The sequence below is a fragment of the Cavia porcellus genome, unplaced genomic scaffold (genome assembly GCF_034190915.1).
Source record: "Cavia porcellus strain 051 isolate PalLab524CR breed Dunkin Hartley unplaced genomic scaffold, mCavPor4.1 scaffold_9, whole genome shotgun sequence".
Taxonomy (NCBI): Eukaryota; Metazoa; Chordata; class Mammalia; order Rodentia; family Caviidae; genus Cavia; species Cavia porcellus.
The window spans coordinates 16,698,203-16,770,291 of NW_026947492.1; the positions used below are offsets into that span (position 1 = coordinate 16,698,203).

At 35.2% G+C, this 72,089-nt stretch overlaps 2 protein-coding genes and 2 pseudogenes across 2 annotated transcripts; 1 reads left to right on the top strand and 3 right to left on the bottom strand.

The window, feature by feature from the left end:
• The first annotated feature begins 4,152 nt into the window (after positions 1-4,152).
• Positions 4,153-5,076, top strand: LOC100729274 (olfactory receptor 8D1-like). The gene has a single exon (XM_063255647.1). It carries the CDS (start codon positions 4,153-4,155, stop codon positions 5,074-5,076), a length of 924 nt encoding a protein of 307 aa, XP_063111717.1.
• Positions 5,077-15,251: 10,175 nt separating this feature from the next.
• LOC111757659 (olfactory receptor 8D1-like) lies at positions 15,252-16,050 on the bottom strand (annotated as a pseudogene).
• An 11,909-nt stretch (positions 16,051-27,959) lies between these two features.
• On the bottom strand, positions 27,960-30,033 carry LOC100725486 (olfactory receptor 8D1-like). Its single transcript, XM_063256837.1, has 2 exons — positions 29,988-30,033; positions 27,960-28,906 (listed from the first exon to the last, which is right to left on the bottom strand). Exons 1-2 carry the CDS (start codon positions 30,031-30,033, stop codon positions 27,960-27,962), a joined length of 993 nt encoding a protein of 330 aa, XP_063112907.1.
• Positions 30,034-54,068: 24,035 nt separating this feature from the next.
• LOC100734171 (olfactory receptor 10D1B-like) lies at positions 54,069-67,945 on the bottom strand (annotated as a pseudogene).
• Positions 67,946-72,089: the final 4,144 nt, after the last annotated feature.

Consider the following 72,089-nt stretch of genomic DNA (forward strand, 5'->3'; position numbering starts at 1 on the left):
ATGCCCATTCTGGTTTGACTATTGTCTCCTTTGGAAGTCCTGTAATGTTTACAATGCTTAAGTTTTATTGGTCTTGTTCTCTACTGTTTTGTTCAACTTTATAATATCTAATGAGATAGACAATTCTTTGTAAGGAAACAAGAGACATTGTTGATAACCATTGTTGATAACCTTGTACTCTGTTTTACATCATGTGCTATGTCTATCCTTGGTTTTGACTGACAGCTTTGTTTTGCCATATTTGATTTTATTCTCTCCCCCCAAAAAAGTAATAAGAACTAAGGAGTAATAAAACCCAAAATGTGTAAATTTTGTTGTAAAAAAGAGAGGGAAAAAGAGCTCTAAAGGATACAACAGCAAGTATGTTTAGGGGTGTTAAATAGCTGACCATATTAATGTTTTTGTTTGGATCATTGAACACAACTGTTTGCAGTCTCACTGTTTGAATGTCCACTTTGTATGCTTTGATACTGTAATTTGAGCAACTATCTCTAAGATGATAATATGTAATCTATTAACTGGTGATTTCTTACTGTTTTTTTTTTTGTAGTTCTGTATTACTTGTACTCTTACACTGCTTTGTTTTGTTTTGTTTTGTTTTTTCTCTTTTTCCTTTTAAATAAAATAACCAAGCAGACAGTCATAAAAATAAGACTTTTACATGGACCATATCAAAAATAAAATAAATCTTGAATCCTAAGAACATTTTACAGATCAAAATTGTGTATGTTCTTATCCTATACACATCTCCCCAACCACTTTTTTTTCTCATAGATACCATGCACATAATAAGGAACTGAGTTATAGTTTGCTTTGGTGAGTTGTTAATCTGATTCCTTTGTGGTACAGAATCTTCACTGACCCCTTGAGAGTATCATAATAAGAAATCAGTTCTAGAAACTTACTCTTGGGACAGAGTAATTTTATTACAGTCTGAACACTCCACGTATCTCTAGGCTCAATAAATCTTGGAGGGATTGTGTTCTCACATGTGCATTTTGTGTTTGTAATGAGATCCCTCAGCTCACTGAACCTCAGATAAAAGATGTATTTCATATTACACTTTTGCTTTGAAAACTGGGAAAGCTAGATACCTTGATCTATGTGAAGGTACTGAGAGATTGTACTACTGGATGAATTGCATGTTTTCCCAATAAAATAATTCACTTTTGATACATAAATATTTTCATGAAGCAGTAGTAGAGAATTGTTTTTCGATGGCTGTAGCAAGAATCTCTGACATGAATACATGGAGCAAATTTTGAGAACTTCGGTTTCCCTGCAGGATCAAGGTGTGTGTCTACTTCTCTGACAGCAGCGTGACATATCTAACAGCGAGAAGCTGCACTGTGATGTCTAGAAGGTCATCACCAGTGCCAGCCCATGTACAGCAGACTGGCTCTACACAGGGCCATTCACTGTCACATGCTCTCTCGTTGGCTGTGCCATCCCTCTTTCTTTCTATTGATCTTACTTTTTCATTTCTTTGTGGCTTCCATCCCACAGTCCGTGAGAGTGATTCCAGGTTTTGATCTAACAAGCTCTGGAGTGCAGGCCTCACTGAGGTTTCTGTGACTCTGCAGCATTTGCTAGAGCAAAGAACTTCTGGTTTCTCCATTTTTTCCTTGTCTTCATGCACACGAACTTATATACAGGGATTTCCAGGAGATAAAGGTAATAAGGGCACATACAATACAATGTGCAGGAATTTTTTGTGGCAGAATATTGGACATGAATATCTACATTCTCTTCTGTCCTGACAGCAGGCGCTGAGGCTGCTGTGGGTTACTCATGCCCTTGGAACTCTGCACTTGCAGCGCTGTATTTGTAGTTCATTCAGCGATTGTAGTTCTGATTTGCTTCTTATGAACCTGATACTACTGGACGGTGATTTCCTTATGGAACAAAGCGGCTGCAGTGTCCTAAATTCCCCACCTTAAGTGCCAGAACTCCTATCCCTTTCTTGATTTTCATATTTAGGGGCACAAATATTTACACAATTAAGCAGTGTTAAACATGTAATGTATTTTCATTATTCAAGCCATGGTGAGAATAAAAATGAACAAAATACATAGAATCTTCATAACAACACGTTATATTTCTGTCTCCTCACATTCTCTGCTCTTTCCACAAGAAACTCCAGATTAGTTTACTCTGTCGAGTATAAGTTTGTCTTTTAAAGGTTGTTTATCATTTTCATTATTAATTAGCCATGGGAAATACTGAGTTTAAGACCTGGGTGATTTCTTACACTCAGGAATATTTAAGGACTGTAATATATAAATGGTCACTGTGAACTTCCAGAAGTGTATAGAAATACTTACAGAAGAATTCAAGCACATCTGCTTATTTTTTCTTTGTTTTTTGTTCTGCAAGAAATCTATTACATTAGGAAGATGTTTCTCACATCTACGAATGCAGTGCTTCAAGTAACTCTCTTAAGGTATAATGGCAAAATATTATTTCGGTGTTGTCTTTTAAAATTTAATATTCTATGTCAAAAGAAACTCTTTTTTTCCTCTGTACTTTGTGCAAGTCTCTTTTAGTTTTAGAAATAATTATGAACAAAAGATTTTGTTCTACGTCTCTGGTTCTCATCTTCTGAAAGCTTCCAAGTGGCAGTCTTCCCAGTTTTCTCAATGTTCAGGAGTCCTACCCACATGTAGTATACCTAGACATGTTCTCTCCAAGAAGTGACTAAAAGCCTGGATCATTTTGTAACATCTTACAGTGTTCACATTTCCATGAGTATTACAATGAGTTAGAAGATAATCAGTATGAAGACATTAAGCTATCATTCTAAACAGCTGAGAAAAAGAGGACTCCGGCCCTGTACTCCCTGGACTCAAATCCTGACTCTGAAATTTTCTAAACCTCAATTCCTTTATGGGCAAAACAGGAAAGTAAGAGGTTCTATGTTGAGCATTTTTCATTAATTAAATGCTATAGCATATGTAAAGCATACAAGTAATTTGCAGTCCATAAGGAATATAAGGATACAGAAGAGGGAAGAAGGAAAAAAAAAGAAGTAAGGAGAAGACAGAACTGATGAATGGGAAATCATTATCTTTTCTGGTTGACTTTTCTAAATGAAGAATGGAAAATTTTGTACCCTGACACCATATACAACACCTAAAACAGCTTCGTCAGGGACCTAGTTCATGGTGAAATGTATGCAACAAATAGATCCCAGTGGTTCTTTTGGGAAATAATACAGCATACTTTCTCATTTCTTCAGCCAGCATCTCAACTGTCATGAGTGTCAACAGTGGGAAGAAAAGGGTTTCCCCGTTTTCAACATTCATTCAGGAAAACACAGAGGGTCTTCTTCACCCTGCACATGAGTTGGTGAATGAGTTTGGAGTCTGATTAATAAAGGCACACTAGTTCACTGCTAGTGATCAAGAAAGTCAAATTTCAGGGAGGGAGGACTGAAGACTCCTCTTATGAACACTGTTGTTGAGAACTTGAGTTTTAGTAGCATGTGCTTCACTGGGGTTCACAAGGTTAGAGCTCCTGCCCCCCCCCCCAATTTACCAACTGAGTGTAAGAGGAATACATGTTGGAAGAGTACTTTTCCTATGTTCTTACTCTGTTTTATTGGAGACACTTTTCTTCACAGAGCAGTAAATAGACAACTGACTCCCAGTCTCATGGTCACCCTGACTCCAGCTAAATTGAGAGAGTTTTCAGTGCTCTGTGCTATTGTTTTATGCCTGCCCTGTGTCCACAGTTCTAGGAGCTGCCTAGAGGTCTTAGATTTGAAAAACCTGTGGAAATTGTAAGTGAAGATGTATTTATCAATTATTTATTTTGTTTAATTTTGAGCAAATGGCTAACAGCAATTTTCTCACATAAAAATTATTTTTACTACCAAATTTGCAGGATAAAATCTTTTAAGTCATCTTCTAAGTCAATCAAGGGACAGTTTTGTGATTTCACATTTGGGCCAATTTGTAGAACACCTCAGAAGATTTTGTTTGAAGGGGAAACTGTATGAGGACCACAGATAATGAAAACTTTGACTCAGTTTTTCTGTTCTGCTAATCTCTTATGCAAATTTGCTATCATTTGTAAGGGTTAGGGAAGAATACTGAAGGTCCATTTTGATGCAATTCTTATTTTCAATTTTCCAGAAATCTCCAAAGAACAATGGCTAGCAGAAATCATTCCACAGTGCACATGTTTGTCTTAGTAGGCTTGAATCAGCAGCCAGAGCTCCAGCTGCCCCTCTTCCTCCTCTTCCTGGGGATCTACTGGGTAACAGTGATGGGGAACCTGGGCATGATCCTTCTGATTGCTGCCTGCCCTCTGCTTCACACTCCCATGTACTATTTCCTTGGCAGCCTGTCCTTCATTGATCTCTGCTATTCCACTGTCATTACCCCCAAAATGCTGGTGAACTTCCTGGGGAAGAATACAATCCTCTATTCTGAGTGCATGGCCCAGCTCTTTTTCTTTGCAGTCTTTGCAGTAGCTGAGGGTTACCTCCTGACTGCCATGGCATATGATCGCTACATTGCCGTCTGCAACCCACTCCTCTATCATGTGATCATGCCACCTCGGCTCTGCTCTCTGCTGGTGCTGGTCTCCTTCACCCTGGGCATTCTGTCTGCTGTGGCCCATACAAGCGCCATGATGAAATTAGACTTCTGCCAATCTCACATCATCAGTCATTACTTCTGTGATGTTCTTCCCCTGCTCAATCTCTCCTGCTCCAGTACACACCTCAATGAGCTTTTACTGTTTTTGATTGCTGGGTTTAACACACTGGTGCCCACCCTCGCTGTTGCTGTCTCCTACACCTTCATCTTCTGCAGTGTCCTTCACATCCGGTCCTCAGAGGGACGGTCTAAAGCTTTTGGAACTTGCAGCTCTCATCTCATGACTGTGGGCATCTTCTTTGGCTCCATCACCTACATGTATTTCAAGCCCCCTTCGAGTAACTCCCTGGAGCAAGAGAAGGTGTCCTCCGTGTTCTACACCACAGTGATCCCCATGCTGAACCCTCTGATCTACAGTCTGCGGAACCAGGATGTGAAGAAAGCACTCAGAAGGGTCTGGATGGGAAGATGAACCTTGTTTTAAAAAGCTGGTAGATGGGAGATCAATAGTTCAGATGAAAATATAATCTTTGTAATAGTTGGGATTATTTTTGGACTTGCTGAAGAGCCAAACTAGTGCCTACTATAAGCTAAGTGAGTGCTCTGTTAGTGACCTCTCCTCTTAGCCTTTTAGTATTGCTGTCTAATCCACAGGAGACTCAAAATTACTAATAAAATAAAAAAATTAAATACATATTAACATATTTTAATGTGTTTATATTTTGACAGGAACATTGAGCTTTAGATTGTTTAACTACATGGAGTATGAAACAAAAGGAATAAGAATTTAGATTTCCTTCAGAGTTATTCTTTTCTTCATATCTGAGCTTGCTTACTGAATGGCTGCTGTGAGTGAGATGCTGAATTTTCCATTGGTATAAATATGGGGAGACATGCACTTGTTCCTCAGTATCAGTCCTTATCCTTGGGAGGAAAAGATAAATGCATTTAGAAAAGGAGAAAAGTGGGAAAAATGTTTTTCAAAAAAGAATGATACCTTTAATCATGCTCTTACTTGTTTTATTCAAGATATTGAAAATCTCTTTATTTTAATTTTTTTCACTCATCCTCATGGAACACCACTGTCTTTCTAAATAATAAAACAAAAGACATGTGATCCCAAACCCATTTTGATTTATTATTGTATAAAGCTGTTAATTAAAGTGTTGATTTATTATTGAATAAAAACTGTTAAGCAGTTAGGAAAAACCAGTTGGGAACATGAGAATTAAAAGAAAATATGCCATTAACTGCAGGTTACAAAATCACTTAACTCAAAATTTATGAAGACTTAATGATAAACTAATGACAATTCAGTATGGTAACAAAATTTTAAGCTAACAAAAGGCAGTACACAAACTAGTTAAAATTTGTGAACATTTCTTACAGTATCAGAAGTTAGATTAAATAAATGTAATCATATTTTACAAATATGAAAATCCTGTACGAGAGAAATATTCAAGTAATTTTTGATTAATTTTACTGGTACATTTAGATGAACGTAATGATCGCATCCATCAGGGGGAGTTTGTACCTGTGCAGGGTATATTTTGACTCTTACCCACTATCCTCTCTCTTCCCTTCAGCTCCTCTTTACATCCTTATTTACAAAAGCTTTGATTCCATTTTTTTCTTCTGTTCCATTTTTTCTTTTGCTTTCCTTTCTTTCCCCTTTCTTCATCCTGTGTTCTCCTTACCATTTTAACATTTTATTCCTGTTTCCATTTTCTATTTACATTTTGGTATTTATTTACTCTTTCAGATTCTCACGTCAGAGAAACAATACAAATCAGGATTGGAGCAAAAGATACGTCTGGGTTTTTGGGGGCAGAATAACTCAGCATTTTAAGATAGTGGTTTCCTGCGATATATGTTCATCCGTGTTTATAGCCGCACAACTTGTAAGAGTCAGATCTTGGAAACAACCCAAGTGCCCATCAACTGAGAAAAAAAGTGTTATTTTTACACTATTAAGTAGTACTCAGGAATAAAGAATGATAAACTTGAGGCTTTTGTAGGTAAATAATGAAATTAGAAACTATATTCAGAGAAATAATTCAGACTCACAGGTATAAAAGCCATATTGTCTTACTAATGTGAGAAACCCAAAAAGAAAACAGGATCCAAAAGTTACAATTGGTATAGTGAAAGGGAAAGAAATCACTCAAGGTGAAATTATATTGTTTGATCAACATTGCATAAAGGTATCTCGTAACCTGAGTATCTATTTTGAAAATAACCATATGCAGTAGAACACCTGTTGTTAAATTTCTATCATGTTGGTTTGAAACCCTGTATTGCTTTTGTTGCTGTTGTTTTGCTTTTGTGGTTGTTTTCTTTGTTTGCTTATTGATTTTTCTGTGTTTTTTTCTCACTAAAATTAAAATATATAAATATTGGTTCCTTCTAAGTGTTTAAAAAATTATTTAGTGCAAATTCAATAAAATCACCAAAGGTCTTTCATGGTTTGGCTTTAGAAAATGTTTCAATCTTTTTGAAGAATCAGTACACATGAATTAATGAGGTACAGTTAATGTACATTAAACTGCGTGAATGTAAAATACCCAGTTTCACTAGTGTGGACATGTGTGTAAACCTTTGTAGCCCATACCACATTCAGCATGACACACATTTCATTCTGTCTCTTTCTTTCAGCCTCTCTCCATAAGCAGGAATTAATTTGCATTTTTGTGAGAATGAAGTGATAGTATTTTATAGGGTTCTATGTAAATGCAATCAAGTATGTATTAATTTGTACTTGATTAAAGTACTCAAATAGTGGTTTAAATATTCACTCATAAATTCAGTTTTACTGCTTAATTGAATTGTATTCTATGAATATACTACAATATATTCATTTCATTGTTGTTAATTATCTGAGTATTTGAGGCTTTATCAACTCTTCCATTTTTTAAAAGTTTTATTTAAAAGGAAAAAGAGAAAAAACAAAACAAAACAAAGTGGTATAAGGGTACAAATAATACAGAACTTCAAAAAAAAAAAACAGTAAGAAATCACCAGTTAATAGATTACACATTATCATCTTAGAGATAGTTGCTCAAGTCACAGTATCAAGGCATACAAAGTGGACATTCAAACAGTGAGACTGCAAACAGTTGTGTTCATTGATCCAACCAAAAACAATATGGTCAGCTATTTAACACCCCTAAACACACTTGCAGTTGTATCCTTTAGAGCACTTTTTTTCCTCTCTTTTTTTACAATAAAATTTACACATTTTGGGTTTTATTACTCCTTAGTTCTTATTACATTTTTTGGAAGAAAATAAAGTCAAATATGGCAAAACAAAGCTGTGAGGCAAAACCAAGGATAGACATAGTACATGATGTAAAAACAGAGTACAAGGTTATCAACAATGGTTACCATGCTGCCTCTTGCTTCCTTAAAAAGAATTGTCTATCTCATTAGGTATTATAAAGTTGTACAAAACAGTAGAGAACAAGACCAATAAAACTTAAACTTTGTAAACATTACAGGAATTACAAAGGAGATAATAATCAAACCAGAATGGGCATCTTAGTGAATCTTATTGCCTTCAAAGTAGTTGCCTATACCCTCAAACTTGATACTATCATACAGAATGGAACAGAGTCTAATCAGTCAAAACATGATAATGGGAGTATTACAGGACTTCAAATCAAGTTAATAGGAAATAAAAAAAAAGTTACCATAATATATCCTGCTAATTTTTAAAAATGTTCCACTTAATTAAAAAACTATAAAAAATAATTAAATATTTTTTAATGAATAAGGGAGAGATTGAGATAAAAGAAGACATAACAACATAACAATACAGGTCAAAGCATGACTGTTTCAGCAACCTAGTGCTTCACCACCAAATAACTCGACTTAAAATAGTTACCATAGTGTCTGTCTTATTCCTTGAAATATTTGAATATAACTTCATATACTATAGCTTCAAATATTTCCATATCAAGAAGTCCAGAATAAAGCCATTCCAATTAATAAATGAAAACTTTATAAGGCTTCAAGGCCACATAATGGGGAATCATGATTACCACATACTTTTATATATTTGAATCATTACTTACGTTAGGGAAACTATTCGCTATTCACACATCCGAGATTGATTTATTTCACTTATGAGTATGGTCTCAAGCTGGGCCCATTTACTGATAAATATCTCAATGTGATCCTTCTTTATAGCTGAGTAATACTCCATTGTATAGAAATACCACACTTTTTTATCCATTCCTCAGTTGATGGACACTTGGGTTGTTTCCAAGATCTGGCAATTACAAATTGTGCTGCTATTAACATAGGTGCACATATATCACTGTGGTATGATGCTTTCAGTTCTTCTGGGAATATGCCTAGAAGTGGAATAGCTGGAACAAATTGGACTTCCAATCCCAGCTTTTTGAGTAATCTCTAGACTGACCTCCACAAAGGTTGTACCAGTCTACACTCCTACCAACAGTGTAGGAGAGAGTTCCTTTTTCCTCACAGCCTCTCCAGCATTTGTTGTTGTTGGTTTTCTTGATCCTGGCCATTCTTTCAGGAGTGAGACGGAATCTCAGTGTGTCAACTCTTCTATTATGTCTTTCTGGTCACATACTGTCATTTATTTTGAGAAAATACCTGCAAGTGGAAATGCTGGATAATACAGTGGCTACAACCTTAAGTAAAAAGTAGACAAACTATTTTCTCATGTGCAAATTTCTTTTGTTTCAACTGTGCGTACCTTTTGGTTTAATGAGATTGGTTAGATATAGGCAATTTGGGCTGGGGATTTAGCTCAGCAGCATAAGCACCTGCCTTGCAAGCAGGCGGTCATGAGCTCAATCCCGGGTACTGATAAAAAAAAAAAAAAAAAAAAAAAAAAAAAAAAAAAAAGAAAGAAAGAAAGAAAGAAAGAAAGAAAGAAAGAAAGAAATAGGCAATTTGGGCTGATCCTACGCTATGTAGCCTAGACTTGCCTTGAAGTCAGGGTCAGTCTCCTTCATCAGCCTGCCAAGTGCTGGGATTATGGATGTTCACTGCCACCCTGATTAACATGGAAATCTTGAACTTTAATCAGCTATCTGTGAGTGTTGCTGCTAGCTTATGTCATAGCCAATACTTTTTTACATTTGTTTGGTTTACTTTTATAAATTCTAATCTGTATGTATTAGCATATAATGGTATTTGATTGATTTCTTATTTCATAGTGAACATGAGGTATATATATATATATATATATATATATATATATTAGATAGACATTATATATATATTAGATATTCACAATCTTAATATTTACTTATGTGTCTTCTTTGGAAGTGTTTGATTAAATTCTTTTACCCATTTTCTTATTGTTTGAATTCCTATTATTGGATTGTACCTAAATATTATCCTAGATGCATACCATTTATAGCTGTGAAACCTCTATCAAATGTGTTCTGCAAATATTTTATTCCAATTTTTGACTTGTTCAGCTTTTTCTCAATGATGATTTTTAAAGAATACTTGTATATAATTTTGATCTCAATTTATCATTTTTAAATTATGTATGTGTTCCTCTGAAAAATTACTTACATACCTCAAAGTTACCAAATTATTATCATACATTTTCCTCTAAAATTTTTTTATAGTTTTAGGTGCATGGTTAGGCATATGATCCATTTTGAGTACATTTTGGTGCTTGATCTGTTTACTTTAAGTGTCCTCAGGTGGCTTTTCTATGTTGTCCAGATATATGCTTATAGTTACTAAGAAAGATATATTTTAATGAACTTTTATTGTAGCAGGAGAGCAAGACTGTTTAATACTAAGGTTTGTATAGAAAAAATATACTCAAGAATAACTAAAGGTGAAGTACAGAGCTATACAAAGAATGAGAACAATTATATATTAAAACATTATATAACTTCTCCATAATAATATACTCACATTGTCACAAGTAAACAGGAATTATAGTGGAAAACAATGGCCAAAAATAGGATTGAGAGTGTATACATATTAAGTATTTAATATGAATGGCATCTAAAATAGCTGAGAAAATACGGATTATTTTAATAAATAATGCAGACAACTTTAAATACCCATAGTAAAAAATAGCAAATTATACCTATCTCCCTATCCTTTGTAAGAATAAACTATAGTACAAAATCATGTCACAGTGGAGTCAGCTCCAATAATTCATTATTTTATAAATTTCTGAAAATCAATCAATATAATTAAAATATTTTAAAACAAAAAATTGCAATATGTATCAGCAAGCATTATTATTTAATCTAATAACATTATTTTCTGATTTAAAATAAAGCCTTTCAACAAACCAGTAATAATACAGGAATTCTCCAGTCAGACATAGAATATCTAAAATCAAATTTAATTGTGAACCACAGAATGTTTTCCACCTAAGAACACTAGTGATAAAAGTGTCGGCCTTTATCACTTCCACTCAATATATATTAGATGTTTTCACTATTAAAATAAGTCTTGGAGTTATAAGTGGCATAGGAGACAAATTTGAAAAGAAAGGAAACTGTCTGTAGAAAATTTAATAAATACTCCAAACAGCTACTATAATGTATTCAATTATTCAATTTATTTCTGTTAAGGCAAAGGATCTATACACAAAAAGGAAGGACCTTTCTAAATAGTAACAATGAGCAACCAAAAATTGAAATTGAGAACAAATTACTAGAGCATCAAGCCAGTAAGAAATACTTATGTATACATTTGACAAAATATAAAATCTCTGGTGTCAAAACTGCACATCATAGCTGAGAGATCTAACTCAGACGCAGTGTTTAGGTATACTACATCCCTGTTGGAAATTTGATATCCTTTTGTAGGGAAGTCTTTCCAAAGTGATTTTTACATTGAACACAATAATTAATCAGCAAAATTTTTGTATTTAAAAGTCAATATTCCAATTTTTTATTTAAAAATACATAAAATAAACTAACGTGGAAAAGAAAAAAATTAGGACACCATCAATGCTATCAATACCGAATTTCTTTATTTCTTTTTTTTTTTTTATTTTAAAGAGGGTAAGATTAAACAGAACAAAACAGATCATAAGGAAACAATTTTAAGAAACACGGATTTCAAAGCAAGTCCACTGGAGATCTTCACTGTCTAGGATGTTGTCTCTAGTTTTCTTCCAAATAGTTGTCCCATCTTCACACACAGTGAATACTGAACATTTTAGTACTAATCTAATCAGAACAGGATGTTAAAGGCATTTTAGGTCTTCAAGACCTGACATTATAGAAGTCAACAATGACCTCCATAATGTCTATCATTCTCTTCGAAGTCGCTGTCCATATCTTTACGTATGGCAAAATTAAACATAAGAGAGTAGACTAATATCACTTTGAGCAGTGAATAATAGTATTGCTAGATTTTATATCATAATGCTACAGAATTAGCACAGGTATCTTAGTGTCTGTTCTTCAGAGTATCTATTCATTATATCATGCATCATTTAATCTGTTCCCGTAAACTGTTTAGAAATTTACTACATGTGTGAATCTCTACTTGTATACCTATCCTTTCTATATTATAGGGAAAAACAGATCAAAACAACACAATGAAACAAATGAAATTCCTAGAAAAACATTAAATGAAAAGGCATATAAACCACATTATTATGCTTTACAATAGTTATTATGCTTTTTTTCGTTATTTTCAATAGAATTGTCCACATCATCAGACATAGTATAACTGAACGTAGCATTGCATAGTAATTTTAATAAAAATACAACATTGGAGACATTGTAGGACTTGAAAAGCAGTTAATAATCAAACCAGAATGGGTATCTTATTACACCTTGTCATCTTTAGAGTAGTTGCCTCTACTCTTAGACATGATACTATCAAGCATACCAAATTCGAAAAAAGTCAGTCAAGACAAAACAGCAGTCTAACAAACCAGCTTCAAATAAGATCAGTCATAGTAAGACAAAGTAAGTAATACAGGGCTTCAGTTCAAGTTAATATGGAATTAAGGATATTTATTGTGGTACAGCCTGCTATTTTTGGGATAGCTGTCTGTGCCCCCAAATCTAGTATGAGTAGACAGACCAGAACAAAATTAAATGAAAATAAACAAGCAAAAAGACTAATATGGCTTTTAAATCCTGATACATTGTTAACAATGTCCTCTTCCTTCCTTTTTTTAGGCAGTTTCTCCCCTTTCCCTCTCTCAGAGTACTTTGTATATTTTGGGTCCCACTAACTACTTTTCTTTTTTAGATTAGGGGGGTAACCCATTATCTAAATGGTGCTGAACCTTTTTACCCCTGAGCTTGATTCTGAGCTGTATTCCTTTACTTTCTAAGGCCACAAGGTTTTCTTATCTTAGAGCTGAGTAGTTCTCCACTGCACAAAACTGTCATGCCTTTCCAACCTTTCTTCAGTTGCTGGAATAGTTGTCCCTATTTCTCTCTAGTTCCAGGTAACATAGAACATCATTTTCTCAACTTTGACTTTCATTTTATTAACCCTTGTTCAGGTTGAGTATATTTCTTATTCAGAGCATCTTGATGCATCCTGTCTCCTGATCTACTCTGTGCATGTTTCTTGTAGTTAGTATATCAAGGCTATCTATATTATAGAGTGTAGCCCACCTTCTCTGTCTCATCTCTGCTACTCTATTTTTCTGCTATTATTTGTCCATTATCTCCTTCATTCCACTGTCTGCCCTGTTCATTGAGGCCTCTCAGCAGCTGTTGCTGGACTCCTGGTATTTTTTCTATGTCCCTCTAGATTGTCCTTCAGTATTTTTTGTAGGGCTGGATTGATGGCCATGAACTCCCACCCAATTTCTTTCTTTCTTTTCTTCTTCCTTCCTTGCTTTTCTTTCTTTCCTTTCTTTCTTTCTTTCTTTCTTTCTTTCTTTCTTTCTTTTCTTTCTTTCTTCCTTTCGTTTCTTTCTTTCTTCCTTTTTTGTTCCTTTTTTGTCTTTTTGAGACAGGTCTTACTATGTAGCTCTGGCTGGCTTTGAGTTCACCTGGTAGTCCAGGCTGGTCTTGAATTTGCAAAGATCCTCCTGCCTCAGGCTCCCATTTATGATGGGATTACAGGCACACAGAGCTATGCCAGGCCCAATTTCTAGCTACTATAATATTGTTGAAACAAGACAGTATCATATTGATGCCAAGAATGAAAAAAATTACAAGTGTAATGTAAGACAATACAGAAATATATCCATATATTTATGTACAAATTATTTTTTACAAAAATGCAAAGGTAAATCGGTGGAAAGTCTTTTCAATAAAATTTAGAAGTAAGTAGACCAAAATAAAGCAAACAAATCCCTAGATACACAATTTGCATGGAATGTCATAAGATATCACAACATAAATACAGAACATGAACCTATGGAATTTCTAGAATGAAAGTTTTACATATTTTTGTGACTGGTTTAGACAAACTGTATTAGATACAAAACTAAAAATATAATCCCTGAGAGAAAATGTATAGATTAATTGGATTTCATTAAATTCCTGAGCTTTTGCCTCTCAAAAGAATAAAAACAATCCACATGGAGTGCTAAAACATTCCAAATTAGTTCTCTACTTCTTGATACCAGAATTTATAAAGATCTTTCAAAGTAACAGTAAGAAAGAAAAATCTTCAAAAAGAAGAATATGTCAAGATACACTGCATGTGTTTTTTTGTGTCCGTGCATGTGCTTTTGTTATGAAAGATGTACAACATCTTAATCATCAGGGAAATGCAAACAAAATCACAGCATAAAATACCACTATATACACACTAGGAGAGATAAATGTGATAAAAAGAAAGTCACCACAAATGGTGCTGAAGCAACACAGGAACTGACATTCTTGTGAACTGTTGAAGAGAACATAAAATGTGGAGCCATGTTAGAAGTCAAGATTTCTGTTTCTAAATAAATACTCACCCGAAGTATGACTAGACTTTCCATTCTCGTGTGTTTATCCAAGAGGTATAAAAAATAAATGCATAAGTCCTCATGAAGACTCATGTACAAATACTTATTGAACTTCAATTCATTAAACCCCTAACTGGTCACAATTTAACATCCATCACCAGCTAACTTGATATACACTTTATGATACATTCATACAATAGACTATTACCACAACAATAGAAACGAATGATCTAGTGCCAGCTGAAACATCGGGTGAAAGCCAAAAATCATTATACTGAGTAAAGTGAGCCCTGTACAATACAATAATTTCTGCACAGTTTCATTCATACACAAGTCGTAAAAAAAAAAAAAAGTATCATAAAAGAAAGAAAACATAAGAGAAAGGTATTATCAAGGGACATAGGAAACATTTTATTTTGGATAGATTTGCTACATTGAGTGTGATGATTACATGTGTGTCCTGTGTGTGTGTGTGTGTGTGTGTGTGTGTGTGTGTGTGTTTGTATAACTTCAGCAAAAGTTAATATCTAGTACCTGTGTTAAAAGTACCTATGTTAAAAGGACCAGGATATAGATTAAAAAAAAAAAAAAAAAAAAAAAAACAGAAAAGATTGTCTTAAAAAAAGAAAGGAGCAATTTAACTTCATGACCTTTAGTGATTCTGACAGTAGCTCAGGCTGAGCCACGCCTCTTCCTCAGCACTCTGCTCAGCACCTTCTTAACATCCTTATTCCTCAAACTGTAGATTAAGGGATTCAGCATGGGGATGATTGTGTATAGAACATAGAAGCTACCTTCTCCTGGGCCATGTTGCTGCTGCTAGACACTGGCTTAAAATACATGAATATTATAGATCAATAGAAGATCCCAACAGCCATGAAATGAGAACCACATGCTTTAGGACCTGCCCTCAGATGAAAGTATCTGAAGAATGGTGATGAGTATGAAGGCATAAGAGATGGTGATGGGCACAGTTGTGGCCAAAATATTGATTCCATCTATGAACATCACCAGGAGGTTATTGAGGTGGGTGTTGGAGCAGGACAGCTCTAGGAGAGGAAGGATGTTACGGAAGTAATGATGGATGACATTGTGTCTACAGAAGGCAAGCCTAGTGATAGAGGCAGTGTGGGCCACAGCACTACCCCCACCATCAGTGCCTTTGTGGACATGGAGACATTGTAGAGCAAAAGCTTACAGATAGCTACGTATCTATCATAGGCCATAGCAGTCAGCATGTGGCACTCAGCAATAGAAAAAACACAAAAGAAAAAAAGTGGTATCATGCACCCAGGATAGGAGATAATATTTTACTCCCACACAAAGTTTCTCAGCAGTTTATGGGTAACAACTAAGGGAATAAAAGAGATCTAAGAATGACAAATTACTGTGATAAATGTACATGGGAGACTGCAGGTTAGAATTGAGAGAGATTAGGAGGATCATACCCAGATTCCCCACTCCAGTGACTCCATAAATAACTAGAAACAAGAAGAACAGGGGCAGTGGGAGCTCGGGTTGGGCGGTCAGTCTCTCCAGGACAAATTCAGTCATGGTGGAGTAATTGTATCTGGTCATTTCTTTCAGGAAACAGGATGTGAAATTAAGAAAAGGAAAAATTGAGAAGTAAAAATCATATGTTCTTGTGATGGGTAATTCTCTTACTACTGGTTTGAAAACAAAGAAATCTTACAAATGGAAAACACTTTACTGATTGTCAGTAATAATATAGGAAATATGTTTGTCATGTAAATAATGAGTTTTAGTCAATGACCTTTGCAATGTATGTGGAAACAAAGGTAATACAATATGGTCATAAGAATAATTAGAAACTAGATCTTATAATTTGAACAACTACTGTCAAGATAAAAATATCTAATATATTAGTTAGTGTTTATTTCCTATTTTTAAAATTTGCATCATTTTTATTCTTTTTCATTTTTAAAATAAAAAAGAATATTTGGAAGCTATCTGAACAGGTTTCTCGTACTTTTGTACTTTGAGAAATAACAGTGGCGTCTGAAATAAACAGCAACAGAACATGCAACTCAGAATCTTGAGTGCTGCTGACCTGAGTGTTTTATTAAAAATTAGAAAAGTTATTTGAAGGTGTTTGCATGCATTACATTTTCATTTATCATAGGAAAAAAACAAGAGCTGGGGAAAATGCATAACTTAGAATTTAGGTTCAGAATCAGACAGTGAGCACAGCAGCCTCCATCCTCCGAGTTAAGGGGCTTTTCAACCTCATTCTAGATTTCTGTGAATCAAGTGAATGAGTATTTCACCCTATCTAAGAAATGTTTGGAATATATTTTGGAGACATTTGGGGAGATATCAGTGAAATAAGAAGGCAGGGAAAAGGCAGCTTTCCTTCTGCTACACATCATAGACAACGGTTCACTTATTTCTTCCAACTTCACTTACATTGCATTAACTAAAACCCACTTATTTGATACAACTATTTTTGAGGGGTGTGAATTTACAATTGTCCTTTAGAAATTCCATTTTAGAGAATATTTACCATAATTCTGTAATGAGTAGGAGAATTCTTGCTCCTACTCGATTTACATATTTTGTCTTATAAGACATGACAGAATTACATAAGTAGTTTCATGAAAAATGTTATCCACTCAGTACCTTGTTGATATTCTGAGTGTGATTTATCAGCACTGAAAAGCAAATGGAAAATGAATATGGTATTACATGTTTTTATATCTAGGAAGTACTTTGGCATATATTACAGACATAATATGGTTATCCAGCATAATATAGAAGGAAGAAAACCAACAGTAATTGACTTAAATATAGTTATAACACTATAGTAATCAAGATAGTGTGGCACTGGCAAATCAATGCAATACATTAAAGATAGAACAGAATAGAGAGTCCAGACCAAAATCCACAATAATACGATCTAAAATGTATATAAGATATATAGCTGGTAGGTGACCACATGAAAAGATCTTCAATGTATCTCATGAAATTTTAATTTAAAACAGCAATAGAAAATAATACTACATCATTTTAAATGCCCGAATTTCAAGGAATTTAATGCACCAAACATGAGGATGTGAAGCAGCAGGAACTCTCTCACTGTTGGTGAGAATATAAAAGTATACACCACTTCTTATGATAACATAGCGAGCTTAACAAAAACAAGCATGGTTTAAGATTTGAATGAGCAGTCAAGCTCCTTGGCATTTATGAAACTAAATTGAAAACTGATGTCTACAGAACAAAATAGACATCTGAAGCAGTCTTTTTCATAACAAGAATACCAAGATTTAGAAGAAACCAAAGTGACCTTAAAGGCCACTGAATAAACCAATTGTACTACATTCATACAATAACAATTGACTTTTCAAAATAAAGAAAACTTAAAATCATTGTAAAGTGAAAAAGTTGGTTTGGGTAGGAAAACATATTATAGGTTCTAACTTTATTACTTTTTGAAAAAAATTAATGCTGTGTCATAATTGTAGGCCCAGCCTGGACAATTTTGGTTGATCTTGTCTCAAAATAAAAGGTTTTCGAAAAGGCCTTGTGATGTGTCTCAGTGATAAGGCCCTAGGTGCATCCCTAAATATCAGTAAACAAAGAAAAAATATGAAATGCATTGAAACATCAGCAGTTGCCAGATAGATATTTGGGTGGAGAAAAGGCAGGAAAGACAGAGAAGTGGAGCAAAAGGGAAATTTTTAGGGCAATGAAGGTAGTTTGCATGATAATGTGGATGGTAGATATATTACATTATATACCTGTTCAAACCAGTACAATAGGCTGAGAACATAGTTTCATGGCTTAAGCTCTTGCTAGTAAACACAAGATCATAAGTTTAATTAAACCAGTCCAAAACAACAACAATAAAAAAACAATAGAATGAATGACACAAAGAGTGCACCCGATTCAAATAACATATTTCAGTAAAAAATAATGTAATAATTCTGGCTCAATTTTAATAAATATTCCACAGTAATGGAAGATACTGATAGGGAAACTGCACTAGAGTTTGTAATCCAAAGGGACTTGAGAGAGCTTATTACTTTCTGGTCATTTTCTGTTAAACTTAAACTTTCCTGCAGTAAATAGTTTCTCACTCTGTCTCTCCCTGTGTCTCACCCTGTGTCTCTGTGTCTGTGTCTCTGTCTCTGTTTCTATCTCTGTCTCTGTTTCTCTCTCTCTCTCTCTCTCTCTCTCTCTCTCTCTCTCTCTCTCACGCGCGCGCACGCGATCACTATCTATCTCTTTCTGTGTCTCCCTGTCTCTTGTGGGATGCACCTGAAGCTAGATATGAGGTGCTAACCAAGGCCAGCCTTGAGAGCACAGAGTGTCCAAGGTGAGTCATGTGAACAAGTTATTCCAGCTCTGAGAATATGAGGCACTTGAAGCAAGGCAGGCAAACAAGTTGGTAGGCAAAGAGGTTTCAAGTTACCATAACCTCCTGAGTACATAAATAAACATGCTGCAGCTGTTGTGCAGTACTTAATCTCCTGCTGAGAGAGGAGGCTCCACTTGACTCTAACTTTGTGCATACTAACTCTTGTTTTCTTCATTCTCCACTGTCCTCCCTCTAGAGGTTGAAGAGCTGTGCTGGATGTGGCAATTGGTACCTAAAACAGGACTTGGATTATGAGGAAACTCCCATAACAATTGGGAAAACACCTCTGAAAATGCATGTGAAAACAAAACATGCTCATGACAGCAAAAAAGCAAAACAGGCTCATGAAGAGCATAGAGAAGAGAGGTGTCTTGACATTATCAAATGGATCAAGCCGCTATCAATGCCTCTCACATCATGGTCAATTTCATCATGTGTAAATGTGAGGCCAGCAGGTTCTCTAGAACAACAGAAAACTATACTAATGCTTGTTGTACTATTGATTCCCACGTCTATCTTTCTGTGTAGACCTGGATCAAGGACTGCCTTAATGACTGTACACCTGTTGAGATAACCACAGAGGGTTTGGTTCAAAGCACCATCTTAACACTAAATCCTGAGCAAGAAGAAGGATAGTGGAGAAACAGCACCCACTTCCTACTCCAGGTAGAGACTGAAATCTCTAGTTCTCCTGCCAACAGCTCCTTTTTTATCTTATTGAGCAGAACTAGAGATTTCAGTCTCTACCTGGAGTAGGAAGTGGGTGCTGTCCAAAGTAAAACCACAAACCTTAACTGCACCACAAGAGGCTACTTCCACTTTTGCAGTTCAGAAAAATTTTGCTGCATCATGGACTGAGATTTCTATCCTTACAGAATAGAATCATCCTTTATTTTTCACTTGCATTCAGTGCTAAAAAAGCAAGAAAGACAGGAGAATCTCTAGAGGGTTTTCAACATGCCTATCCTGTTGCTGAAGCCCAAGATCCCAGTCACATTATATGTCTTCATGAAGCTATGCCTTTTAAGACATCAAAAGCATGAAAATGAGTGACCACTACCTTTTGCCCTACAAAACCTTATACCTGTTGATTTTAAGGCTCCTAGGACTACATATAATGGCCCCAAATTATTGGAGAGAAATAGTTAAACATGTTTTAAGTCCGAGGGATTATTTATTGTGGGAATGAGTTATTTTTTGAATTGTGCACGGATCAAGCCACTATCAATGCCTCTCACAACATGGTCATTACAAAAGATATGTTAACCCCCACCTCTTACCTCCATAAGCAAGCAGATGATTCAGAGGAACTGAGTTTCGGAGACTGAAATAACAGCAACTGAAGCAAAGTAACAACCAAGTGATTTTATTGTTTGATTGACTTTGCAAGTCTTAACCTGGTAGTCTGAGCAACTATTAAGAGGATAACAATATGCAACATAGTAACTATTTTGGATTTCCTACCATCTTAGCACTTTTTTGTTAGTTTTATTGTTCTATTATATTCCCCTTAAGATTAAATAGAAGTGTAATTCGATTTGGTCAAAATATATTTGAATGTACTCTTATTTTATAAACAAATTTATTTTATGCATGTTTGTCATTCTGTCTAATCTATAGACAACTGTTTTCTTTGAGCTCAATAAATTTTTCTTTTTGTATGACTGAATTTTTGAAGTGTTTGTCTGACATGCTTCTACCAATGTTGCCAAATGATCAAAATGATGTTAAAATTGGATTTATAAATGTAACACATATTGTTGTTTAATGTTTATTGTTGTATTATGACTGGAGAGTTTCTCATTGTTCAAAAATAATGTGTTAAGTGTTATCTCACTGTTTGAATGTCCACTTTGTATGCTTTGATCCTGTGACTTGAGCAACTAACTCTAAGATGATAATGTGTAGTCTATTAACTGGTGATTTCTCATTTTTTTTCTATAGTTCTGTATTACTTGTACCTTCACACTGTTTTTTTTTTCCTTTTAAATAAAATTTTAAAAAATAATGTGTTAAGTGTTATGACATGGTTTTCACAAGTCATCAAAATTTGTTTAGATAATTAAACAAAAAATTCTTTTTGCTGGTGAGAAGTTTTGGACAAGCCTCCAGCAATGTGTAAGGAAACAGCTGCCTATAAATGCTATCCAAATCTTGTTCATTAATGGGAGGTCCCAGTGCTCTCCATAGGCTTTATAGGGGGCCAATAAATAAATAGTATTAACATATATTATTGTGATATGTTCACATTGAGAATCATCAAGAAATCACTTTTCTAAAAATGAGACAATTAGATTTTCTGAAGCAAAGATGTGTTCCTACAAAACTAAATTAAACAATAAAAGTTTTCAAGGGGCTATGACAATCAATGTTAATCTCATGGTGAATTAAACATATGCCTTCATACAGTCTTTCAAAATGTAAAATAGAGATTGTTTATGTGAACAGACTTTTTTTCCAGACTCAGACATCCTCCTTTAATGAAATCTTTTGTTATGTATATGCTATGTATGTGCCTTAGAGAAGCCTAGACAATAAACAGTTCAGACAGTGTCACAAATTTCTTCAGTGGCATTACATTCAAGGTCAACAATTAGCTAAAACCTTCTTATGTACAAGATAGACATGACTCACTAAAAAGGCTCTTTGAGTGTGAAATGGAACATTAGGTGTATTACATAAATGTCATCATGGTTGTCATGCTACACTATTATATATGGCTTTTGAGTTCAAATTTTATATGTAAAATTATGTAACTGTTGTTGTTAACACTCTACAGGGTCTCCACTGAATATTCTCCATAGAATACCCGTGGTAGGTAGGACATAATGTTTCTACATTATATTTCATTGTGTTCAATATTCAGATAACATTATAATATTAAGATCACTGCTCTCATTACAATATAATGCTATTAATCTCTTCTGAATGTTCAATAACTGAGTTTTAGAAACCAGAAACTGGAAAGATAGATGGCTAGGAAGATAGTCAATATTTTGACTGTGGCTCTCCAAGATCAATGAGGACCCAGACATAACAGAAAATGTGCTATGACATCCTACATCTTGGAATGTTTGATGTTCTGACCAGAGATTGTTGGACTCCAAAAGGAGATAAATGATGTACATAAAAGAGAGTCATTAGGAGAGAAAAGTCTCTCAAGTTTTCACAGAAAACTACTTGGTCAAGCAATGGCTGGAACTCCTCTAAATGACTGACACTGACAGAAGAAAGAGATGCTGTATATAGTTCCAAGGTAAATCCTGAGGAAAATTAACACTGTACATGATTCCAAGGTAATTCCTGAAGAGACTTAATGAAACTTGATAGATAGCACAAAGATTGATGAATACAGTGATTGCTTTAACATGGTCTTGAACATTCAGCATAGAAGTATAGCCACAGGATGTATAAAACAGTGTTACAGTAATATGTTAGCTATAAAACTCAAATCATTAATCGTTCTGATAATTTCCAGTTATAATTGTAAGTGAATGTTATGGGTTAATGTGCTGCTCTGGGTCAATTTGATAAATGCAGACACCTGAAATCCTTGGAATAAAAACTTTTATCCTAAACAAGTAAGTTCATTCAGAATAGACAGTGTTCAAAAATCAGAAGGTTTTCTATAGAGTCCTCCCAACAATCTCCTCCAACTTCAACTCATCACCCATTGCTTGCAAATACAAGATAGAAAAGGACATATGTGAGGAGTGCCTGAAGCTGGAGGTCAATCACACATGCAAGTATTAAAAAAAGCCAGCTTTTGGAACGTGTAGTGCCTGAGGTGAGCCACATGAACAAGCTATTCCAGCTCCAAGAATGCAAGATGTATGAACCAACCTAAGCAAACAAGTTGTTAGGCAGAGGGGTTTCAAAGGACAATAACCACCTGAGTGTAAATAAAAGTGCTGTAGTCACTGGGCAGTTCTCTCCCACCAGGAGAGTAGACTTCACCTGACCTTAGCTTTCTGCATCTTAACTCTTGCTATTCTTCATCCTCCACTATCCTGCATCCAGAGACCAAAGAGCTATGTTGAACCCAGCAGTCCCTCTGTGTCTGTGTCCGTGTCTGTGTCCGTGTCCGTGTCCGTGTCCATGTCTGTGTCTGTGTCTGTGTCTGTGTCTGTGTGTCTGTCTCTGTCTCTCTCTCTGTGTGTGTGTGTGTGTGTGTGTGTGTGTGTGTCTGTATCCACCTCAGGCTATCTCTCTTCTCTTCTCTCTACTCTGGAGTGTGTCTGTGTGTCCATGGCAATTTCTATCTGTTGGTCTCTGTCACTTTCTGCTTCTCTGCTTTGGATATATAACTTCTAGACTTGTTTCTCCAGGACACAAATAAACATTTCAATAGTAAGTATTTGTTCATTCAGTTTACCTCTCTTGGTTTTTGTTTTAATTCTTAAGAAATATATTTTTGTAGTACTGAGAATAGAACCTAATGAACAATAAGCAACATACCAGTCTTTGACCTGACAGTCTTCTTATTATTTTATTTTAAGGCTAGACTTTATTTTCAGTGTAGTAAAACATTAAAGAGATGTTATAGAATTGTATTATATTGCAATTCTGGTACAACAATCTGAAAAATATAATAAATAACAAAAACTACTCCCATGGAACTTAAAAACATTAGAATTAACATTAGTGAAAGAGAAAGAAACCATCCTAATCTCTCTGTTCTAAACTTCTGACATACTTCACAGAGAAATATTCACTTTTATCCAACATTTTACTTTGTGTCAAACTTATTTTTAACTTTTATAAGCCTTGTATTAAGAACAACAAAATTATGCTACTTTCAAAGACATTTAAACAGGACAAAAAATAAAATCAATGAACAACAAAAGTCATACCACATTCCATTGTGTACAGCCAGATATATAGGAGAAACTATCAAATATAGTTAGCAATCCGAACTCTATTCATAGATGTACTCAAGACAGGTGGGCAAAAATTATTAATAAGCATGTGCTACATATATCTTAATAAATAAATACATTGGGCTTTTCTCTCTGAATGTCCAAGGGAACTTCACTATAAAATCCCCACATTCCAACAACATAGACGCTCAAATTTTTTTAACAAATGTACAATATTTGCATCTAACAAGTTTTCTTGTATAATTATGTAATCTCTAGATTACTTGTGATATTTAAAGAATGAAAATTATACATAAGAAGTTATTACATTTTAGGGAAAAATGAAAAGAAAATGCCTGTGCATGCTTAGCACAACTACAATTCTTCTTTCAAACATCTTTCACAGATGATGGATTGAATCTCTGAATATGGAGCTCAGAGATATAAAAAGTTGCCTGTATAATATTTTGCCATCCTAACCCTAACCATAATTCATCTCCTCTTCCTATTCTTCTCTGGTGCAATGCAATGTTTGAAATCATCATGTGACATTTGACTTGCCAATTCATATTGATCTCTCTGTGTATCTCCTTCATTTTTCCTGATGGAATGGCTAAAAGGTCAAATGACATTCTTCCCAGATTATTGGAGAGATTTTTGTTCCCCTTAGGTGTTTTATTTTAGGAAAGTTATACTTTTGTCCATTTTTCTGAAACCTGCTCATATGGGGCCAGACTTTTGAAACAGTTTTGTGTATACAGCTTATATTTGAGGCATTAGTCCTTGTGCTTTTCCTTTGAGCTTTTGTTTTATAAGGTAAATCAAGCTTCACTCCACACATTGAAGAGCATAATATATGCTCTTTATAATAGATCATCTTGGAATTCACCTCATTTCTAAAGCCTCGTATAGAATTTTGTAGGTATTACTTTTATTTAGAAGATCTTATAATTTATACTACATTATTAGTAACTATAGTTTCTTGGTTACTTTTCCCCTGCTGAGATAAAACAACTCACTCTAAAGTTCAGGGAAGGAAAGGTTTGTTTAGTTCACAGTTTGTCCATGTTTCTGTTAATAATCAGCTGACTGCAAGGCAGGGTGGTGCACAGCAAAGGGACAACAGTTCACAGTGGCAGAAATCAGCAAAAGCAAAAAGAGACACAAAGGGGAAAGAGAAAACCTCTTTTTCTTCTTTGTAGTGTAATAGTCTACCTCGTAGGGAGGGTATAAAACCCCCAGCATCTGCCATTCCAGCCTGTTGCACAGGAAGAGATGTTTAAAAAGTGAACACCTTGGCTCCCTGCTGAGTCACTTCATTAAACTTCTAAACTTCTCAAAGTGACACTATGTTTCAACCTTAGATATGGTTATCATGCTGGAAGTTATGTCACTAAAATTTACTCCTCCTGTATTTCAGATGAGATCACATGTGTTCAGGATGATATGGTCCTAGATATTCGTCCTATATTTCAAAATTGCTAAGATAATATATTTAATTTTTAGAGATTTTTCTTTCTTATTAAGCCAATAAATATTATTTGAAAATCAACACATCACTTTTACCTCTAGAAATAATAGCATGTAAGAATGCTAAAACTAGGACTTTGGTAACTCTTGCAGATGGACTAAACACCTTTTGCATCGAGGGATGTGCATGAGTCTTTGGGAGTTCAAGGACAAAATGCTATGTTACTAATATAGTATAATGTTGGTAGACTTAGTTCTGGTTCTTAAGGATTGTTAAGCTGTGTTATAATAGTCAATCTACAGAATGATAAAAATAAGGCTGTTTTAAAGAAATATGTCTGGTTGCCAAGTTGACAAGAGGTGGATTGTTAGTGGATTGCCCACTCTAAAAGTGGCTCACCAACTAAATGCTACCAGGTTCTGGGTTGCTGATTTCTCCCTGTGGACTTATACTCTGTTCTTTTCATGTTGACAAAGAACTATAAAAAAAGTATGTTCTAACATCTTTGTGGGGGCTGTTCTTTCTTTCATCTCCTTCTGTCTAGAAGAGAAACAGTGTTTAGTTGCATCTCTAACCAAGTTTTATTTCTTTTTCCTTGTTTTAGTGTCTTCATTTTGTTTCATTCCAGGTACAGGACTTGTGAAAGTATAGCCATGATCTTTTATGGACCAGTATGGTTCAGTGGTCAAATACTCTCCCTTTGAACCCCAAAATGGGTGTTTGGAAACTTATGCTAACCACTTCCTCTGAATTGATAAATGGTATCTAGAAAAACATTTTTTCTAAAACAATTTTATTTCTTGTTCTATAATAAAATGAGTACTTGGGGGAAAGGGCATAGCAGACACATATGACCACTGTTGTCATCATGCTTGCATTCTATGTGTGTAGATAGAAATTATTTCAGGTGTAATAAATGCTACTGGGAAGTGTATAATTTTCTATGAATTCATTTGCAACAAAACTTTATCTATTTTTCCCTAAGAAAATGAAAGGCATAAGAGGACTTGTGAAACTTAATAAGCTATATATCAAAGCTATATCAAAAGCCATAAGAGCTATTTTGGAACTTGTTTGTTCAGATTTCCTACCCATTATAATGATTTTCTTCTGATACATTTCAAGGTGAATAATGAACATCCTAGAAGTAGAACATGTTGTTTCAACTTCATTTCTTTTTGTTTGCAACACTGACCCATCCTTGTGCCTTTCAACTTAGCTTTTATCTCAATCTAATTGCAACAGAAGGTCATTCTGTTCGACGTGACAGCTATACAACTTTCATAATTATATGAGCACAGGTGTGGCTGAGTTATAATCCACCCGCTATTTTTTGTTACTGTTTATTTAATATTTGGATTATTGTTGAAATTTGTACTTTTGTACAAATTTTTTCATTGATATTTTATGCCATATAAATGAAATTACAACATTAGTAGTGCATTGGAAAGTCATTAGTAAGGGAGAGATGACCATTGTAAGTGGGTCAAACATATCCTTGCCCAAACTGGTCCCTCTCACAATTTTCTGTTTGGAAATTGCAATCCAATCTTTCTAGTTGCTGAGTCTAAAATATTGGAGTCATCTTCAACAACATTTTATTTTATTTATCCAAACCACCACTAAATCAAGGGTTAATCTTCAAGATACATCCATAATTCTCTCATTGCCTTTTCTATATGCATCCTGGCCTATGTTGCTTTTTATTATTTCATGTAATAGGTTCCTGACTCATCTGCCCGTTTCCAGTCCTAGAATATTTTATTGGTGGCAGAGCAAACTGGGTGAATATAATTGTGTCTTTTATTTCCATTCATTATCTAGAGAAAGTTCCAAGAATATGCCAGGCAGGGTACCACACACATGTAATCCCATCACTCGGGAGACTGATGCAGGAGAATCATTGCAAATTTGAAATCAGCTTTGACTACATGCTGAGCTCAAGGCCACCCTTAACTGCATTAGGAGATCCTTTCCAGAAAGACAAAAAACAAAACAAAAAAGCAGTTCCAAAAGTATAACAATGGGCTGTTTCTTTGTTAACATTTAGTCACATTGATGTCAGTGTTCACTTTTCCTGGGTCATACTATATACATGTACACTCACACACACTTATGCAAACATATCATGTGCCATTTGGAAATGACTACACAAAAGAACACTGCATTCTTAAATATTACAGCATGCATTTTCTACGAGTGGCAAAGTTTGTCTATGAAAGCACAGGACAACTATCATACACTGGAAATTTAATATCATCATGATTGTACAAATGACTATATTTGAATAGATAATCCACATTTAAACATTATTAGTTGCTCCAATAATGTTTATTATAGGTTCTTTTTTTAAAAATCCAACATCTAGCTTGCAGAATATTTGTCACTTTCCTATGGTGTACATTAGACTACAATTATTTTTCTATCATTTTTCTGCCTTTATATTTAAAACAAAAACATGGTGATCTTGTAGAGATTACTCCTAGTTTGGTTTGCTTTCTTTCTTCTTAAAGATTTGATTTAGGGTACTATGACATAACAGTGGCCTAAAGCAGTAGGAAAATAGACTGGGGAGATTGAAAAGGTGAGCTGGGTGTTGATAGTAAGGGGACTAAAAGGAGAAAATAAATCCCTTGGCTGTTTTAGTTTAAAATGGCCCTTAAGTGCTATACTAGTTACTGTGACAAACAAACAAAAATAAAAGACAAAATGTATGTTTAAAATTGATTTAATTTTTTGAATGTGTCATTTTCTATGCAAACCTGGAAAGCATCCTACAATTCAGAACTGCTTTTAGGGCATCTTTGACTTCCTTGTTTCTCAGGCTGTAGATCAGGGGGTTAAGCATGGGAATCATTGTGGTGTAAAAAACAGAAGCCACCTTCTCCTGGGTCATATCATTGGTAGCTGGTTTAAAATACATGAAAGTGATGGAGCCATAGAAAATCCCAACAGCTGCAAGATGGGAGCTGCAGGTACTGAAGGCTTTGGACCTGCCGCCCGCTGAGCGCACATGCAGAATGCTGGACATGATGAAGGCGTAAGAGATGAAGATGGCTGCAGCGCAGGTGAGCACATTAAACCCAACCAGCATCATCACCAACAGCTCCTTGGTGTAGTCTCTTGAACAAGATATATTCAGAAGAGGAAGGATGTCGCAGAAGTAATGGTGGATGACTTTAGTTCCACAGAAGGAACGAGTGGATACATAGCTAGTGTGAGCTAATTCCCCCAAAACCCCCGCTGCATACACACTGGTGATCAGCAGCAAACAGACTCTGTGGGACATGGTGACATGATCGAGCAAAGGATTGCAGATGGCAATGTAGCGATCATATGCCATGGCTGCCAGCATGTAGGAATCATCAATACCAAAGAAGTAGAATAAAAAGAGTTGAGTCGTGCACTCCAGAAAGGATGTGAAGTTCTTCTCTAACACAAAGCTCTCTAACATCTTTGGCATTATGACAGAGGAGAAGCAGAGATCTATGAAGGACAAGTGAATGAGAAAATAATACACAGGAGTGTGAAGCCGAGGGCTGGTCCTGATTAAACAGAGTAGACACAAGTTTCCCACCAAGGAGACCAAGTAAATAAGCAGGAACGGCAAGAAGAGAGGGAGCTGGAGCCCTGGATGGTCCATCAATGCCTCTAGGACAATGCCTTTAGGAATGGTTTCCTGTCCCCATACCTCGCCCACTTGTGATAGATGAGTGTATCAAGGGAGAGCACCTTGTTAGGCACTGTCATCCAGTCGGACTTAGTGACCTAGGATCTGAGGAATGACATATTTTTAACAACTCAAAATACTATGGGATGGAACTAGTGGAATACAATCTTTTTTAATTAGATTCTTATCAAGGTGGTGATACTTCCTTTGATGCCTGTTTTTACTCACAGTTAGAAGTGAAACTCATTTTACCTCCAAAAATCCTAATTTCGCTTTTCCTAGAAAAGGTTTCTGCCCTCACCTAGGATTTCTACTGCCTGCCCCCTCAATTCCTGGTCCTGAGAATTCCTTTCCTCCTTCTCTTCTTCTATTATGTTATCGTGTGGAAACAAGGGGAATGGAGTCAGGCTAAAATTAGAAGGTGTAAAGTGACACTAGCATGCTGGAAAGCAACTCCTGGCATGTGCTGAAGGAAACTTGGGTGGAAAAGGAAAGGATCCAGGTGCAGTAGAAGAAGCATTGTATTAATGATGTTACCCACCTTCAAAGTAACTTCAAAGTTCATATAATGTTCTCAATTATATGAATGGACTGAGAAAGAGATTAAGTATTTACAGTAAATCACAGAGCTTTAAGATAATATTTTTTCACAAATTTACAAATGAGTTCATGAAGACATTCCAAGATCATTTAGTAAGTGTTAGACTCAGGACTTACCAGTTTTAATTGAAGCTCAATGTGCCCTGTAAATCACAGTTTTTCCCTAACCCTGACAAATTCAGTAACTTCTGCACAGCTCTGGTTACTATGTTGCTCGTAATTTTACTTCTAAATAATCTCCTCTGATGTTTTCTTCCTTTTGCTACAGAAATACTAGGGTAGTCTGTTTTCCATTTTGATAAGCACTGAAAGCATTTTGACCTCATGTTTAAGCAGGATTCCTGTCCTTTCAACAGCCTTAAGGGAGAAAAAAGAACTGGAAGCTAAACCTGTGCCCACTACATACACAAAGTTCCCGTTTAAACGTGCCTTGGTTTCTAAGTATAAGCGAGTAATATCAGATGAGAATGAAGCGAGTGAACAGACAGGGCTTCCACTAAGAAAACAAACCTGTGTCTGCATGAATGTGATGCGCCCTAAGTGAACCAGGCTGCATGGCTGTTACCAAAGCTTTGCTAGGCTTACAAATTCTCTGATTTCATCTAATTTATTTTCCTTTTGACTTCTATCTCCCAAAGCAATTTTTAACTTTTTAGCACCCTATATCTTACAATTTCTTTTATCACATTTCTACTTTATTCATTGGAGGGCGATAAAGATGTCAGTTGTTGAAAGGGAAATGGACCCACATGCATTTTCAGGCATGGCCACATAACAGCTGCAAGATGTTGAAGAGGTTTTGCCTCCTGTGTGAGTTGCAGTTTGCTCACAAATAAAAGACAACAGGTTCCATCATATGTAGCTTTTACACTATGGTGCTGTCTTTTATTCTCCAGGACTCTCCTGCGAATTTTCTGTTCTGAAAGTTTATTATGAGAAACAAATTTCTACACTCTTAATCATGGCATTCTAATGGAGGATCCTAATAAACAAAGACATAGAGAATTTGGAGTCAAGCAGTGAGAACTATTTTGAAAGAAATGATGTAAAGTAAGGAGCACAGTTCTGTGACTGGGGAGGGAGCTGAGGGAAGGTCCTGCAGCTGAGTTCTGACTGAAGTGAAAGAGGAGGCCGTGGAGTGTTTGCATGAAAGAACATTTCAAAAGAGGGAGCATCAAGTTTAAAGGGAAACAGAGAGAATGAAAGAGAGAGGGAGAGACAGAGAGAGAGAGAGAGAAAGAGAGAGAGAGAGAGAGAGAGCGAGAGAGAGAGAGAGAGGGGGGGGGGTTAGTTTGGCATGTTTGAGGAAAATCTAGGAACAGAAAGAAAGAAAATGATAGTAGTAGTAGGAGGTGCTTTAGGTGGATTTAGATTCTTCTAATAGACAATGTGGGTGAGAACTTTTATCCGAGGTGTGATGGGACACTCTTGGACAGTCTAAAATATGCAGAGTGTTATGTGCTCTGACTCATATTTTTAAAGGATCCCTTAAGATCTGGTTATAATATCAAGAATACTCATTAAGTCAAACAGAAACACAATCAGAGAATCATATAGACAGAATATAATTCAGTTAAAGAAATGCACAATCCGGACTGGTAATGAGAGAAGTGACAAAATGAAGTCAGAGAAGTCTTGTATGGATGTCACCTGCTGAATGTTGTACCTGAGAAGAGGAACATTTTTGGAACCAAGAAAGTTGGTATCAGACAGGTTAATGGTGATTGTAAAAGACCAGGATTGGAAGGTATTTTGTCTGTTTGCATATAATAAGTATGATGTCTGTTTTATGGCCAGCAGTTATGTTGAGAGGGAAATGTGGTGCAGAGTCAGGGATTCAGGAAAAAGTAAGAGCTAAGGCAGGATTATTTGAGTCATCAGAGCACACATAGTATTTTAAAAAAGGGAAATCAGATGAGATTTCCCAAGTATGCTATATGGAAAGACTTCACAACAGTGACAGACACACAGAAGGTCATCAATAGTTTTGGCATTGCCTTCTGGCATTGCTATTTTTTTTTACCAGATATTGTACTGAGCAATAGGAAATTTTAGAACTCATTCAGATTTCTGTTCCCTTTTACTTCTTTGTCTTCTTAAATCATTTCCTATTTCTATATATCTGTAGTGATTGTCCAACTGAGAATCCACATTGATTAATCAGAAGCATCTAGCACCATATCTGGGACCTGGTGGAGCATCCACCAGGTATGGAAGGACATCATTTTATAGTAGTTTATCAGCTGGCCTGTTTTCTTTTCTCTTCCTTCAACTTCTACCACCAAAGTGATTTGTGGATACTTCTTGACTTTTAATATTTTATAATGCTCAAGTATTAACATATCAGAAATACAAAAGATTGCCTCATATTTTCCTTCAATTATTTGCTTGGCCTTACCCTTCTTCACAATTGTATCTTTTCTTAGAAATGTTCAAGTAATGAGTATGATAAATTAAGATCAATTTTGAATTAAGTACACCAGTTCCAGCTTGATATACTTTTTATAAATATTAAATATGCTTTCTGGGTGGATTATGCAGTTACCATGATCTGATCTTTTTCTGCTTGTCAAGATGTTAGATACAAAGATTCTTGGTCATTTACAAATATAAAAAGCCACCTGGATGAGGGGGTCTTGGAGGAGTGTTGGTGTTTGCAGAAGTAGGATTTTTGTTGAGGCCATCTGACCTAATGAATGCTATAGAATATTTTTTCATACTGGAATTATAAAGAGAGAAGAGGGGAATACGCAGAAAATTATCTGGAATCAATAAGACAGAGACAATGCCAGTAGCATTTTCCTTTTATTCTTAAGGCTAGGTTTAGTGACTCCTCTAAATTCACTTTTGCTAAAGCATAAAGTATGGAAGGACATCATTTTATACCCTGAATATAGTAGTTTATCAGCTGGGCTAGAACACAGGTACTTGGGTTTTTATTTATAGGTTTAAACATTTCTTACTAAGAGATACTGGACAAATAGGTTAATATCAGTGTCTTTTTTAGTGAGAGGAATTTATGACCTGACTAAGAATTAGGATTATGAAAGTTATTTAATGAATCTGAGAATGTTCTCTGAATTTCAAAGTGCAATACAAATGAGGGGCCTTATGATGAGGAGACTGAAAATAGGAAAGAGAATGGAGAGTTAGAGATCAGGACAGATGCAGCATAAGGGAAAGAAACAGACGCCACACACTGCACTCTGAGGTGGAGCAGAGATTGTCCTGTGATCAGTCTTGTCTGTCCTGTACAAAACAATAGCTCTATTCACACAGATAATAAGAATTTTGGATGATGTCCCAAATTTAAATTTTAATACAATATGTCATCAAAGTGTGGTAGATCTGAGTGACTTACCATAATATTATCACCAGGGAAAATTCTGCTGGTCTCAGATGAAATTTTAATTTTAGTTTCATTATTAGATGTATGGGACCATACACAATTACCAGATGAACTTATTACTGAATATTAACAGCCCTGTGTCTTCAAATTCCTACAAATAGTAGAGTCGAGTATGCACAAAAATGTAAGGAATACTGAAAAATGACAGTGTAAGATCCAGACAAGCAGATTAAGGAAAGTAATCCTGCAGATCCTTGATTTATCTTGTTAAAGGAAATGTTCATTTGAATCTCTCTGGACCTGAGATGGTTACGAACGGATGTTTCCCTTAGGGGCTGTCATTCAAGCAGCATGGGAGGAGCGAAGTTCATGTTTGCTGTACTTTCATTAATCCCTGGGTTTTTTTTTTTTTCCTTGAAAATGACCAATTTCTCTCCTTTTTGCATGGCACACATATGCACAAATATAGACTTAATGATCACTTTGGATCAGATCTTGTCAGATCTCTGTAGAACCATAGTGGAGGCTGGCAAGTATTTCTGATTTTTTCTATTTTCTCAGATTATAGTAGATCTGGCCTATGTTTCACAATCAAAATTATCTACCATTTAGATTGTTCCCTATTAAGCTGATGTGGCCTAACTGGGAGTTTATGAAAATTGGCCTCATCTTTGATTTGCCCAACTCCCACCCTAGGCTCTCAAGTTGCAAGTGGCTGGTGGCTGTTGTCAATGTAGCTGCAATATTCCATGTTGAAACAGTGTATTAAATATATACAGTAACGTGTAGGTGAGCTTTGTAGCTTTAACCTTATAATTTGTATGTATAAACACAAACCTCTCAAATAAATATTCTATCCATATTTATGTTTGCTCATTTTCTCATAATTTTAAAGAAACAATGATACCAAGTCTTAAGCTAACTTTTTAAGGAAATCATAAGGAACTTCTCTCACTTCAATTTGTGAGAAAGTATTGACAGATTCAGAACTAGACAAGGTTATTGCAATGAAAAAGAATATTATGTGTAGCTGTGAAAACATTTAATAAACTGTCAGCAAACTGAATCCAGCAATATAAAAAATGACATTCGTGAAGTGATCAAAATATATGGCAAACATATACATTTTTAAAAAAGGATTAAATAAAATATCAAGCACTAGCATTATACTTAATGTGGAAATACTGAATATATTTTCATGAAAATGAAGAACAATAAAAGGATTATTATTGTTATAACTCATTAATATACCTGGATTCATGGTTAATGAAAGAACAAGTAAAAATATGTATCAAAAAGCAAAGGGAAAAATTGTCTTTTTCCAACTGTCATGAATGTCTGTCCCAAATTCAGTACCTCTCTCCAAAAGCTTGTTAAACTAGAGAATGTGTTCATGAAACACAGAGTTTAAAAATCAATATGAAAATAAACTAATTTCCTAAACATTTTCTACAATGTAAAAAAACTAAATTTCGACATAATAGCATCAATACAATAAGAGAATTCTAATTTTAAAAATGTACACAGAAATTCTTTCACTAAAGCATATAGGACATCATTGAGAAAAATGAAACATATAAATGAAAAAAAAAAATGCCATGCTCATGGATGTAAAGTCTCACTGTTTTAAGACATGTAACATTTTTTGACTTAAAATTCAATGAAATATACCCACCAACCCTTGCTGACTTTTTAAGAAGCTGATCCTAAAGTTTATGGAAGATAGAAAGGAACTAGAATAGTTAAAATTTCAAAATAGGATTGGGAAATTTAGATGATCTTAATTTATTACTTATTTCCATGTTTATGACAGAATTTTACTCTAATAAGGCAAAAAAATCTGTCAGTGAAACATAATGAAATGTGTAAAAGGAGACAGAGGTATTGAGAAGAGTAATTTTTGACAGAAGCACCAATGGATTCAATGAGAACAAGAAAATCTTTTCAGCAAATTGGTGCTGAGTGAATGAATATCAACATGTAAAGCCGGAACCTGTTTACATACCCCATAAAATTTACACACTATAATCATTAATTGCTGTGCTATCTATTTGACTTGAGTAAGAACTGCATAGCAGATTAGGAAAACTCTGGGTAATTATGTGGGAGACTGACATGTAGGTTATAAACTGAGGAGGAAAGACTCACCTTGGAAGTGGGTGGAAGCAATAAGTAGGTTTAAGCCCGGGCAGGAGATATATATATTAAAAAAAAAAAAAAAAAAAAAAAAAGGAAGTCTTGTTTCTTTTGTTTTTATTGGAAGAGCTCTGGCCTTTGCCATTGCTTCTGGGTGTTGGTTTTTCTGGAGACATTTTAGCTTTCTGGCTGCAGATGCCTCAGTCTCTCAATCCAGACTTTTCTGCCTTCTGAAACTCTCACCAGTGACTATGGTGAGTTTCCAGGTCTTTGACCATAAACTGCCAATGGAGCAATCAGGTCACTTTGTAATCTTTCTCCTATGAATGCGCAGACAACCACTGGGATTTTTGCTGCTTTGATCTTGTAAACCCTTGCTTATCAATCCCTTGCATAATTATTCAAAATTTTATATTGTTTCTTTTTCTTTAGTGAACCCCAGTTATACAGATTTTAATATCAGAAGTGGGCTTGTTGCTATGACAGTACTCACCGTGTAGTTTAGAAGCTTTTATAACTGGTTTGTATGAGGGGTTTGGAAAAATATGGAGATGCTATCTAGAGAACACCTAGACTGCTGAAGCCATGCACAATGAGCATTTCTGCTCAGGGCTCAAAAAAGAATGCTTAGAAATTAAAACAGTAAAGACCAATTTCAGGAGGTTTCAGGTTGAAACAAAGGCTTGACTGGCAGGTGGACTTTAAGCTCTGTGTGCTACAATGTAAAAGAAATTTATCTATATTTTGCTCACTTTCTGAGACTGTGCAAGAGGCTGAGGTTAAGAATGATGGACTAATTAATATCACAGAGGGAATTTCAAGGCATCCCAAAGTAAAGGTTATGACATGGGTACTACTGGTACTTATGAATTAAATGTACCATAAGAACTAGGATCGGTCTGGAGGAGTGAATATTTCTGCAAGCAGGGAGGGATCCCAGGTTCCTGAGGCACCTCGGCCTGTGGTGAGTGGCCAGCCCAGTCTGCCCAAATCTCAGACTGTTCCGGACCCCCCAGGCTTCTGGGTGCAGTGAAGTGGAGCAGTGGGTTAGACGCCACTACTGCCGCCTCCCCATCCCGGCTACACCTGGAGGTCTGTGGAGCTCACCGGGTGGGTGGGCCTACACTATCCCCCGAGCCCAGCCGCGCCTAGCCACCTGCTTGCAGAGGAGGAGCTGGGCGGAGCCGGAGTGCCTGCAGAAGCCCCTTCCTTTGTCTGGAGGACTGTGGATATCTCTGCAAGCAGGGAGGGATTACAGGCTCCTGAGGCACTGTGGCCTTTGGTGAGTACCCTAACCCTGCTGCGATTCAAGAGCTGTGGATCTACCAAGGGGCAGGTGGGTGCACAGTGTCCCTGAGGCCCAGCTTGTCTGGAACCGTGGAGTTCTGAACAAGCAGAGGAGATCCATTGGTTCTGCAGGCCCAATGGCCTGGGGTAGAGTGATGCCAGAGTCTCAGTAGCTGCAAACATAGAAGAGGATTTTCAACAGATCCTGAGGAGGCTTTCAAATAACACTTGAAACACAGAAATATAGGAAAATGACAAAACAAAAGACCAAATTACAACCTCAAACCTCCAGCCCATCTCATGAAACCCTAGGAGGAATGTATTTAGAAGAAAATATATCCCATCCTCCTCATATATCAGACACAATAGCTACTGAAGTTGACAAGCAACTCCAGGAAGCTTTAAACAAATTCAAACTCGAAATAATATGCCAGATAAAAGAATACATGATAAAAGAAATGAAAGAGATTCTAAATATATCTAAAGAAAACACAGATAAAAAATTGGAGGAACTAAACAAAAAGATAGAATCCCTAGATGAGCAATATAAGAAACAAACAATACATAATGCAGATGCACAGAGATATACAGGAAATAAAAAACTGCACTGAAAGTTGTAAAAACTGCCTTAATGAAAGTGAAGATAGAATTTCAGACCTTGAAGACAGGATTACAGCTAGTGAACAGGAAAGGAAAGATCTTTTAAAAATAACAAGGAATCAGGAAACAACAATTCAACAACTGCAAGATGATGCAAAGAAGAATAACATAAGAATGATAGGGATTAATGAAAAAGAAGGAGACAACATAAAGGATATCAAGAGGATATTTAGAGAAGCAATAGCTGAAAACTTCCCAAGCATGAGATCAGAAACTGACATCAGGATCAGTGAAGCATATAGAACTCCAAATAGTCATAACCAAAATAAAACTACACCCAGACATATAATAATCACCATCCCAGAAATCCAACACAAGAATAGATTATTAAAAGCTGTCAGAGAGAAAAGACAGATCACTTATAAAGGAAAACCTATCAGAATCACAGCAGACTTCTCATCACAAACAATAAAGTCAAGAAGAGCATGGAGTGAAGTATTCCAGATCCTAAAGCAAAATGATTTCCAACCTAGACTGATATATCCTGCAAAACTATCATTTAAAATAGATGGTGAAATAAGATACTTCCATGACAAAGAACAGCTGAAGAACTTCATGAACACCAAACCAACCCTGCAAAAAATATTGAAAGACAGTTTAGATACACAAAGGAAAAAACCACTAAGCAAAGCAAATAATTAAACAGAACAGAAAGATAAAGATGCAACAGCAGAGAGATAAGATTCCTACAATTAACCAACATTTAACAGTAATAACCATTAATGTAAATGGTCTCAATGCACCAACCAAAAGAAACAGACTAGCAGAATGGATGAAGAAACAAAATCCAACCATATGCTGTTTATAGGAAACCCATCTAACCCAGAAGGATACTCACAGACTGAAAGTCAAAGGATGGAAAACAATTCTTCATGTAGCAGGAATCCAAAAAAAGGCAGGAGTAGCCATTCTGTTTGCAGACAAGGTGAACTTTAAACCAACAATGACCATAAAGGATAAAGAAGGTCACTACATACTCATAAGGGGAAAACTCCAAGAGGAAGAGATAACTATCTTAAATATATACGCACCAAACTCCAGAGCGCCCAGTTATATAAAACAATTATTAACAGAAATGAAAACTCAAATTATCAGAAGCACAATTGTAACAGGAGACCTTAATATGCCATTGACACCAAGGGACAGATCAACCAGACAGAAAATGAGTAAAGAAATAACAGAACTGAATCATACCTGTGAACAAATGGGTTTGATAGACATATACAGAATGTGCCACCCAACAACATCAGAATACACATTCTTCTCAGCAGTACATGGGTCATTCTCTAAAATAGGCCATATATTAGCTCATAGAACATATTTAAACAAGTGCAAAAGAGCTGAAATCATCCCTTGCATGTTATCGGATCACAGCGCTCTGAAATTAGAAATTAACGATAAAAGATACTGCAAAAATCACACAAACACATGGAAACTGAATAACACACTCTTGAGTAATCAGTGGGTCACAGAAGAAATTAAAGAAGAAATCAAACAATACCTAAAAGAAAATGAAAATGCAGATACAACTTACCAGAATCTGTGGGATGCAATGAAAGCCGTCCTGAGAGGAAAATTTATTGCACTGAGTTCCCACATCAGGAAAACAGAACGAATACAAATAAATAACTTGATGCTACACCTCAAACAGGTAGAAAAAGAAGAGCAAGTCAAGCCCAAAGCCAAAAGAAGAGAGGAAATTATAAAAATCAGAGCAGAAATCAATGCAATAGAGACTAAGAAAACAATCCAAAGGATCAACAAATCACAGAGTTGGTTCTTTGAAAGAATAAATAAAATCGATAAGCCCCTAGCCAACCTTATTTAAAAAAGGGAAGAAAAAGCTCAAATTCATGCAATAATAAATGAAAAAGGAGAAGTCACTACAGACCCAATAGAAATACAGAAGATCATCAATACCTATTTCGAAAACCTCTACTCTCAAAAGTTTGATAACACAGAAGAAATAGACAGATTCTTAGAAACATATGAAGTCCCAAAGCTAGATCAAGAGGATGTAAAATTGTTGAATAACCCAATCTCGGTTACTGAAATTGAAAATGTAATTAAGTCCTTACCCACCAAGAAGAGCCCAGGCCCAGATGGATTCACTGCAGAATTCTACAAGAAATACAAAGAAGACCTAATGCCGACACTCCTCAAACTATTCAATGAATTTGAAAGGGAAGCAATCCTTCCTAAGTCATTCCTGGAAGCAAATATCACTCTAGTACCAAAACCTGAGAAAGACCCAACTAAAAAAGAGAACTATAGACCGATCTCCCTAATGAACACAGATGCAAAAATCCTCAATAAAATATTGGCAAATAGGATCCAGCAAATCATCAAGAAGATTATACACCATGACCAAGTGGGATTCATCCCAGGAATGCAAGGATGGTTCAACATACGCAAATCAATAACAGTAATCCACCATATCAATAAAGCCAAAAATAAGAATCACATGATCATTTCTATAGATGCAGAAAAAGCCTTCGATAAGGTCCAACATTTATTCATGCTAAAAACTCTACAGAAAATTGGAATAGATGGTCTTTTCCTCAATATAATAAAGGCCATTTATGACAAACCAACAGCCAGCATCATACTTAATGGCCAAAAATTGAAAGCCTTTACTTTAAAATCAGGCACAAGACAAGGATGTCCTTTATCACCACTCCTATTTAATATAGTACTGGAAGTACTAGCCAGAGCAATTAGGCAAGAAAGAGAAATAAAAGGGGTAAAGATAGGAAAAGAAGAAGTTAAGTTGTCATTGTTTGCAGATGACATGATACTCTACATAGAAGACCCCCTAAGCTCCATTGAAAGACTCTTAGATACAATAAATAAATTCGGTAATGTGGCTGGATACAAAATCAGTACTCAGAAATCAATAGCATTCCTATACACAAACAACAAAATCACAGAGAGGGAAATAAGGGAAACTGGACTATTCACATTAGCAAGAAAAAAATGAAATATTTAGGAATTACTCTTACTAAAGAAGTGAAAGACTTATACAGTGAAAACTATAATACACTGAAAAAGGAAATTGAAGATGATCTCAGAAAATGGAAAGACATCCCTTGCTCATGGATAGGAAGAACAAACATTGTGAAGATGGCCATTCTCCCAAAACCCTTATACAGATTCAATGCAATCCCAATAGAAATACCATCAACATACATTATAGATCTAGAGAAATCACTCCTAAATTTCATCTGGAACCAGAAGAGACCTAGAATCGCAAAAGCAATTCTAAGCAGCAAAGACAAAGCAGGAGGCATCACAATCCCTGACTTGAAATTATACTACAAAGCAACAGTAGTAAAATCAACATGGTATTGGAATCAAAACAGAGGCGAAGATCAATGGAATAGATTAGAAGATACAACCACAACTACAAACACACTCAACCACCTTATCTTTGATAAAGGAGCCAAGCAGGTTCACTGGAAGAACGACAGTCTCTTTAATAAATGGTGCTGGAAAAACTGTCTCTCCATTTGCCGAAAACTAAAGCTAGACCCATGTCTATCACCATGTACTAAATTAAAATCTAAATGGGTCAAAGATCTGAATATTAAAACAGAAACGCTAAATCTATTGGAAGACAAATTGGGTAGAAACCTTGGAGACATAGGAGTAGGTAGAGAATTCATGAACAGGACTCAAACTGCATGGGAAATACTTCCCAGAATCAATAACTGGGACCACTTCTTATTAAAAAGTTTCTGCATGTCAAAAGAAATCTCCAGCATAGTGAAAAGAAAACCCACAAACTGGGAAAAGATTTTAGTGAACTCTCTCTTAGACAAGGGACTCTTGTCTAAAACATATAAAGAATTAAAAAAACTCAGACCTCCAAAATTCAAAGATCCAATCCAAAAATGGGCATCTGAGATGAATATGCAATTCTCAGATGAAGAAATGCAAATGGCAAATAAATACATGAAAAAATGCTCATCATCATTGGTCATTAGAGAAATGCAAATTAAAACCACACTGAGATACCATCTCACTCCTGAAAGAATGGCCAGGATCAAGAAAACCAACAACAACAAATGCTGGAGAGGCTGTGGGGAAAAAGGAACTCTCCTGCACTGTTGGTGGGAGTGTAGACTGGTACAGCCTTTGTGGAGGTCTGTGTGGAGGTTTCTCAAAAAGTTGGGACTGGAAATCCCATTTATTCCAGCTATTCCACTTCTAGGCATATTCCCAGAAGAACTGAAAGCATCATACCACAGGGATATATGTGCACCTATGTTTATAGCAGCACAATTTGTAATCGCCAGATCTTGGAAACAACCCAAGTGTCCATCAACTGAGGAATGGATAAAAAAGTTGTGGTATTTCTATACAATGGAGTATTATTCAGCTATAAAGAAGGATCGCATTGAGATATTTATCAATAAATGGGCGCAGCTTGAGACCATACTCATAAGTGAAATAAATCAATCTCGCATGTATGAATACCGAATAGTTTCCCTAATGTAAGTAATGATTCAAATATATAAAAATATGTGATAATCATGATTCCCCATTATGTGGCCTTGAAGCCTTATAAAATTTTCACTTATTAATTAGAAAGGCTTTATTCTGGGCTTCTTGATATGGAAATATTTGAAGCTATAGTATATGAAGTTTTATCCAAATATTTTAAGGAAAAAGACAGACACTATGGTAACTACTATTCTTTAAAAAAATTATTTAGCTATTTCTTATGTTTATTTTAATTAAGGGAAAATTAAAAATTTAGGATATATAATAGTAACTCTTTTCGATCTCCTATTAACTTGTATTGAAGTCCTGTAATACTCCCACGATCTTGTTTTGACTGATTAGACTCTGTTCCATTCTGTGCGATAGTAGCAAGTCTGAGGGTATAGGCAACTAATTTGAAGGCAATAAGATTCACAAAGATGCCCATTCTGGTTTGACTATTGTCTCCTTTGGAAGTCCTGTAATGTTCACAATGCCTAAGTTTTATTGGTCTTGTTCTCCACTGTTTTGTCCAACTTTATAATATCTAATGAGATAGATAATTCCTTTTAAGGAAACAAGAGACAACGTTGATAATCGTTAATAACCTTGTACTCTGTTCTACATCATGTGCTATGTCTATCCTTGGTTTTGACTTACAGCTTTGTTTTGCCATATTTGACTTTATTCTCCCCCCCCCCAAAAAAAGTAATAAGAACTACGGAGTAATAAAATCCAAAATGTGTAAATTTTGTTGTAAAAAAGAGAGGGAGGAAAAAAAAAGAGCTCTAAAGGATATAACAGCAAGTGTGTTTAGGGGTGTTAAATAACTGACTATATTAATGTTTTTGGATCATTGAACACAGCTCTTTGCAGTCTCTCTGTTTGAATGTCTACTTTGTATTCTTTGATACTGTGATTTGAGCAACTATTTCCAAGATGATAATATGTAATCTATTAACAGGTGATTTCTTCCTGTTATGTTTTTTTTTTTTTGTAGTTCTGTATTATGTGTAACCTTACACTGCTTTGTTTTGTTTTGTGTTTTTCTCTTTTTCCTCTTAAATAAAAAAAAATAACTAGGATCAAAGCGGATAACTGAGTAACTTGAAAAATCTAGCTAGGAGTTAGGAATGAAACTTTTAAGTTGGGAGCTATAAAATTCACATCTGTAAAACTGGGACATGTAAACATCTAGCTGAAGAAAGCTTTTTTTGCAGGAAATACTGGGGCTGAAAAATCCAAGTACTTTACATCACATGCTTGCTGGCAACTCAGCAGTACCCCACTTACACTGGCTATGAGATGCAAAAGTAAAATACTTTGTTTTAAGAAGAGAACCCATCTATAATGCTGGTGAAGGGCTAAATAGTGCATTGGCTACCTAAATTCTCATGTTCAATCATCCAGATCCCCAGAGACCTCTTCATCCATGGTGCAAAGGAGCCTGGCAACCACTCAATTATCCATGTGGTATTGGATTTACAGACATATAAAATCCAAGAGTTATTGTGTCAGGGAGACTTTTAATCAGATTGCAGAAGAAATGAGATGATCATGTGAAGTTTTGAGGGTGACACTGCAAGTCACAGGAGACCCCAAGATTCGGGAGAAACCAGCAATGTGGAAAGTCTGGTGACAGAAGCTGCAGGCGGTGAGCAAAGCACCTGAAAAGAAGACACAAGAACTGAAGCCAAGAGTAGAGATGAGGACAACCAAATCACTTAGGTGCACTTGTCATCACAGATTACCACTGGGGCTGAACATGGAGCTACAGGATTTAATCTTGGCCCTTCTGGGTTTTAGTCTGTTTAGTTCCATTCCTTTCTATCCCATTCTCAACTTTGGAACTGGTATGCTTAATCTGAGTTATTTATGTGAGCAGAGTTTCTCTTTTTTCTGGTTTTTACAGAAGCTTGCAGCTTTTTTTTTTTTTTTTTTTTTTTTTTATTTAGAGATTTGGGAGTTGGGTTTCTCAGCACTGTTATAATGTTGGTGATTCTTAGAGATGGGTGAAGTATATTTGACATTTATATGTACAAATGAATCTTTTTCAAGCCAGGAGCAGAATATTATGGCTCAGATTGAGAACAGCCTCCAAAGATCTCAAGTACTCATAGGTGTGGTCTTGGCAATATAAGTGAATCATTGGAATCCCACTTGATTTGGATGGAGGTGCACCAATCCTGGTCAGAATAGGCAGTTCATTTGGAGTATTGTCTAGAATGGTGTATCTCTTTGCTTGTTTCTTCCTTTCTCTTTCTGTTTCCTGGTCATCATGATATGCATGGGTTTTCTTTGCAGCAGACCCTTCTACCATTTTGTTTCTCTCTTGGAGTCAACTGATCAGGAACTACATCCATGAGCCAAAATAAACCTATTCTCCTTTAATTTGAGGATATCACCAATGAAATGGAATGTGACTAAGATACACACTAACTAGAGATCAATTACAGAAGAATGTGTAAGAGAATACCTTTAATTAGTAGAAATACAAACATTATTGAAATAGAACATCAACAAAAATGATAAACACCATTAGATAAGTACAAAATGTATGATTACCAAATGGCATCATTTTAACAGAAAAGAAATGGCACCCCACAAGCTACAAGAAAATTATTTGCATACATGCCTGCACACACATACACACATATGCACGCACACACGCACACACACAAATGGAGGACAGTGGCATCTCTCTAGATGTGTAAAACCTTACAAACATTGTGTAAGTAAAAATATACTAGAATGTTTAATGCAGTTTTATTTAAAATAACAATTTTGAAACAGTTCAGGGAAATGCCTATTACCTAATGAACTGTTAAACAAATTATAGTATTCATACATGGAACACTACTTAGAAACATAAATGAAAAATTTATCGCTGCCTATACCAAAAAATATCAGAATTATAGGGTTACATCAGTTAAGTAAGCCACACATAGAATACAGGTGATCATAGACTTAACAATGGTTGGAAGTTACATACTGTTACTTTGCTTTTCTTACCTCAACTTTACATACAAGTTCAGAATAGAATGGTGTTTATCAGGGACTACAGATTACAGCTAATTACTGTATATCTCAAAAACTAGAAAGAGTACTTGACTGTTTTCACTGGAAAGAAATGTCAGACATAAGATGTGTTTAGCCTGATTTAAACATAATACAGTGCATGCATTTATTTAAAAAATCACATGGTACTCCATTATTATATATTTTTATTTTATATGCCAGTACAATGAACATAATTTAAAATTTTGAAATATAAATGCTAAAATTTTAAATCTATTGGGAAGTAAAATATAATATAAAAGGCTTTCAAAAAGCAAACTCAATCTGTACTTTTCTCATTTTCTCAAATGTTTTCTCATCATCTGCTTTGAAATTCTCTTTAATTAATAAATCTAAGAATCATCAAAAGAACATATAGGGGAGTTGGAATTTATCTCAATGGCACAAATGTCTGCCTGACAAGGGCAAGGTGGTGAGTTTGATCCTCAGAAGTGAAACAAACAAACAAAGAACCCACAAAATATGTACTCAAGAAACATGTATTCAGCTGCAGCCATCTCCCACTCCTGGCTGTGCTTGGCGGACCCTGGAGTTCAAAGCAAACAAGTTGACACCAACAGTTCCACAGGCTGGGTGGCCTGGGGTGAGTGTTCCGCGCACCTTCCCCCAAGCCCAGCTAGTTTTGTATCCTTGATCAGCCCAGACAGGGTACTTCATGGCTTCCTGTTGCACTGGACCAGCCTTGCAGCTCTTGAGCATGCCTGCCCAACCCCCAGTGGCCTTCTGTCAATCCGGGGTACTGGGTGGCCTGAGTTCCAGGAGCTGAGGGTATAGAAGATGATTTCCAGCAGACCCTGAGGAAGCCCTAGACATTCAAAACAATTGAAACACAGAAATACAGCAAAATACGAAATGAAAGACCAAACTACAAACTCAAACCTTGAGTCCATCCCAAGAAACCTTAGGAGATATGTACATAGAAGAAAATATATGCAATGCACCTGAAATACCTGAAATAAAGAAGAAAATCTAGGAAGCTTTAAAGGAATTTGAATTAGAAATAATATCCCAGGTGAAAGAAGAAATGATAAAGAAATGAAAGAGATATTGAACATATCTAAAGAAGACACAGTTAAAAAATTGGAGGAACTAACCAAAAAGATAAAATCCTTGGATGAACATAAGAAATGAATAGAATACATAAAGCAGATGCAAAGAGATATACAGGAAATCAAAAATTCCATTGAAAGCTGTAAAAATCAGCTCAATGAAAGTGATGATAGAATTTCAGAATGCCAACACAAGATTGCAGATAGTGAAAATGAAAGGAAAGATCTTTTAAAAGTAACAAGGCACCAGGAAATAACAATTCAACAACTGTGAGAAGCACAAAGAAAAACAACATAAGATTGATACGGATAAATGAAAAAGAAGGGGACAACATAAAGAATGTAAAGAGAATATTTAGAGAAGTAACAGCTAAGAATTTCCAAAAAATGAATTTGGAAATTGACATCAGGTCAGTGAAGCACATAGAACTCCAAATAGTCATATCAAAAATAAAACTACACCCAGACATATAATAATCATCATCCCAGAAATCCAACATAAGAATAGAACATTCAAAGCTGTCAGTGAGAAAAGAAAGATCACGTATAAAGGAAAATCTACTAGAATCACACAAGACTTCTCACACAAACAATAAAATCAAGAAGAGCATGGAGTGAAGTATTTCAGATCCTAAAAGAAAATGATTTCCAACCAGACTGATGTACCCTGCAAAACTGTCCTTCAAAATGGATGGAGAAATAAGATACTTCCATGACAAAGAACAGCTGACGAACTTCTTGATCACCAAGCCAACACTGCAAAGAATATTGAAAGCAATACACTTAGGAAAACCCACTAAGCAAAGCAGACAATTAAACAGAAGAGAAAGGCAAAGATGCAACAGCAGAAAGATAACATGTCAACAATAAACCAATATATAACAGTTATAGCCATTAATGTAAATGGTCTCAATGCACCAATTAAAAAAAACAGATGGACAGAATTGATAAAGAACAAAATTCAAACATGTGCGCTCTACAAGAAACTCATCTAACACAAAAGGATACTCACATACTGAAAGTCAAAGGATGGAAAACAATACTTCATGCAACAGGAACCCTCAAAAAGTTGGAGTAGCTATTCTGTTTGTAGACAATGTGAACTTCAACGCAATAATGATTAGAAGAGATAAAGAAGGTCACTACGTACTGATTAGGAGGAAACTTCAAATGGTAGAGATAACTATCTTAAATATATATGCACCAAATTCCAGAGCACCCAGTTATATAAAACAAGTATTAACAGAAATGTAAAACCACATTATCAGTAACACAAATATAACATGAGACCTTAACACACCATTGACACCAAAGGACAGATCAACCAGACAGAAAACCAGGAAAGTAATAGCAGAACTGAATCACACCTGTGAACAAATGGACTTGATAGACATATACAGAGTGTTCCATCCAACATCATCAGAATACACATTCTTCTCAGCAGTACATGGGTCATTCTCTAAAATAGACCATATATTAGCTCACAGAACATATTTAAATAAATGCAAAAGAGTTGAAATTATTTCATGCATGTTATTGGATCATAGAACCGTGAAATTTGAAATTAATGATACAAGATACTACCAAAATCCCACAAACGCATGGAAACTGAATTACACACTTTTGAGTAATCAGTGGGTCACAGGGCAAGTTAAAGAAGAAATTAAACAATACCTACAAGAAAACAAAAATATAAATACAACTTACCAGAATCTGTGGGAAGCCATGAGGAAAATTTATTGCACTGAGTTCCCACATCAGGAAAACAGAATGAATACAAATAAGTACCTTATGTTACACCGCAAACATCTAGAAAAAGAAAAGCAAATCAAGCCCAAACCCACAAGAAGAGAGGAAATTAGAAAAATAAGATAAGAAATCAATGCAATAGAGACTAAGACAACAATCCAAAGAATCAATGAATCAAAGGCTTGGTTCTTTGAAAGAATAAATAAAATTGATAATCCCTAGAAAACATTGTTAAAAAAAAGAGAAGAAAAAGTTCAAATTCATGCAATGAGAAATGAAAAAGGTGAAATTACTACAGACTCTATAGAAATACAGATGATCATCAACACCTATTTTGAAAACCACTACTCTCAATGGTTTGATAACACAGAAGAAATAGACAGATTCCTAGAAACATATGAAGTACCAAAGCTAGGTCAAGAAGATATAAAACTGCGGAGTAATCCAATTTCTATTAATGAAATTAAAAATGTAATTAAGTCCTTATCTACAAAGAAGAGGCCAGACCCAGATGGATTCACTGCAGAATTCTAAAGAAATACAATGAAGACTTAATGCCAACACTCATAAAACTCTTCAATGAAATTGAAAGGGAAGCAATCCTTCCTAAGTCATTCCTGGAAGCAAGTATTATACTAGTAAGAAAATCGGAGAAAAACCTAACTAAAAAAGAGAACTATAGACCATTATTCCTAATGAACACAGATGCAAAAATCCTCAGTAAAATATTGATGAATAGGATGCAGCAAATCATCAAGAAGATCATACACCATGACAAAATGGGATTCATCCCAGGCATGCAGGGATGGTTCAAATTACGTTAATCAATAAATGTCATCCACCACATCAATAAAGCCAAAATAAGAATCACATAATCATTTCTATAGATGCAGAAAAAGCTTTGGATAAGGTCCAACATTTATTTATGATAAGAACCTTACAAAAAATTGGAAAAGATGGTCTTTACCTCAATATAATAAAGGCCATCTATGACAAACCAACATCCAGTATCATAGTAAATGGCGAAAAACTGAGAGCCTTTACTTAAAATCAGGCACAACATAAGGATGTCCCTTATTACTACTCCTTTATAGTATTGGAAATATTAGCCAGGGAAATTAGACAAGAGAAAAATAAAAGGGGAAAGATAGGAAAAGAAGTTAAATTATCATTGTTTGCAGATGACATGAAACTCTACATAGAAGACCCCCAAAACTCCATTGAAAAACTCCTAGATATAATAAATAAATTCAGTAATGTAGCTTGATACAAAATAAATACTCAAAATCAGTAAAATTCCTATACACTAACAACAAAATCACTGACGGAGAAATGAGATAAGCCACATACTTCGCACTAGCAACCAATAAAATGAAATACTTAGGAATTATTTTCATGAAAGAAGTGAAAGATTTATATAGGGAAAATTACAATGCACTGAAAAAAGAAATTGAAGAGGATCTCAGAAAATCGAAAGGCATCCCTTGCTCATGGATAGGAAAAATAAATATTGTGAAAATGGCCATTCTCCCAAAACTCTTATATATATTCAATGCAATCCCTATAAAAATACTATACAAATACCTCATAGATCTCAAGAAATTCATTTGGAGTGAGAAATTCATAGATCTTAAAATTCATTTGGAATGAGAAGAGACCTAAAATATCAAGGACAGTTCTAAGTAGCAAAGGCAAGGCAGGAGGCATCACAATCCCTGGCTTGAAGTTATACTACAGAGCCACTGTAGTAAAATCAACATGGTACTGGAACCAAAATAGAGCTGAAGATCAATGAATAGATTAGAAGATACAACCACAACTACAAACATGCTCAACCACTTTATCTTTGATAAAGGGGCCAAACATGTTCAGTGGAAAATGAGAGTCTGTTTAATAAAAGGTGTTGGAAAAACTGGCTCTTAATATGCCGAAATCTAAAACTAGACCCATGCCTATCACCATGTACTAAAATAAAATCTAAACAGATCAAAGATCTAAATATTAAAACAGAAACACTAAATCTATTGGAAGACAAATTCGATAAAGACCTTGAAGACATAAGAGTAGGTAAAGAATTCATGAACATGATTCAAACCACATGGGAAGTACTTCCCAGAGTCAATAAATGGGATGACCTCTTATTAAAAAGTTTCTGCACGTCAAAAACAATCTCAAGCATAGTGAAAAGAAAACCCACAACCTGGGAAAAAATCTTAGTGAACTGCCCCTCACACAAAGGACTTCTGTCTAAAATATATAAAGAATTTTTAAAAAAATCAGACCCCCAAAATTCAAAGACCCAAACCAAAAATGGGCATCTGAGATGAATCCACAATTCTCAGATGAAGAAATACAAATGGCAAATAAGTACATGAAAAAATGTTCATCATCATTAGTCATTAGAGAAATGCAAATTAGAGATTTCATGTCATTCCTGAAAGAATGGCCAAGATCAAGAAAACTACCAACAACAAATGCTGGAGAGACTGTGGGGAAAAAAGGAACTCCCCTGACTGTTGGTGGGAGTGTAGACTGGTACAAACATTGTGGAGGTCAGTCTGGAGATTTCTCAGAAAGCTGGGATTGGAAGCCCCATTTGACCCAGCTATTTCACTTTTAGGCATATTCCCAGAAGACCTGAAAGCATCATACCACAGTGATATATGTGCATCCACATTTATAGCAGCACAATTTGTAATAGCCATATCTTGGAAACAACCTAAGTGTCCATGAACTGAGGAATGGATAAAAAAGTTTTGGTAGTTTTATACAATGGAGTACTACTCCGCTATAAAGAATGATCACATTGAGATATTTATAAATAAAATGGGCACAACTTGAGACCATACTCATAAGTGAAATAAATCAAACTCACATGTATGAATACCAAGTAGTTTCCCTAGTGTACAAAATGGAAAGTATACATAAAAGTATGTAGTAATCATGATTCCCCATTATAGGGCTTTGAAGTCATATAAAGTTTTCACTCATTAATTGGAATGGTTTTATTCTTGGATACTTGATTTTATTGTATGTGATGATATGAACAGATATTTTGAAGAAAACAAGACATCATAATAGCTAGTGCTGATTTACTATCATCTTGTTTTGATGTTCCATCAAACTGTTGTTCTTCTGTCTCCATTGCTTTTATCATGCATATTGTATCTTATTGTATTTTATTATATGATAGTATAAATGCAAATTTTTATAGGCAAATAGATAATATATAAACCATTGTTCATTTTCTGTTAGCCCTGTAATACTGTCATTCTCTTGAATGGTTTTACACTGTCTTGATATGTTTGATGCTATAGTATTCAAAGTTATACTCAAATATTTCCAGGAAAGAGACACTATGGTAATTACTATTAAATTGGGTTATCTTGTAGTGAAACACTATGTTGCTTAAATTGTTGTGTTCTGACTTGTATTGTTATGCTGTTATGTCCTCTTTTATCTCAGTCTCCCCCCTTCTTAAAACTTAATTTTTTAAATTATTTTTAATTAAGGGAAAAATGTTAAAAAATTAGCAGGATATATTATTGTAACTTTTTCTGATTTCGTATTAACATGATTTGAAGACCTGTATTGCTCTCACTATCTAGTTTTGACTAATTTTACTCTATTCTATTTTACTTGATAGTATCAAGTTTGAGGGTATAGGCAACTACTTTGAAGACAATAATATTCACTATGATGCCCATTCTGTTTTGACTATTATCTTCTTTTGAAATCCTGTAATCTCTCCAAAGTTTCCATTTTATTGCTTTTGTTCTGTACCGGTTTGTTCAATTTTATTATAACTGACAATATAGGCAATTCTTTTTAAGATAGCAAGAGGCATTATTGTTACCATGGTTGATTATCTTGTATTCTGTCTTTATATCACGTACTATGTCCATCCTTGTGATTTGACTGACTCTGTTTTGTTTTGTCACATTTGGTTTTATGGTTTTGTAAAAAAAAAAAAAGTAATAAGAACTGTGAGAGTTATAAAACCCAAAGTGTGAAATTGTTATTGTAAAAGAGAAAGGAATAAAAAGTGCTCTAAAGGATACAACTGCAAGTGTGTTTAGTTGTGTAAGATGGATGACCATATTACTAAGGTTTGTTGGATCATTGAACACAACTGATTGCAGTCTTACTGTTTAAATGTCCACTTTGTATGCTTTAATTTTGTATCTTGAACAACTATTTCTAAGATGACAGTATGTAATCTATGAACTAGTGATTTCTTACTGTTTTTTCGAAATTCTATATTACTTGTACTATTTACTGTTTTGGGTTTTTTTTTCTTTCTTTAAGTAAAAATTAAAAAAAGGAACATGTATTCAAAGCATAGCTCTACCACAAAAAATTATTTTTCATTTCCCAAACTTCTACCAAGATAATTTCAACAAGGCTTGTAATATAGTATGTATAGTTCATCAGAAGAAGTCTGGAAGGTTGCTCCAAAATAATTTATAGGATGACATTCAAAGCCTTAAGAGCTAATCATATTGTGGAACCTGTTCTGATCTCTGTGACATTAAACACCTAATTTTGTCTGCATAAAGAGGAAGTGTACTTCAGGTAGTAGATTTTGCAATAGCAAAGCCCAACACATTGATGTGTACAAGCAGAAGCCATTTTTAAAAACAGACCCACAAAATGAGAACACGTGAAAGTGTTATCTACTTTCTAATGTGGTTAAGCCATGTGAGAGACTGATTCATATTCTACAGGCAAATACATTAATATAAAAGAAAAAACTTTTTACAGGATTTTGAATAATGCAAACTGCATGACTCATTCTTTCTCTGTGGAAACCGAACTGAAGCCAAGTGTGTACAGTTAATTAGGTTGGAAAATGGGGCAAAGTGGGGGAAAATCTATTCTCAATCTATGACTTTGGGAAAGGTTATGTACCACCCCAGGTCAGTGTCACTGAGAAGTGATTACAGCAGTGAACATGCTGGCATTCTTGTTTCATCTCCACCATCACACATTCCACATCCTTCCTTTTCATTACCTCTGCAATTTAATATTTTCTTTAAAAAAAGAACTTTACACATGATAAAATATATACATATTTGGCTACATACATATTGGCACAAATATAAATCGCAACCTTATTAAAGTACTGGTTTTTACATTTCCTAAGAAGTTTCCTTCAGAAATTTTCTCAATCAGTTCTCAAACTCCAAAGCACCTTTTGTTTTGATTTTTCACATTACATTTGCTTTGTCCTTTCAGCCTTTCAATGCAAATGTACCCATCTACACATGTTCCTATGGGCTCAGATTCATATGCTCAGCATAATGTCTGTGAAATGTATGTACTTTTCTGTAAGAATCATTAATTCACTTTTTCGTTGTTTGATAAGTTTTTATGACAGGAAATACCATTTTTTATGCATTCACCAAAAGATGCTTATGTGGTTCAACTCACACTTTGTGGCTATTCTGCATAAGCTATTGTAAACATTTTTGTGTTATTGCTCTGTGGATATGTTTTAATTTCTCCTGTGAGAGAAACCAAGGAGTTAAATTGTTGAGCAAAATTCAGGCACATGTATTGCTTTATGGAAAACAAAATAAAGGCAGCCAATCTGAATCTACTGGATATAGTTTTACATTCCCACCAGTAATCCATGACCTTCACTCCTGTCTCACATTATTCTTAATATTGTGGCCAAATTTTATGCCTTTTTTTTTTAGTCTCATGGTTGTTTTATATTAGCTCAATATTACTGAGGACTGGGGATATAGCTCAGTGGTACAGTGCCTGCCTAACAAGCACAAGGTCCTGAGTTGGTTTCTCAAAATTAAAATAAATATAACAAAGACATTGCTAGTTTGTGTCTTTGGACCCTTATTTTTTTTGCTCATATTGAAATTCATCTTTGGCTGCTGGAATGCTCACAATGCTTTGTCTCCTCTCTGATATATGACAGCCAGGCTGGAACATGGTGAGTGTTCTGAGAATACAGAAAGCCTTTCTTTTACAAATGATCTCTCTATTGGCTGCTTCAGTTTCCTTACTAAAAATTTCCTAATTGCATGGAATTTTAATTCCCCAGAGAATCCTTTAAAGGGAAAAAAGTGATAGATGCCAAAAATAGTGTTTGGAAACCAACTTGATGTTAGTTTTCCATATTTTGTTGGCAATGTCTGCCCTAAAGTTCACCCAGATTCAAAGAAGAATGTAAACCCTTGTAGCAGTGGAAGGGGAACTCGTAAATACTAGAGCACAGTCTGGGGCTGAGGGGATTACAGGTCAATCCAGCAGTTGCCCTGTAAGATTCACATGCAAAGATGAAACCAGGGATTCTCAGCGAGGTTGCCATGACCTAATTATTAGTCTTCCAGCCCAGAGGCCCATTTTGGGGTGTGACAACCCTTCCACCTGACTCCCTGCTTAAATGCCTTGTCAGACACTGGGTTAATTTCCCCTCCATAGGCTACCTCTTTAGAAACCTACATAACCATAGAGCTCCAGGAGATAAAGACAAACTCATAGCCCCAATCTACACTGGGTCCAGATCTGCCTAACACAGTGCTTCAGATTCAGGGCTCACAGCATCTAAGCCTGCTGTCACTTGAGCTTCTTAAGGAATACATCATCCTTAAGGAATAGTATCATCCAGGTTCAGGACCATTTTTCAGTCTTGGATATTCAATGATGCAAAGAAAAACTGCGTAAAACTTTTGAGGAGCCTGGAAAGTTTGCTGATGGATGACGCACCATGACAATGGTTTTTAATCTGACCTGTAAAGATTTCATGTCATTAAAATCTTAGTTACTGATTCTCCATCACTTCTCAGGAAGGAAAGCCACTTGCTGAAGCACCTTCCTCAGGGAAGATTTTACTTTCTTATTTCTCAAGCTGTAGATCACAAGATTCAGCATGGGAGTGACTAGATTGTTCAGGACCTGCACAGTTGCATTAAGCCAGGGGTTTGCAGATGGCAGATGGCAGATACATGAGGACCACTGCCATAAAGGAAAGCAAGATGGCCATGAGGTGGGCTCTGTAGGTGGAGAAGGCATGACATTGGCCCTCCTCAGGGCACATATTCAGAATGGAGCAGACAATGCAGCTTTAGGAGGTCAGAATGAGAAGGAAGCAGCTGAGGGGCATGAGGCCAACACTGATGAACCCCACCATCTCCAAGGCTGAGGTGTCTGCACAAGCCAGCTTCAGCATCACTGGGATATCACAGAAGTAATAGTCCACCTCGTTGGAACCACAGTAGGGCAACTGGAAGGTGAGAGTGGTGAGAAAAGTGGCCTGAATGCAGCCAAAGAATGAAGTCACTGAGGCCAAGATGGCACACACTCTGTGGTTCATGATTATCGCATAGCATAGAGGGTGACAGATGGCAACTAAGCGGTCATAGGCCATCACTGTGTACTGGAAGCACTTGGTGCAGCCCAGGAAGTGGTAGAAGAAGAGCTGGGATGCACATCCTGCATAGGAGATGGCTCGACTGTTCCCCGAGAGGTAGAACAGCATCTTGGGGGAACTCACAGAAGTAAATAAAATGTGGCATAGGAATAACTCACTTAAAAAGAAGTACATGGGAGCGTGGAGCTGAGGGGAGGAGATGTGGTTCCCAACAAGGGTGAAGATGTAGAAAGACAAAAAACAAGATAAAGAGCATGGTCTGCAGAATGTGTGCAGAATGACCAGCAGGATAAACTCAGTCACCAATGAGCCTCCTTAAAATGGGCTTCACAGTGGACCATCGGCTCCAAAGTGTAGATCCCACTCTCACACAAAGAGGCTCCCTGATGGATGTGTTGGTTTCATTTTGATCAATCAACAATCCACCTTCGAATATTGGAAGACATGCACATAAAAACACAAGATCAAAAAAATTCCCTTACTACAATATGATTTACTTTTTGTTTTGGTCCAGTTGGGCTAAGATCACTATAGTGATCTTACATCACAACTTCAGATATTAAAAAATTACATTCTAAAGAACTCTGAACAGTAATCAGAAAGAGACAAACTGGTAAAGGAAAAAATATCTAGAAAAGAAACCTGAGAATATGTGAGTTTGTATTGTTTCCTATCTTTTCTCTTTTAGATAAAGTTGGGCTAAAAAGTACAGAATTGTGTGATGGTTACCAGAAATAATGGAAATCCAATGGTTTACTCATCTTTTGACAAGGGAACCCAATAAAAGGGCCCTCTGTCAACAAAGTACGTGAAGGAATCCCTTTTACTTCATCTCTCTGTGTATCCCAGTTTTCCTCTTCTCCTTTCTTTTCTTCTGTTTCTCCATTCCTCCAGGCTCAGTTGTGCCACAAGAAATACTATCATTTTGGGAACAACATACCAATAGTGCAAAAAGTCAAAACTTGTAGAGAAACTTCAGTGGATGGACACTGGATTTCTGAAGGATGTCATGGTGTGCATGGATGTGTGTGTATATTTGTTGGTGGGGTGTATAATTTTGTAGAAAAGGGTATCGTGGAAGAGAACATAGTCAAATTTTACTCTAGGCTACAAATACATTTCCAATGAAATACTATAAAGACTCAGAGCATTAAACAACAATTTGAAATATATCAAGGTGTCATATTACCCTGAAAGGGCAAAATCTCAAGCTAGTCAGTGATAAATTTGAAGGGCAAACACAATGCAGCAAATTAAAGGCTTTTAAAGAGAAACTGACATCGGAAACATTGCTTATAGCAGACAAAAGGAAATACATCTCTGAGTGTAATACAATGACCACTCACTAAAAACAAATAAATAAAGGAGAAATGATTCATAAAGAATTTTAACAGAGTTAAATCTTAGAACCATAAAAGAATTTTTTCCAGAATGCAAGATGAAATTATTTGACATTTAAATATGAACAAACAAGAACATATCAACAATTTTAAGATAAATTGCCCACACATTTAAATTATCAAAGATAAATGTTCCAGGAAGAATGGACAAGCATATAAAAAATGAATGAAAAAATAGACATTTTCTGTAAGAGCGTATGGTATATTAAAGAGATAAACATACAGAGAGAAAAAGCGGTTTTGAAAATTATGGTTGATGCTTAAAATATCAGAAACTTTTAAATTGTAACCACTGTAACAAGGAAGAAAAGCAAAACACAAGAGAATGAAAAGAAAGGAATAAAAATTTTTCAATAATAATGTGTGTATTCTATAAATAAATCTCAAAATATTATAATAAATGGTTCTGAAATTAATAAGCAAATTTATCAAGGTATCTGATTAGATAAAAATAACTTACAAACTTTGTATCACTATCTTATACCGCTGATGGCAAGCCTGTTAGAAATGCATTTCCAAACTACAAACCAAAATCCACCTATTTCTCACAAAGTACCAAACCTGCAACTAAACCTAAACATTGAGATTTTAGTTAGAAATAAACAACTCATGGATTAATATTTTCTGATTTAAAGGAAAAATAAAAAGCACATGGGCTATAGGACCACTACCACTTCTAGAAACTAAAATTGAAACTGATAGTGCACTAGTAACAACACCATAGTACACAGTTTAAAAGCTACCAAGATAATGGATAAGAAAGTTGTGGTATTTTTATACAATTGAGTACTACAGAGCTATAAAGAAGGATCACATTGAGATATTTATAAATATATGGACTCAGCTTGAGACCATACTAATAAGTGAAATAAATTAAACTCACATGTATGAATATCGAATAGCTTCCCTATTGGAAGAAATGATTCAAATATATAAAAGTATGTGATTATCATGATTCCCCATTATGAGGCTTTGAAGCCTTATAATGTTTTCACTCATTAATTGGAGTGGATTTATTCTGGGTTGTTTGATATTATTGCCTGTGATGATATGAACAGCTATTTGGAAGAAAATAAGATATCATAATAGGTAGTGCTGATTTAATATCATCTTGTTTTGAAGTCCCACCAAACTGTTGTTCTTCTGTTTCCATTGGTTTCATCATGTTGTATCTTACTGGATTTTATTATATGTAATAGTATAAACAAAAACTTTTATAGGCAAAGTGATAATATAGAAACTACTGTTCATTTTCCATTAACCAGTTCTTAAGACCCTGTAATACTTTCATCCTCTTGAATGGTTTCACACTGCCTTGATATGTTTGAAGCCACAGTATACAAAGTTATATTCAAATATTTCAGGGAAAGAGACACTATAGTAACTACTATTAAGTTGGGTTATCTTGTGGTGAAGCACTAGGTTGCTGAAATTGTTATGCTTTGACCTGTATTGTTATGTTGTTATGTCCTCTTTTATCTCAATCTCCCTCTTTAAAGAATATTCATTTATTTTTATTATTATTTCTTTAATTAAGGAAAAAATAGCAAGAAGTATTATAGTAACTTTTTTGATTTCCTATTAACTTGTTTTGAAGCCCTGTATTGCTCCCATCATTTTGTTTTGACTGATTTTACTCTGTTCTGTTCTGTTTGATGGTATCAATTTTGAGGGTATAGTCAGCCACTTTGAACGCAATAAGATTCAGTATGACGCCCATTCTGGTTTGACTATTATCTTCTTTTGAAGTCCTGTAATGTCTCCAATGTTTAGGTTTTATTGTTCTTGTTCAGTACTGTTTTGTTCAATTTTATTATACCTAATGATATAGGCAATTCTTTTTAAGGTAGCAAGAAGCAGTTTTTAAATCTTTTTTCTTTTCCTCTTCAAAGAAAAAGTTATAAAAACTGTGGGGGTAATGGGAACTAAAATGTGTGATTGTTAGCGTAAAAAAGAGAGGAAGGAAAGTGATCTAAAAGATATAACTGCAAGTATATTTAAGTGTGTAGGATAGAGCCCCATATTGCTGAGTTTTTCTTGGATCATTGAACAGAACTGACTGCAGTCTCACTGTATTAACGTCCACTTTGTATGCTTTAATTTTGTAATCTGGACAACTGTTTCTAAGATGACAATATGTGATCTATTAATTGCTGAATTGTTACTGTATATTTTTTCGCTTGAAATTCTGCATTACTTCTAGCCTTTTACTGTTTTGCTTCGCTTAGCTTTGTTTTTCTCTTTATATTAAAAAAAAGATAGATGACCATATTACTAAGTTTTTGTTGGATCACTGAACACAGTGTTAAGATAAATGGCCACATTACCAAGTTTTTGTTGGATCATTGAACACAACTGTTTTCAGTCTCACTGTTTGAATGTCCACTTTGTATGCTTTAATCCTGTAACTTGAACAACTATTTCTAAGATGACAATATGTAATCTATTAGCTAGTGATTTTTTAGTTTTTTTTTTGAAATTCTGTATTACTTGTACCTTTATACTGTTTTTTTTTCTTTTAAATAAAAAAGCAATAGGAAAAAAAAACTAGCAAGGTATTGCAAACCATTAATAAAAGCATTACTCAAAGTCTGCATAAAAGGAGAAACAAACTGCATTTACAATCAGAAGACTCAGTGTTCATGAAGTGAGTTCCAAACTAACCTATATAATCAGCATAGCCAGAATTTGAACCTCAGTCACTATTTTTTGATATTATAATGCTTATTGCAAAGTTTGAATTGAAAACAAAGCATGTATTAGAACAAAAAAAATGATAAGATGAAAAGCTTATATCACTAGATTTTAAAATCTAATATTAACTAAGATCACATATTTATAAAGGTCATTAAAATACAAATAGGGAATCCAAGAAGATATACATAGTCAATTGATTTTTAACAAACTATTTGAAGGCTAACAAATATAGTCTTTTCATTGTTAATCCTGCAGTGATTTATGTAACAATGGAACCTCCACATAAAAAGCAAAATAAAACAAAAATCAGCAAATTACAATAATACTGTACAAAAGTATACTTTACATAAATTATAGATTGAAATGAAAAACCTGAAACTAAAATAGCTCTGGAAACAGAATATAATTGTGGTCTTAGTTTAGGCAAGCGTATCCAATACACTGAAATGACAACCTATATATATATATATATATATATATATATATATATATATATGTGTATATATATATATATATATGTATATATATATATATATGTATATATATATATATATTTTTTTTTTGACTTTTCCTTTTTTATCGGTACTGGGGATTGACTCATGACTTGCCTGCTTGCAAGGCAAGTGCTTATGCCACTGAGCTAAATCCCCAGCCCCGACAACCCATATTTTTTAAATGATAGTTAAGAATAACTTGAAAATTAGAACTTTCTCTGTTGAGGCAAGAAAGATAGTTAAACAATAAAGAACTGTTATGAACAAAAAGAGTCTAAACAAGTAGAGTAATTGAAAAAAATAAATACAGTAATATAAGGCAATGAGAAATCCTCACTTGGATCATGTCACCAAAAATTTTTTAAAAATAGTAACAATAAAAAGGCTTGGCTGATGAATTAGTCAATTTAAAATAAGCCTTGGTAATCACAATAGTGTAAATATTATTATTGGATTACAAATACTAAATTCCTATAAAGTGTAACCATTAAGAATTCTAGAAAACAGATATACGGAATGTTCAGATATTATTTCTGATTGATTCAGAATAAAAAATTTAAAAACTTGAAAACTTGGGGCTGGGGATTTAGCTCAGTGTCACAAGCACCTACCTGGCAAGTGTGAGGTCATGATTTCAGGCCCCAGTAGAAAACAATCAAAAAGAAAACTGCAAACTTCTGTGTGAATCACTTATGGGAGAATTATAAAAATAACTGAGACTGAGAAACCACACATTCAACAAAGAAATAGCATCCAGGACATATTTATAAACCATTTACCTACTTGAAGAAAAAAGGGCAAATTATTTAAGCAGACATTTCATTTAAAAATATATAGATGCCAAAAAAAAACATTAAAAGATATTCAGCATCATTAACCAACAGAAATACAGATTAAACCAAATGTACTAGGATGAGCTGGAAAGGAACCTGACAGAACCAACTGCCTTGAGAAGAGAGACCAACTACCTTCTCCTTCCTGCATTTAATTCAAGGGAAGTGAAAACTTATTATTACCGGGAAACATGTCTGTAAGGTACTGAATTTGTAATCCTGTTCATTTTTGAGTCTTTACCAAGAATTTTCCTAAATAAACTAAAACTCCAGACACTTCCAAAATTTGGAAATCTGTCAAAGGTGAGAAAAAAAAAATACAAGCATAGACATTTTCCACAGGAACAATGGCGGTACTTTCTACTGTGCTGTAAAAGGCAACCTAAGTCGTAGTCTCTGGTTCTCAGAAGACCACAGCAGCCCAGGCTTAGCAATTGACATTCAGTATTTCTGTAAGGTGTCATGGGCACCTGCTGTGGGAACTTGAATAGATTTGTTCCCTTTGGGTCACCCCCTTCCAATCTCCTGTGTGAATTTCTCATGACTCAATCATTGCTTGCTTAGGGGGAAAAATTAAAATTAACCATATTCACCATTAAAGTACAGGAGTAGGGAGATGCTTTGAATTGCAAAGTGCCTGCACCCCTTTCTAGTTTGTTCATTTGGAGAATGGACTCCATCTAGATTACAGGCTTCATGCTTCTAAATTAACAAGAGTTATTTATCCAACTTGTGTTACTGCTGTTACTCATTTTACTCTCACATAAACATAGAGAGGTAATTTAACACAACATCATGATTATTAATCTGAACAGTGAAATCAATTGAGAGTATGAAATATATCTTCTCTAGTCCTCTTTATTTCTTTATAAAAGTCTTGGTTTCTTATCTACATTTTTCATTCAAAAAAGGAGAAAGGGAAGGAAGGATAGATGGTGAAGTAAAAAGAATTAAGATGTCTTATGTGCACAATAGATGTAATCATTATGTACTGCAAATGCATACAAATCAAACATATCTAAAAAGAAATTTTTTAAGAAGAATGTTAGTAACTAGAACCCTTCTGAAATTTAAGAAGTTTTCTAATGTGACATTTTCAAGTTCACAATCAGATATATGCAGAGCATGATTTGAGGACATTTGAGAACTAAATGAATGCTGTTCACCTAAAAATGTACAGTAAATTAAAATATCCCTGAAAAGATTTTTAATATCAATAACTTTGGAAGGAAATCTAAATTAGATAAATTTTTCTGCATAGAATTATGCATGAAAAGTAGACAAAAAAGACAGACAGACAGAGAAAGAAAAATAAAGACTAAAGGAAGTAAAAATTTAGATGAATTAGTGATTGAGTATAGACAACATGCTATGATAGAATGTAAATGATGAATGTATTTTAGATTTTCAATTTTTATTTACAATTTCATGACGTATTTTGACATAGTTGACATAAAATTGTCTCTCTGTACTTAAATACACAGCTTAGTAAAGATTTTTCCCTGATCACATGCATAGATGAATAATTACATGTGCATGTATACAACTGACATAAAGCCATCATCATTTACATATGCCTGCAGTGGAGCGAATGCTGGCTGTGATGAAGATGTAGGAACTGAGAATGGTCAGGCTAGGAAAAGGATATTAATTCCAATAAAGAAAACTATCAATAGCTCATTGATGTAAATACTGGAACAAGAGAACTTCAGAATGGAAATAAGATCACAGAAATAGTGGTTGATAATATTCAACTTGCAGAAATAAACCCTAACCAAGCAGCCTGTGTGAATCAATGCACAAACCACACCTACTGTATACACCGCTAAAATCAAGAAATGCAACCCTGGTAAGACATAGACACATTGTAAAGCAAAGGGCTACAGATGGCAACATAGCCATCATAGGCCATTGCAGCCAACACATGACACTCTGAGATAGCAAAAACCAAGAAGAAGTAGAGCTTTATCATGCACTCGGGGTAGGAGATGACATTCTTCTCTGTCACAAAGCTGACCAGCATTTTGGGAGTGATAATAGTGGAGTGGCAGAGGTCAATGAAGGACAGAATGCTGAGGAGATAGTACATGAGTGTGTGCAGGTGAGCACTGAGCCCGATCAAGGTGATCATGCCCAGGTTCCCCACCACTGCGATCGCATAGATTCTCAGGAAGACGAGGAAGAGGGGCAGCTGGAGCTCTGTCTGCTCTGAAATCCCACCCAGGATGAATTCAGTGACTGTGGAAAGGTTTCGGGCTTCCATGTCTTCTGTGCATTTTCTGAAGGGGAGAGAAAAAGTCATTACTAGAGGGATGTGATTGCTGTACCTCTTTGTGGATAAGGTGCCTTCTTGGTCTCTATATGATCATTTCAGTCTGGTCAATTAATTAAGCAGAATTTGTATCAATTTATTATCTATTAATATGCCTTTTCAAATGTAATAGAGTTTTTACATAAGATAATTTCCTTATGTGTGTAATAATTCAGAGTCTTCGGACTGTTATGGCTTGAAAATTTCAATAATTTCAAGCCAATATATCTGACTTGAGTATTGCAAACTTAAATATGTAGAGATGTTCATGAATTATAGTGATTTAGAACTGATGAGAATAAGTTCTATTGGCCGCAATGTTAAACAGAGAGAACTAATTTTGGTAAGAATGAACAGAGATCTAATTATTTTAAGTTTTCCTTTTTCATACAATATTAAGAAATTAGGGTTTCTGCATAAAATAATGTGCCCTTCAAATATTTTTAAAAAGAATCAACACCTGCAACAATCATTGTACAACTCTATCAGGCTGTAGTAATCCACACTTAGCTATTTGTGGTTGTTACATATAATAACTACCTTTGATTTCCTTTGAGGGAAGCAGGACTATTCACTTAATATCTAGGTCTTGAAGTCAAAGCTACTGTGCTCACACCCCAAACTCATCTTTTATTCATTGATACCACAGGACAAGTAAAATAACCTGCTCACCTCATGATTTTTAAATCTTTAAGAAAACAGTATTAACTATTTTATAATTGGTAAGAGATTTATGAATCAGAAAGTAAACATAATTGTCACTGCATTAATACACATTAACACTGTACCAACTAGAAAGTGAGGTACTTATTGATTCCAAATTATAGAAGGAAAATCTTAGTATTTCTATTTTTTGTTGTGAATTAGAAAACATAGAAAGTGGAGACACACTATTAGGAAAGTATTAGAATAATAATCATTTATGGTTATATATTTAACCTAATTTTTAAAATTATAAAGTTGGTCTCTTAATCTATTAAACATTGAATAAATACTTTAACTATGTCATATAACAGTAAAGTTCCAAGTGATTTAAACTTGAATGTTAAATAGGATGAAATATGGAATAGTTACTTTAATTACTTCATTCCAATCTCTACATATTTCTTTGTTATGATTTCATCTTCTTTGTCTGACTTCTTGAAATGCAATCTTAAATTAATACTTTTTGTTCTTCTTTTTCCTATGTTCGAATACATTATCAATTTCCTTGTCAGTCTCAATTAGTTACATCTCAAAAGTTTTTATGTATTAAACTTACAGTATCATTCAGGTCAAAATATTATATAATTTGTTTTATTTTTTTCCACTGAGTCACGTATTATATAAATGAGAACTGGTGACTTTATATATGTTATAGTTTTTTTTCCTATTTCTATTTTAAAAATCTCTCAACTTCATTGTGGTCAGTTAACAGACACTAAATTTTATTATATTGTCAATTCCTGAGGTTTACTTTTTAATACAGAATCACCAGGTTTTATACATTTCCCAATGCATTTTAAAGACTATACTGCCTAGTTATGAGGATATATATATATATATATATATATATATATATGTGTGTGTGTATTTATTTCAATTATTCTTAATTCACCAATTATGCTTGTATGTTTTATCTGTTTTGTGAAATTTTCACCTGGTGCTGCAATAATTATTCAGCCAATTATGCTAAATATACCTCTAAAATTCCTTATTTTTTTTCTCTCTCAAATATTCAAATTTTAGGTTGAACCCTTTGTCATTCTGAAATAGCCCATTTTATATTTGACAATGTGTCTTGTTTAACAGGTGTTTTATTCTGATTTACATTTATAACAGCACTCATTTTGGGTAATGGTTGCATACCATTCCTGATCTCCCATTAGATTTTTTGTATTCTCAAATTAAACTGCATTTAAAAAAAATCTACAAACAAATGACATGAAAATTTTAAAACAGTGTCACATAAAGTATTAACAAGTTAGCATCAAAGCCCTAGAAATAAAAGCAAAAAGATACACACAAGCCTTACACACAAAAACTTAAATCATTTTGAGTCAAAGTTGAAAGACTTAATAAGGGGAAAGATTCACCATACTGACGGATTAAAAGATTCATTATTATAAAGACATTAAGTATTTCAAACACCTGTTTAGTTTCAAATCTTATGTGATAATTCGCACTCTGGAATAAAATCCAAGGAAGCAAGTGATTGAAATTTGGGGAGCAAAGGCTTTATTTCCAGGCCTGGCAGCACAGTCTCTCTAGGATTGGCCCAAAGACTGCATGCCCCAGAGACTGAAGAAGGGGATTTTAAGAGCAGGAGAGGGGGAAAAAAAAAACCCGCAGAGCTGTTAAGCTGTTGACTCAAATCTGGAAACTGTAAAGCTGTCCACATAGTGCTGATAACATCAACATCGGGAGCCTGGAGCCTTTCAAGTTACTCCCCTTCTGCAGATAAGCATTATCTCGGAATAGCACATCTGCAATATCATTCGGAGAGGAAGGTAGAAAGTTAACTATTTTGGGACAGCTTGTTAACAATAACATGTGGAAGGGGGGAGGTGGCTAGTTATCTTGGGACAGCTTATTAGCACTAACACTGAGAAGGAGTCGAAAGTTACAACAAGTTTAAACTTAAATTTTTACAAGGATTTGGAACTTAACCCTTTTGATGCTTACAGAACAAGAGGAGGTGCATTGGCTAGGGTTAAACTATAACATTCTGCCTGTAATTTCTTTGAAGTTAAGCATTTCTTAAGAACAGCGCAATTAGCACATTTTATGACAGACCATCACCAGGTAGGGAAGAGGGTTAACAGAAACTGAAACCTTAGGCCTTTATGGCTTTTCAGGAAATTGAAACTTACCTAGATAGATAGGGAGGGGGAAAGGGTAAAGGGAGGCAATATGGTACATTACAGGACAGAAATAGGGCGATGTTAATTTTTTGCGGGGGTGGGGGAAGAACAAAGTCAGGTAAGGGTTGTGCTAACAAGGGATTCTCCCTGCATACAAGCAAGTTACCCTTTCAACAAGTTTAAATTAGGAAAACATCCTGGTTTCCTAAGCAGAGAATAGAGAAGTCAAACAGTAATTAACAACCCCTGTTAGCTTATTTTAGCACCACATCTGTTATTTGTAGAGGGCAACAATGGTTAACATATCAGTTAGGTAAGATTTTGCAATTCTTTACAGAAGAGAGCATTGATTAAGATATCAATTAGGTCACCCAGAGGGAGAAATAAAACATATATAAGGTATGGCTATGCTACAGGTAATTTGTTATAATACAAATATAACGAAGCTATTTTTCTTAGAGTACAACATCTTATTCCTGAATATAATACTTAAACAGATAACCAGCACCTTAAGGCAATAATAGAATCTTGATGGAATCATTTAGCGCGTAGATTTTATGGAAAAATCTAGCTTTAGTCTACTGTTGCTGGAGAATCAAAATGTTGATTCTCAAAAATTCACTAATATTGGGCTTTCAGAACAGGTGTGTATAATAATGTGCTGTCCTTGGAACCATAAACACTGATTTGTGACTGTGTCTTGGAGCAACATCATATATAAGATTAGTAAATGCCCATCTTTCTATAGCCAGCGGGTCCCAGAGAAAGGAATTTTATGACAGAGCCAACATTTTAGTTCCTCAGTGTGAATAGGACACAGACACAGTCTATTTTCCTTTCATCCAATTAACTGATACAGGTTTTTAAATTTGAAGAAGGTAGAGAGTTGTTTTACATCAAAATCTGGAATATAGTTGAGTACAATGACAACATATAATAGCAGAGATTTCCCAGTATAGGTGATCACTAGGGTGTCTCATGGAGATTATTGCATCTAGTAATGCATGGTGAAAGGTACACATTTATAAATAAAAGCAGGTTTCTGAATCAATTCCCTTGGCCCTGTTCCCCAGACAACTTCATCTCTGTAGAATTCGGTCATTTGTTTTCACTTCTTCTAAAGATAATCTCCAAGCTCTAATTGATTGGTTCACATAGAAAAACAGCTAATTTTATATAAACCCAAATACTGACTCCCAAAAGTGAAGAATAAATTTGAGAACAACAGGTAGAATTTATGAGGATGTTTATCAAAAATAAAAAAAATGAGGGGGAAAAAATTGTGAAATATTTTCTTTGTCCTGTCTTTACATAAGGCATGGGGACTTGTTTCAAAAGAAGTGAGTTCAAGGGTTTAAAAGACAACTAATAACCTTGCATATCAAATGTTGTCTCAACATCCACTGGAAATCCAGAAATCTGAGCTTGAGAGGGGCTGTCAAACAGCTTAGCATAGCTTCTTCCAGGAGAAACGGTTCTCCTCTCCTTTTTATATTGCTTCTTTCTGTGTTTATCTTTGTATCTCTAATCTTGGCTTAGCTGCTTGAGTTAGCTAAGTTACTCAAGTGGGCTCTTTTTCTCTCTCTTTGTGTGTGTGTGTGTGTGTGTGTGTGTGTGTGTGTGTGTGTGTACGCTGTAGTTAGGGTGTTCTGACTTTGTTACTCATGATCAGTAAACTACTACATTAATATGCCTACAGTTAGCAATAGTGTTATAGCCACTTTCAGGTAAGATTGATTACTAGTTAAACTGGTACCACTTCTTTCTCAGTGGAATACTTGAAAATTGTAATATATTTCAGACATTTTTCTTCAAGCTCTTGGAATTTTGTAAATCTTCTCAAAAGTTTATTAATTTTCAAAATTCATATGTAAAGTGATTTTGGCTGTTACAGTGTTAGGCTAAGTTTGCTCAACCCTTACCAGACTTAGTAAATCAGAATCGCTAAAGATAAAGTTCAGAAAGTTGCACTCTCTCAATAGTAAAATAAAATATACTCTCAAATCCATTTTGATTAGCTATATTTAGGAAAATAGTTGAAACAAGCAAGTTAAAAACTAAACAAAACAAGAAAAAATACTTAACTTCTAAAGTTAGTTTAAATAACAATTCTTTACAAACAATACATGCTGGTCCAGATAATTCATATGGAAATGAGACAGACAAGAGCGTGATTTCCTGTTTTCCTTGCCTTCTGGGAGCTGTAGTTTAGAATGGGGCTGTCACACCCTGCCCCTCCCCTCATTTGCCTCCTCTGCCCTCCCATGGGCTGCAGCCCTGGCCTTCTGTGGCTTCCCTGGTGAAAGGTTTTTGGCCTAGGCCAGATACTGTAGCCCGTAAAGCCAGGAAGCTCCTATCTCCCCCCACCCTTAGGAATTACCTCTGGCGCCAAACTAAGACCAATGGGCTACCTGTGCATGCCTAATGCCCCCTTAGGTTCCACCCCAGGCCCAGGCTACTTATGTGCCTTACTCCACATGTTCCAAGGGTGGAGATGCCACGCCCCAAGGGGTCAGGGGTGTCTCTCCCCGCATTCCCAAAATAAAGGTTATTTATATTTCATACTTTTTATCTTTTCAGCCAGTCCTCCTCCTTTCCCCCACAGTTCTGTCACCTGGCTTACTAGCAGCCCAGTCCTCGCCACTCTGGCTCTCAGCGTGGGTGCAGTGCCACTGTCAGTTTTCCTCTCCTCATCTCCTGCCATTTCATGTGCTACTTTTGCCATTTTAAAGAAACAAGGGGGGCAGCCAGGTGTGGCTAAGATCAGGGACGGAGATACCTGGGACCATATTTAACATGTTTTCCTCTCCTGGACCCCCAGCTAGCCTTTCAGAATCTTCCCTGATTTCAACCCCGCCCCTTCATAGGATCCCACCAGAACAGCTCATCCTGGCCTGGATCCCCGAGCCAATCAGGCCTGCAGCTGCTCTCCAAACAGCACTCTGAGCACCTCTCAGTCAGTCTAGGAGGCCCCTCCACTGTACTGACTCCTTGTGATGCAGCAGGGGTCCTTGAAAAATAAAGAATGGTAAGCATTGGGGGCTGTTGTCTCTGATAAGCTCCAGACACCAACAGATAGATAAAACTGGCAGCAGACACCAGCTCCTGGCAGAAGGGACCTGCAATGCCCAGCTCTGCCTCAACAGAGCCCAGGGACCTCATGCTGTTTGGCAACAAGATATAAAAGCATCACTTCTTCCTCTTCTTGTTCTTGTTCTTCTTCTTCTTCTTCTTCTTCTTCTTCTTCTTCTTCTTCTTCTTCTTCTTCTTCTTCTTCTTCTCCTTCTCCTTCTCCTTCTGCTTCTGCTTCTGCTTCTTCCTCTTCCTCTTCCTCTTCTTCTTCTTCTTCTTCTCCTTCTCTTTATTATATTTATTCATTTTTAAAGAAATTAATAAAAGTCATACAAAATTTTGAAACAAGATTATAGTAGAGTAACAATGCTTTGTACATTGGGTATTGTTATCTTCAAAGTAGTTGCTCATGTTATGAAACATAATGAAGCCCATGGAAAACTATATGTTGAAAAAATTGGAAATTTGGATTTCATTTAAAAATATTATTGAAATACTACACTGGATTGGTCTAAATTGTTTTTTTTTTTTTTTTTTATTGCCCAAGAATCCATTTTTTTTATTCACAAGAATCCAATAATTGCCATAAGCTATAACATAGTTTCCAAAACCATGTGCCATAGAATTAGATTTCTTTCAATATGTCATTATGGCATGGGATTGTTTTCCTTAGCTCTTAGAGAAGACATATCTGTAACACCCAAAACTCTTAGATTTGCCATAAACTGTTTACCACTTAAATGATATGCCCAATTATCACAGTACTTGTACTGTTATAAGTATTAATGTTTCCCATGCATTCAGGATGTTAGCAAGACCTGTTCTGAGCCTAGTGTATTACATTTTCAGCTATGAATTTATTTATATGTGGACACTGACAAGATAAAGCATACAGAGAAACTGGTGAGGATATTGCAAAACAGACAATGATAATCCACTAGAAAATGTCAAAAAAGATTTTTTTAAGTGATCTTATAATAATACTATCACCTCTCCAACCTTACATATCCCAAGATGTCATCCTCTTTCTTGCAATGACCATTTTGGCTTCTTTCTTTTACTGTAATCTATCACATTCACTCGGTTGTTCACATTTTTATTTCCTGTTCCTTATACCCCAAATGATTTTAGCAGACACTTTCTCTGTTGTCTGGTAAATATTTATTTCCTTTTGTATTTCATCTAAAATTATATTCAACTTTTTATTCTTAATTGGGCCTTTCAGCTACTTGCTCTGATTGCTTTAATTTCTAAACAGCACTTTCTTCCCTCAGAGGCTCTTCTTGCGATGTCCCAGTTTACCTCAAACTCCTGGGCTCAAGTGATCCTCCTGCCCCAGTCTCCCAAGAGCCAGGTCTATAACCAGCAACAACTAACTCTGATCTATGTTATAAGGCTGACGGTATTCCAGAGATCTCCTCCTATGACTTGCCAGTAACAGTTACACTTCTGACACATAACAGAAAGTGTAAAAAATAACAATAAATAAATAAATAAATAAATACAGAAACATTTGTCTGAGGTTTCACAATGGTTATTTCTGGACCTAATTAATAGTTCCAAATCAAAGCCACAGAGTAAGGAAATCACCTTTGTCTGTCTGATGCCTTAATGTCAAATTTTGCTTGTAGTTTTCTCTCTTTGACCTGTAGGAGAATGGCATAAACGATGCCAGTGAGAGTCCCAGGCACCCAGTTTGGAGCAGAGTATTTAATACTATCTGCATCACAAGTCAGCAATTTGAACTTTAACTTTCAATTTGCACATTTCCATCTTCATGTTGTTAAACATTCCCCTCTTTCACAGTCACTGAAATGTTCTGATTGCTGTGTTTTGAAGGCCTGTCCTTGGTTTAAGTAAGCCAGGCACCAAATATCACAGAGAGAAATAGTCTCCAGTGATTTTTGTTTCCCTGGTGACAGGGAAGGAGTGGATAAAAGGATTGCAACTTAAATTTTTCTAATTCTCTACTATTTTTTAAATGGATTCTTGTGAAGCTTAAGTTGTTAATTACAATAAAGGTTTGTGCATACAGATCAGCCATGGACTTTCTAAAAATGCATATCTTGAATTAGTGAGTCTAAATAGATTTTGAGACTACATGGGTTACCAGCTCCTAAAAGATGTCACTGGTTCTCAAACATGTTGTGATTAGCAGGTTTTATTTTTATATTTGATTGATCTATTTTTGTGTGTGGTTCTGGGATCAAACTCAAGACCTTGAGCCTGCAAGACAAGAACTCTGGCACTGGACTACATCCCTAGCTCCAAACAGATTTCACAGGAGCAAGCCATTTACTGGTAAGTTACGTAGTACTGGCAATTGGGTTGATGATTTTAAAATCATTAATTAAATTACATGTGGTTCTCATGTGTATTATCAATAACTTTTCCAATACCAAGGAACTGTCCTGCTAATTTGAGTAATCACAGGAGGTAACAGAATGTCCTATATTTAAGTCATGGACTTTTACCACTCAGACCAGAGCAGCAGTGGATTATGCTTCATATATGCTAACCTGATTTCATGGTTGAAGTCAGAGCTGCTTAAATTCTCAAAATACTGAAGGAGTTTCAGAAAATGAATGCTAGCTATCTTCTATACTGATCAGTGTCTTTTGTCTTTAATAATTTATACTTTATGTGTATTGCTATAAAAGTTAAAAATGGTCGCTTTTAGATTAGTGAAATTTGTATGAGATACAATAAGAAATTTCAATCTGTTTCAACTCTAGTCAACTATATGATGCTGGTCTTTAGAAGACAGTGCATATTACCTTTAGTTATAATGTGCAAAATAATCAATTTTAGAAAAAAGTAATGCATAGACTTAAAAGTTGAGATAATAGGACTAGTATGTTCAGTGTGTAACAAGATAAATTATATGAGATTGAAAAACTTAAAAATTCCAGAAAAAATATTCTGGAAACCTTATCATTTGAAGAGTGGTTGGAAGAACTAAAGTTAATTTAGCTAACAAAGATACAGTCCATTTAATATGCTGCAACTAGAATCAATGTTTAGCATATTTTTTTAAATTTTTTTAGTTTTGTTTTTTATTAGTACATTAGTATATATGTTTGTTGTGTGGACTTTGTGTACATAACACCTCTTCATCCCTTTTTTCATCCTCTTTTCTTCTTCTCTGTTCCCTCTCCTTCTATCTCTTGATACTTTTCCCATTTAGAAAAATCTACCTCCACCCCAAAAGAGATCTATCTCCCTACTGTATACTATCACATATTTTACCCTCTATTTACTCTTTGAATTTGTCCTATAAAAGAAACAATGTACTATTTAAACTTGCATGCCTAATTTAATTCACTTAAAGTTATGGTTTCCAAGTGCATCCATTTTCATACAAATGACTCAGGTTTAGCTTTCTTTATGGCAGAGTAATACTACACTGTATATAAGTACCACGTTTTTCTTACCCCTCCAAGATTTAGCTACTATGAATTTTGCTGTCATAAACATTAGTATGCATATGTCACTACAGTATGATGTGTTTGGTTGGGTTCCTTTATTTTTCTTTTGTAAACTAAAAGACTGATACAGTACAAACTGCTAATAACATTTGAAGACATACCTTATTTCACAACAAAGATCTTACCAATAGGTCCAAATGTGAATGGAAGTAGATATCTTAATACGTGTTAGTTACTTATAGTCAAATATGTTACAGCCCAACCGATAGCAATCACTGAGAAGATGATGATCAAGGACATTGTACAGGGTGGGGGAAGGTGGTTAAATCATCTTCAAAATTTCTTCCA

What these genes read in the sequence shown, in the direction of transcription:
- LOC100729274 (XM_063255647.1), top strand. Translation starts at nt 4,153, where the DNA reads ATGGCTAGCAGAAATCATTCCACAGTGCACATGTTTGTCTTAGTAGGC.
- LOC100725486 (XM_063256837.1), bottom strand. Translation starts at nt 30,033, where the DNA reads ATGCAGCCTGGTTCACTTAGGGCGCATCACATTCATGCAGACACAG. An exon ending in TCACATTCATGCAGACACAG is followed by an intron (nt 28,907 to 29,987) that starts GTTTGTTTTCTT and finishes ATCTATCACAAG; the next exon opens with TGGGCGAGGTATGGGGACAG.